The sequence below is a fragment of the Xenia sp. Carnegie-2017 genome, unplaced genomic scaffold (assembly GCF_021976095.1).
Source record: "Xenia sp. Carnegie-2017 unplaced genomic scaffold, XeniaSp_v1 HiC_scaffold_20, whole genome shotgun sequence".
Lineage (NCBI taxonomy): Eukaryota > Metazoa > Cnidaria > Anthozoa > Malacalcyonacea > Xeniidae > Xenia > Xenia sp. Carnegie-2017.
In genome coordinates, this window is record NW_025813483.1 from 8560834 (window position 1) to 8632571 (window position 71738).

Consider the following 71738-nt stretch of genomic DNA (forward strand, 5'->3'; position numbering starts at 1 on the left):
GTTACCACCAGAGATCTTTCTTGGGTAGATGAAGGTTTTAGGAACTTCAGACAAGGGTTGTGTTGAGCTGAGAACTAAAAAAGAGCAAATATGGATAGATGATGAAGTGGAGAACAAGAATAAGGGTTATAGAAGACACATTACGTATGCTCATTGGTGTTTCACAAGAGTATATATTACAGGATAACTATGGATCCAACTAGTCTAAACAACTACGTACATTTAAGAAATCCATCTTTACCATGGTAAACACAAGTGTCAAAAAAACGTGATCAAATTACAAAATTCGTGCAATCAATTAGTCGGACATGGTATTGTATTTGTAGAAGAGAGCCAATAAAATAAAAAGATTCTCTTGGGGCATTTGTAAATATTAGTTTAGAAATACAGATCGACTAATTATAAAGGCAGAAGATGTAAGAGTGAATAAAAACCATTTCCCGTCAAATCAAAGGAAAGCTTGGATATGACATGCAATATGTTAAATTATTCGAGGTTCGGCAATAACGTTCGGATAATATGTGAAATATTATGATTTTATTGTGGAACAAAATAACAACTTACATACAAGCTAACAACGATATTAGAATTAACAAGTTCACAATGTCACTTGATCTTATATGTGTCATGCCTACTTAATTATGCAAAGCTATGTTGTTTATGTTTTTTGCGTGATGTTCATATCTTAACACTCCCTTTCAAAAATATAAACTAATCACTATTCCTTTAAATGTTTGTTACTCCCATATCAGATCTCATTCGTTGAAACACAGTTTTTCCTAATGGTTTCGTTAACATATCAGCAACCATTTGTTGTGACGTACAATACTCAAGTGCAATTTTTCTTCAGTACTTTGTCGCGAATGAAATGATATTTTATGTCAATATGTTTCGTTCTTGGATGGTATTTCGGATTTTTCGACAAACTTATTGCTCCTTGATTATCTTCCTTTATGATAGTTGGTTCATTTTGAGTGAAGTTTAAATCATGTAGTAATCCTCTTAACCATATTGCTTCCTGACATGCTTGTGATGCTGCAACATACTCAGCTTCAGTAGATGAGAGAGCTACAATACTTTGCTTTTTGCTTGCCCAACTTACCAATCCACCACAAATCATGAATAGGTATCCTGAATGTGATTTTCGATTATTTGGATCACATCCCCAATCAGCATCAACAAATCCACTTAATTTAACTTCGGATTCCTTTTGTCCATCAAAGCAAATGCCGTGGTTAATCGTACCTTTAATGTAACGTAAAATACGTTTGGCAGCATTCCAATGGTTTTGGCTAGGGTTAGCACAGAATTGATTAACTGTTGAAAGTGCTTGTGCCAGGTCTGGTCTTGTCGCTGTAACTGCATACGCTAATGCACCAATTAATGCTTGATATTGGGTTATGTTCATTGGCTCTCCTTCATTATTCAACAATTTGGTTCCTAGCTCAACGGGGGTTGCAACAGGTTTGCAGTCTTGCATTCCAAACCTCTTCAATAAATTCGTCAAATACTTTGATTGATGAAGTCGCATTTGTTTCTTTTTCCTGTCTCGTTGAATTTGAATGCCAAGACAGAAATGAATTTCACCTAGATCTTTCATTTCAAAGCGTTTCTTTAAAATACCTTTCTCCTCTTCTAGCATTTTCTTGTTGTTACTTGCCAGAATCAAATCATCGACGTATAACGCTAAAAGCATGATATTATCTCCCTTTCGTTTAATGTACAGGCACGGATCAGAATTGGATTGAACGTAAGCGGATTTCTTTAAGAACTGATCAATGGTATCAAACCAGCATCTCGAAGATTGCTTCAAGCCATATATGCTTTTGTTTAATTTGCAGACCTTCTGTTCTTGTCCCTTTTCCTCATATCCTTCAGGTTGCTTCATGTATATTTCCTCTTTAAGTTCGCCGTTCAGAAATGCCGTCGAAACATCCATTTGGTGTACGTCCAAATCTAACTGATTAGCAATTGCCAAGAGAGAGCGAATTGATGTATATTTTACTACTGGAGAAAATGTTTCTTCATAATCCAAACCATATTCTTGTAAGTATCCTTTAGCAACTAACCGAGCTTTATGCCGTTCAATTGAACCGTCTGCTTTGTACTTTACTTTGAATATCCATCGAGAGTCTATGGCTTTACGATCTTTAGGTAAGTCAACCAGTGTCCAAGTATTGTTTTTTATGTGGGAGGAATATTCATTGTCCATTGCTTGTTTCCATTTCGCCTTATCTGGACTATGAAAAGCTTCATTAATGTTGAGTGGTTCATCATGACGGATAGATTCATCATCAATGCTAGCGACATTGTTCTGCCACCAATTACCTGTGATCACCACACCATATCTATCAGGAGATTTGTGTAATCGTGCTGATCGTCGTGGTTGTTGTTGTTCATCTGTCATACTGTTGTTGGAACTATCTTCCATTTCTTCTTTGACTTCATGTTCTTCATTGTCTTCTAATAGTTCATCATTCTGTTTTTCGGTCACAGTATCTTTATCATATCCATGTATTACTATAGTAGATTTCTTTCGTCGATCAAATGAGCTTTCGTCAAATAACACGTCTCTTGATATGTGAATTTTACCTGTTGAAGCGTCGTAGAGTCGATAAACTTTACTTGTGAGGCTGCACCCAACAAATGTGCATTTCTTGGTTTTGGAGTCCCATTTCTTCCTTGTTTCCTTAGGAACGTGCGTGTAAGCTGTGCAACCAAAAATTCTCAGATGTGAAACATCAGGTTTCTTAGAATGGAAACATTCGTAAGGTGTAACTCCGTTCACGGATACAGTAGGACTTCGATTTCTTAAGATGACTGCAGTATGAACTGCTTCAGCCCAGAATTTCTTTGGTAGTTTTGCGTTGTTCAGCATAGATCGTGCAGCTTCTTGAATGGTTCTGTTCATTCTTTCGGAAACTCCGTTCTGCTGTGGCGTTCTTGGAACACTAAACTGATGCTGAATTCCCTTATCCTTTAGATATTTTTCAAACATGTGACAAGTGTACTCACCACCGTTATCTGATCGAAGTACCTTAATTTTCTTGTTAGTGAGATTGGTCACTATTGCTTCAAACTCTTTAAATTTCTCAAAAGCTTCATCCTTACTCTTCATAAAGTAGACTGTTGTGTACCTTGATTTATCATCAATAAATGTTATGAAATATTTATTTCCACCAAGACTTGTTTCTTCCATCGGTCCACAAACATCGCTATGGACAAGGTCGAGTACATCTTTAGCACGCGTTGCAGGTTCTCGAGGAAAGGTTGCTCGTATCTGCTTTCTTTGTGCACATCCTTCACAAACTTCAAAGTGATCATCTGATTGAAAATTAAGACCTTTAACCAACTTTTGATCTCGAAGTAGACGTAAATTCTTCAGGCTTAGATGGCCATACCGTTGATGCCATATTTCTTCGCTAGTATCACTTGTAGAAACATTCGCATGCTTCGAATCATCCTGTTCTTCTTTAACATCAAGAACATACAGCTTATTCATCATTCTTCCTGATCCAGATATAGTTCCATTTTGATCAAGTATCAAGCAAGTATGTTGATTAAATTCAACTGTGTATCCTCGTTTTGCTGTAGCACTAACTGAGAAGAGATTTTTTCCTAAATCTGGAACATATAGAACGTCAACCAATCTTCTTGGTTCATACTTCTTCTTAGACTTAATCTCAATGCGTACATTTCCTTTTCCCAGTGCTTGAACTATTCTGTCATCTCCTAGCTTTACCTTTTCAGGGAATTTGAATGGGATGAAATCAACCATGATGTCCTTATTATATGACATATGTGATGATGCACCTGAATCAATGTACCATGCAGATTCTTTGCTATCTGTAAACAATGATGAATTCTGAACTGTGGCTCCGTAGGATGCTTCTTCCCTTTTATTTCTATAGTCACTTTGCTGATTTTGTTTGGGTTTGCGACATTCTCGAGCCCAATGTCCAGGTAACCCGCAGTTATGGCATTTACCTTTTCTTTTGAATTTGGTATTCTTTACTTTGTCGTTTTTGGACTTTTGACATAGTAGTGCTTTCCCACCAATATCCTTACTTTCGTTGGATTCTTTACGTTTCTGTTCTTCATGAAGAAGTCTAGCAGTAACGAATTCTAATGATAAGTCATCCGCTCTAGATTCCATCGCTGTTATTAAGCCACTGTACGAATCAGGTAAACTACAAAGGAGTGTCGCCACTTGATCTTCCTCAGAAACAGACGCACCCAATGCTTCTAATTGACTTGCAATATCCTTCATCTTGTTGAGATGTTCGGTCATGGAATCATCAGGACCCATACTTGTAGTGAAATATTTCTTTCGCAAGAATAACTTATTGCCCAAAGATTTGACTTCATAATGACTTCTAATTTCGCCCAAGCATCTTTTGCAGTACGCGCTGATCGAACGAGAGATAGCTGTTCATCGCCGAGAGACAAACATATTGTTGCAAATGCCTTCCTTTCACGCCTTTGATATTGTCGACGTTGAGTATCAGTAGTTCCTTCACCATTAGGTTCTACCTCATCGCCGATAACTATTTGCCAGAGATCCTTCTCTTCAAGTATCATCTGCATCTTAAACTTCCAAAGGTGAAAGTTTTGGCCATTGAACTTTTCGATCCGTGTAAATGCTTCGTCATTTCCCGAAGTCGCCATATTCAATATTTCGCACTTATGTAAGTTATATTCTCATGAAATCGCGATATCTCATAAACTTTCCGCATTTGCCGTCATAAACAGAAACTCAAACGCTCCTGGGCCCATAACCTGTTAAATTATTCGAGGTTCGGCAATAACGTTCGGATAATATGTGAAATATTATGATTTTATTGTGGAACAAAATAACAACTTACGTACAAGCTAACAACGATATTAGAATTAACAAGTTCACAATGTCACTTGATTTTATATGTGTCATACCTACTTAATTATGCATGCAAAGCTATGTTGTTTATGTTTTTTGCGTGATGTTCATATCTTAACACAATATGCAGGTATAAAGTTGTAGAGAAAAATAAAAAACATTTTTAACGTTGTCACGGATATTACGAGTGCCGTAACAAAGTGTTGACGAGTTTCACATGCATTTGTAAAAACAAGCTTAAGTAGACAAAGAGCATGCCAAAAATATATGATGGAAAACTTTCTCAGCGCATCTACAAGCACCAATTTCAGAGCTCGCTCTGTCACAAATTAATTGAGAATCTGAGCATGTGTTGTCACCTCCACAAACTCTCCAAGCTGATAGTAACGACCAACTGGATGTACTAGTACCGATTTTGGAGTAATTAGCTCGCTCAGTCACACGTTTTAAGACAAATCATCTGCGCATGCGCAGTCTCATTGAGCATGCGCAGTCAACTTTGTTAGGTTTTGTGATGTAGCCATGTTCTTCTTTATTATAATTTGACTTACACCAACAAATGTTACAGATAACTATACGATCACATCTAATGTTCAACGTCTTCTATTTTACAATGATTTAACTACTTCTATTTATACAAAATTTACGTAAGATTATTTTGGGTTCTGATAACAAATAAGGTTTATTGACGTCAACGGAAAACTACTAGGAACTATAAAAAATATTGTCTTGATAACATAAGTATCTCTTAACATTTGTCATCTAATTACTTACACTTGAATTAATGTTTACTAATCACGGGAAGAATATGAGAGCATATCTTAACAAACTTGACCAGCTACCCAAGTTCATGGTCATGGCAACGACCAACTGCATCTACTAGCACCAATTTTGAAGTAAATAGCATGCTTAGTAACAATTTAATAGAGAAATCGTCTGCCCATAAGCTCGAGCATGCGCAGTCCACTCGAGTAATTGTTCATAGTCATGAGAACGACCAACTATATGTACTTGCACTACATTTGTGTCAATTAACTCACTTAGTCGCAAATTATCAAAGAAATCATCTAGGCATGCGCAGTAACGATAACAATCTTCCCACAACTTTCGTACGCCTTTAAATTTTGGTATATATATATATAAAGCTAAAACTTCATATAGTAGATGTCAGCTAGCAGTGGAAGCTGGGTGCGATATAGTATGCAGTGGCTTAGGGGCCCACACTTCGGTGGCGACCGCACTCTCCCTGCGTACCCTGAGCAAAGCCTATCGCAGGTGATCTCAGGGTCTGATGGGCGGAAGCTTGCTATTGGCATCTCCCAAGTAGGATAGCGTGGAGGGGCCGAAATCTCCTACCGAAACGTTAACATGCGGCGTTCTAGTGCCTTGCGCTTAAGAAAGTATCGGGAAGCATGGACCGAAAACGGGGTTTTTTGCTTTCGAATTTTATCTTTTTGTTTTCTTCTCATAAAACAAACCAAGCAATGTTTCAATTAACTTCTTATGACCCTGTCTTCTTCTGACACTTATAAATAAAGACAACCTTAGGCTTAGTTCAAACGGCGAACTTCTCATGCGCCGTGCCAAATTACTATTAAGTTCGGCAGAGCACGGCAAAATAGGAATTTGATTTAAATGTCGATTTTAATTCAGTCGAACTTAATTCCTTCATATGACCTTTCGTTCCTTTACGTCAGCGTTTATACAAAGCGCATGCTCAAATAAACAGTGGGATTTTCAATATGGCGAAAACAAAAATAGCACAAAGACAGATCATTTTTATGCGACATATGCTAGAGCGTGCCAAAAATCGCAGGAGAATGCTTGATTCTTTTATTCAGTTATTGATTAATAGAAGAATCATAGCAATCAGAGCTGCGATCACCCTGATTCTGTGTTTATTCTCGCAAAACCAGCGTTCAACATCAACGCCTCGATCATGTCGGAGACTTGCTAGAAATAAAGGATGGTGGAATCTTGTTTGGGTTAACTATTCTGCTGTGAGATTCAAGAAAACATTTAGAATATCTCGGAAAACGTTTCTGTTTATTCTTGCTCGCCTAAGACACGTACTCGAAAAGAAAAACAAAGTTGAAGAGCCCATTCCTCCAGAGGTTCGACTAGCTGTTTGCTTGTATCGCCTTGGAAGAGGAACATATTATTATACAATTGCAGAATTGACTGGGCTTGGTGTTTCCACCGTATGTTCTATTACTGACGAAGTTTGCAAAGCCATCATTGAACATCTCTGGGACGAATTTGTCAAACAGTTAATGCCACAGTCTGAGCACGATTTCAAAGATTCAATGATTGATATGGAACACTTTTGGCAGTTCCCTTGTTGTTGGGCAGCCCTTGATGGTTGCCACATATCTATAAAATGCCCACCAGGTGGTCAGGAAGCAAACAGAGAGAGTATCACAACTTTAAAAACTTTTACTCTGTTGTTCTTATGGCATTGGTTGACTCCCACTATAGATTTATTTGGGGAAGCTGTGGCTACCCAGGTAACTCACACAGCTCTATTATTTTTCAATCCACACAGCTGTGGGCTAGTATTCAGGAAGGAAACTATTTGCCAGCAATTGGGAAAGTAATTGGTCAGCAAACAGTCCAGCCACTTATAGTTGCTGACTCTGCTTTTCCATTTACCAAATGGCTTATGAAGCCTTATACAGAGGCTGTCCTTTCTGAAAGGAAAAGGTATTTTAATTACAGAGTAAGCCGTGCACGAATGGTGACAGAGGGTGCTTTTGGACAGCTTAAAGGTAGGTGGCGTGTGCTATACAGAAAATGTGAAAGTAATAGAAAAAGTGTCAGAATGACTGTCCTGGCTTGCCTGGTCCTCCATAACATTTGCTTAATGAAGAAAGATACTATCTCAAAACAATTGGATCTTTCACAAGACCCTGGCAAAAGTGAAATGCGAGATAGAGATTCAGTAAGAGAATTGCTACAAATGAGAGCATGTCCTAAAGTCAGGGATACTTCCAAAGAAGCAGCTGATATAAGAAATGCTTTGGTGGAAAAACTTTGGTTGGAGAAGGAGACTGGAGAAGTGGTTCAATTTTTTTGACTTTTGAAAAAAAAGTTCATTTTCATATATTGAACAACACATTCATAAAAAATTAATTTTTTGGTACTTTCTAATTCTCAATCTTAACTAATGTGATTATATAATGCTTTATTGTGCACAAATAACATTTCATTTGAACATTTTAATAATATAACAACATAAAGTTTGTGTAGCAATTAGTAAAAAATATCTTTATTACTTGAAATGTCTTTATCAACAACACAACTGAATTATAAGAACTAATTAAACATTGCAAGTACTTCAGGGCATAATAAAGGCCATAATATGTTATTTTTATTCACATACAAAATTTCTATAAAGACTGGTATTGTTTGAGATCATAGTCTGAATGACTATTGCTAAAGTTTGGAGTGCCTGCTGAATGACTTTGGGTTGGTAATTGATACTGCTGAAGATTAGCTGATGAGTGGATATTCGGTTCTTGTTGAAAATTTGGTATTGGTTGAATATTGGGTTGTGGTGGAAATGGTGAGTTATATTGATGTGGTGACCAGGAATGATGTGCACCATTTGATGAAGTTAGACAATTAAGAAAAAGCTTGGTCATTTCAATTTCATGCTTTCTTGCTATTTCTGCTTCATCTTGCATGAAACGTAGCAGCTCCTTGGATGGATCATTGTCCACCATAGTCTTTAAAAGAGCTATAGCTTCACCAACATTGTCTTTTGTTGACAATTTTCTTCTCTTCATGGGAACAAATGATTTTTTCACACTATCTTCACCTTCTTCCAACTGTCTAATTTCTTCCTCTTCTTCAAGGTCAATCAGAGAAGGATTACCACTGGAGCTAGAGCTACTGATATCACTTGAAAATGAAGGTTCTATTGCCATCTCAGGTCTGCAAGAGTCTCTGGATTGAACAAGCTGAAACAACTGCTTGAACCATATACCATAGCCTTTGCCTTCTTGGAAACGTTTTATGCCACTAGCAGTTTTGATGGTCATTGCAGCATGTTTGCATTCTCCAATGCATTTCTTAAATTTATTACGCATTTGAGACACAGTAAAGTCGACGTTTTCTTTTCTTTCATGGCACCTTGCTTTCAGCTCTGTCAAAGTATTTTCGTATATATTACCATTCTTTTGGTTTTTTGTATTCGTGAAAATTAATTTTTTCTTGTAGCAATCACTGTTAGCAACAATATCGATAAAATCATTTAGAACGTTCTCGGTCCACAAGGCTTTCCTGCCAGCTTTCTTTTTTGAACCTTTGTCATTATCACTAACTTCAGATTCATCATCAGTTGAGCCACTACAAGTAAAATGTTGGTCAAAATATTAGTACGAATACGGTATATTGAATAAAAGAAAATCATAATATTTCTTGGGGCTTTAACAATAATTATTTAGGTCTTACCTTTTTTTCCAATCAACGGAGAGGGTGTTGAAGTTTCTCGGCTTTCAGCGTAAAAAGTATTTGAATTATACGGAGTGCAATGATTTTCCATCTCCGGTGATTCGACTGGATGCTTATCGGTATTAAATTCCTTACACAATTTTGGCAATATCCAACAGATACTCCAGCCTCCCGACCAATAGTTTCCTCATCGTTTTGGAACAAGCTACAAAGGTTACAAACTGGACTATTGCAAGTTATACACTTGTATTTCGTTTCTTTTTGGCAAAAATTACAATCAACAATCGATTGGCTTTGTGTAGATGAAGAAGCCATGTTGTTTAAAATTCGCGCCATAAAATTCGCGCCAGTTTACTCGGGTTTAGATCATGGATTGAATAGGATATGTACGCACGAATAGGGTGACAACGCTACTCGTTTCACGTCGCTTTTTTAAGTTCGGCACATGAGAAGGTCGCCGTTTGAATTGACAACGTGCCGTGTCGAACTTAATGCATTAGGCACGGCAAGCCCAGCCGAGCTATATCTTTGAGTCGATCAAAATTAAAACCGCCGAACTTAATTGATTCACGCGTCGTGTTTGTCATGTGCTTAATGCGTTGTATTAAGTTCAGAACATGAGAAGTTCGCCGTTTGAACTAAGCCTTAAACATGTTTTATACCAATTTTATCGGTTTATATCTTTCTGATTTAACTCTCACATTTACTGTTTCTCATGTATTACGAGCAAACCATACATATGTTTCATGGAAAACAAACAAGGATTATGTGGTTCCCTTAGTTAACATGCGACGCTCTAGTGCTCAACTATCTCGGGGTATCGGGAGGCATGGACCGAAAACGGGATTCTTTGGTTTTCAAAATTTATCTTTTTCTTTACAAGAATTCTTCTCATAAAAAAAACTAGAGCGTCCAAGGATACTTCAAAGGTTCAAACTACTTCTGCCTTTTTGAACTATAACTTAAAAAAACTCTAAGCATGTTTATACGTTTTTTATTTATTACCTTTTACAACGTAACTTTCTCATAACTCTCTCGTGATGAACGAGAGCCTCCTTATACAATATGACTCTTTCATCATGAACGAACGCATCCATGGGCTTCACGGAAAAAAGGGATTATGTACTTTGTTATAATAGTTTCTACAAAGATAACATTTATTAAGCTAAGAAATTTGAAAATAAAAATATATTTGAGTTATTAGCAAATAACAAGTCGAGAATTCATTGATCATACTCATTCCAATTGGTCTGGAACAACCATGACATTTATAATTTTGACCATCCAACCCTTTATCAAGGGCTATATTGTTAATTAACGACAGTAACTTCATACGTCGTTCTTGCTGAACACCTTCAGGTGAAGTAGGATCATCAATAATCTGTTATATACAAAAACATAATTTATCCATAGAATCATAGCAAAGTTACGATGGACAGATGAGAGTTATTAACGCTATAAAACTTAAATTCAATATATCGTATAAAGTACCTCAAATCCCGACGATTTCTCGTATCGAAAGGATTCTAAAGTAAAGATGAAAATTAAGATGAGAAATTTCGAAGAATTGAAACTAGAGAATTTTTCAACAAAAAAATGTTGAAAATATCTGTACTACCACAAGATTCTTCAATGTCTATGCTCTAAAATAATAATCATAAAAACGACAATTTCAAAAAGCATAAAAAAACTAAGTATTTGTAACATTGGTGAAAGATACAGGATGAACATGAAACCTTCTCAGAAGACGATGGAACGAGACCATAACCATTTGATGTGAACTTCTTTCTAACAACGTTTGCGTAATCCGTTAGCATACCATGAAAACTAACTTCTGGTTTAGGCGACGCTTTACTAGCAACCTCCTCAACGTCTTCAGGACAATTAACGTATACTGAACTGGTGTCACAAGGCTCAATGACGATGACCAACCACTAGCCATACCTAACATGTTACCACCAGAGATCTTTCTTGGGTAGATGAAGGTTTTAGGAACTTCAGACAAGGGTTGTGTTGAGCTGAGAACTAAAAAAGAACAAATATGGATAGATGATGAAGTGGAGAACAAGAATAGAGGTTATAGAAGACACACTACGTATGCTCATTGGTGTTTCACAAGAGTATACATTACAGGATAACTATGGATCCAAGTAGTCTAAACAACTAGGTACATTTAAGCAATCCATCTTTCCCATCGTAAACACAAGTGTCAAAAAAACGTGATCAAATTACAAAATTCGTGCAATCAAATAGTCGGACATGGTATTGTATTTGTAGAAGAGAGCCAATAAAATAAAAAGATTCTCTTGGGGCATTTGTAAATATTAGTTTAGAAATACAGATCGACTAATTATAAAGGCAGAAGATGTAAGAGTGAATAAAAACCATTTCCCGTCAAATCAAAGGAAAGCTTGGATATGACATGCAATATGCAAGTATAAAGTTGTAGAGAAAAATAAAAAACATTTTTAACGTTGTCACGGATATTACGAGTGCCGTAACAAAGTGTTGACGAGTTTCACATGCATTTGTCAAAACAAGCTTAAGTAGACAAAGAGCATGCCAAAAATATATGATGGAAAACTTGCTCAGCGCATCTACAAGCACCAATTTCAGAGCTTGCTCTGTCAAAAATTAATTGAGAATCTGAGCATGCGTTGTCAACTCCACAAACTCTCCAAGCTCATAGTAACGACCAACTGGATGTACTAGTACCGATTTTGGAGTAATTAGCTCGCTCAGTCACACGTTTTAAAACAAATCATCTGCGCATGCGCAGTCTCATTGAGCATGCTTAGTAACAATTTAATAGAGAAATCGTCTGCGCATGCGCAGTAACGATAACAATCATCCCACAACTTTCGTACGCCTTTAAATTTTGGTATATATATATATATATAAAGCTAAAACTTCATATAGTAGATATCAACTAGCAGTGGAAGCTGGGTGCGATATAGTATGCAGTGGCTTAGGGGCCCCCACTTCGGTGGCGACCGCACTCTCCCTGCGTATCCTGAGCAAAGCCTATCGCAGGTGATCTCAGGGTCTGATGGGCGGAAGCTTGCTATTGGCATCTCCCAAGTAGGATAGCGTGGAGGGGCCGAAATCTACCGAAACGTTAACATGCGGCGTTCTAATGCCTTGCGCTTAAGAAGGTATCGGGAAGCATGGACCGAAAACGGGGTTTTTTGCTTTCGAATTTTATCTTTTTGTTTTCTTCTAATAAAACAAACCAAGCAATGTTTCAATTAACTTCTTATGACCCTGTCTTCTTCTGACACTTATAAATAAAGACAACCTTAAACATGTTTTATACCAATTTTATCGGTTTATATCTTTCTGATTTAACTCTCACATTTACTGTTTCTCATGTATTACGAGCAAACCATACATATGTTTCATGGAAAACAAACAAGGATTATGTGGTTCCCTTAGTTAACATGCGACGCTCTAGTGATCAACTATCTCGGGGTATCGGGAGGCATGGACCAAAAACGGGATTCTTTGGTTTTCAAAATTTATCTTTTTCTTTACAAGAATTCTTCTCATAAAAAAAACTAGAACGTCCAAGGATACTTCAAAGGTTCAAACAACTTCTGCCTTTTTGAACTATAACTTAAAAAAACTCTAAGCATGTTTATACGTTTTTTACTTATTACCTTTTACAACGTATTTTTCTCATAACTCTCTCGTGATGAACGAGAGCCTCCTTATACAATATGACTCTTTCATCATGAACGAACGCATCCATGGGCTTCACGGAAAAAAGGGATTATGTACTTTGTTATGAGAACAAACCTGTTAAGAAATCAGGTTGTTATTTTTATAACTATAAGCTGTGTACAAAAACAAAGTGAGAGAAGTCACCATCATGCATAAAATGCTTTCTGATACGTAGATGAACACTCGTATTTACTAATTAGCAGACCTGTATATATTATATATTACAGATAAACTTCAAAAATACTTACCTTCCATCTAGCAATCCAGTATCAGACTCTCTTAAATTATTTGGTAAGAAAGTTTTCTGTATTCCAAGAGTTGTTCCATCCATCACCACCTTCTGGGGAATTCTTCCACATAATTCACAAAAAAACCCATTGTCAAAATCAATATCAAGCAACCTTAATAAGAGAAAATTCAATAACTTAATAAAACAAGCGATCACTATCTCAATGGAATATTCATATTTTGCAGCTGAAAATGAAATGATGCTTACCGTATCATGGCAATGATAGCGAGACGAAACTTGGCGTAAGTTATTTCCTTTGGGAAATTCAAACTACCCGAAGACACTTGCCTTTGTACATATGCAACATAATATTTGTACATAGGTAAACTGAACAAGAATAAAAAAGAAAAAACATTCAAAAGATATAGTGCGAGAAAATTAAATAATGGACAAACGTAGCTACTAATGCTTCGGCAAATTTTCATTAAAAAGTACCTCGACGTTATGAAAAGCCGAATGTAATCTTTTAGATCGGCATGAGATAGTGCATATGATCCAAACCATACAATAATGTTTTCAATGCCATCATAATGCTTTTTCGTAGCACAAGAGGAGCAAGGTCTACAATACACTAAATAATTTATTTAAGTCAAATAATTATGAAGTGAAGCGTAACCTATAACAAATCAGAACTTACCCTTCACATCATGGATTGAACAAAAGTACGCAACTGAACACAAGTCTACGTACAACCATTCATCTTGAATAGAACGTTTATCCCACTCTGCACCACAAGAACAAATACCACTTTCAGATGGCGCCAAAATTTTATGACCATTTTTTTCAGGAAGATCAGTAAAATCGCTTGCATCATTCTCATTGCCTAAAATAATTAAATAGTAATATTTACAAAATGCTAGAAAGTGCTAAATACCATACCGATAAAGGAAATAGTATATGTAAAGCTAAAAGGATGTTCACCATTGCAGATTATCTTGCATACCTGTTTCAAATAAAGAAACCTTTTCTTTGCTAAGTGTCAAAAAATAGTCTCGCATCTGGTGTAATTCCAAAGGAAAACTTAAAAGTGCCAATGGAGAATCCATTTCATCCTCGTCAACGATTTGCATGGCTTTTGCAAGGGTTGTCACATGAATGCAATGATATGACGAATAGCTGCAACATTTTAACTCGGGCTGGGGGCATTACTTTTGAATACACTAAAGTACAAACCCCCATGGACTATTCACTGGTTTTACAGCAATCCACTGAACCTCCTGCACACTGCACTAAACAAGTCCTAAAATATGTAAAATCATTTATCTTTAGGTTGTATTATGTGTGTATGTATGTATGTGTGTGTATGTATGTGTGTGTATGTATGTGTGTGTATGTATGTGTGTGTATGTATGTGTGTGTATGTGTATGCAGATTAATAATTATGATTAATTATGACTTCACAAAATCTTTAGAAAGTGCTTAATATATATATATCAGGCACGTAAAGCAAATGGTGAATATGACTTTACTATTTTTGTCATACATTTAGTTTATACTACTTAATGTATGTACTGTAAGTATGTGGCTATGTATGTATGTGAGTATGAATGTGTATACCTCAATAGTCATAAATAAATTCAATTTGCCCTGTTGGTTATCACCCTAATAGCTTTATAGAAGCTCCTGAACTTAGGCACAGGATGTATGGTAACAAATTGTGGGGTATTAGAAGGTTGAGAAACAATACGTGTATTTGTACAAAAAAGTTATTTTCACATAACAAAATATACTTCTTCAGGTTGCATCTCATGGTAGGAATGATCACTGAAAACAGACTGCATCATGGATGTGGATTCTGCATTCATAAAAGAAATTCCATGAGATAAATATATTGTGTAAATAATCATTCACAAGTTTTAACAATATTTTTGCTTGTAAAGCTGTGCTGGTTAACATCCACATGTAATAAGAACAATGTCGAACAAGGGTCTTGTAAAACACAGAAGGATGACTTCACAAGGGTTTGAAATGTACAATAAACTGATATTTAAGGATGAAGACATTTTCTCCCATACCACATGAAGAACTTTACATTGAAAAAATAAGCCAAATACAAATTTGAGACATTCACTACATGCAATGTCAGATTAATATGTAACAAGTTCTCACATCTTTGACAAGAGTCTTGAAACAAATAGTATGTAAGTGTAAGTCAAAATTTGGTGAAGCTGTTCAGACACCTTATATCCTGAAAGAGTAACACACAACACTTACTTTTTTCAATAAAATCTTTGGCTTCAATACCAAACTTTCTATCATACACAACCAGATATTTTTTCCATTGCTAATATGTGTATGCAACTAGGATATGGTATATCTGACAAGTACAAAAATGTTGTTTGGCTTGTTTTAATCATTTCATTTCAGTAACATCTATTTTACATACCTTTTTGAGGATCTAATTGTATATTATTAGGTAGGGCATCAACAAATTGCTTTCTATTTGCATCACATGAGCAGCACAATATCCAACCATAGCCATCAAGCAATAGGTGGGGATATCGATGTACAAATACAAGTGAATTATGCTGAAGAAAAAAATACATGCAGATTATAGCACCAAAAAAAGCATATTGAGTAATATCATTTAGTTGGGTATATACCCAACATTGAAATTATGGAAATAAAATTTGACATCACCATAATTGTTCTTTTGTTTGCATTATAATCATGAACAACAAAGGATTGCTGACGTGATACATTTGATGCAAAGTCAAACTGTAACAATAGCCCAGTATAGTGGCCAGTGGGTGACAAATGACTCTGAAAGAGCAAGTACGCAGTAATTATTAATGTTCACTATTTCAAAAATATCTATTGTAATATATTTTTATGTTTGTTGAGCACATTTCTACCAGATGTTAATAAAGTTTTGCTAGACAGTGTTTCACGCATAAGCAATCAACAAGCATATTGTCAATTTATAACACATTAAAAACATGACTAGTGGTAAACAGTATAAAGTATAACTGTATATGTGAGAACTACTTGACTATGTTGACATGGTTGTTTGGGTTCCTCTGTAATAATAGAGATAGATTGCTTGGTAAAGATATCTTCAGAGTCCTACAAATAAAGACCATTATTTAATTTAAAATGTTTACAGACTTTTAATAAGTGTTTAAATAATGCATGCCTTCTTTAAATTACTTCAAAATTTTTTAGTTATTTCTAGTGAAAGCAGTCCTACATATAACCACTTCCAATGACTTTTCATGAGAAACAATATCAATATGTACATTAAGAACCTGTGTTTTGGTGGTTAACTCTTGGTGCTTGTCATAATTTTCAGCAATATCTTCACTTTGTTCATTCTACATATAAATTAAAAAAAACCCATAAACATAGCGTATTTTTATATCTACATAGTTTTACAATATATGTAAACTTACCAAATCCCCAAATTCGTTTTCTTGTTCAAAAAATTGAGATTCATATGACACACTGCTATTCTATTAACATATATGACATTGTGATTAAAGGATGTAGAGAATCCAGACTTGAAATTGGAAAATGTGCTCCGAATAAGGGGGTGTTTACATGAATCCGGAATGACTTTCAATCCCGATCGAAACGTGATGTCAATCCGTGTTTACATGAAACTAATTGTTGTTTTTCTTCGCACTCATTTTAACCCATTTAGCCTCTTTATTTGCTTACGAGCTTCAATTTGCCGGAAGACAATACCCATGCCACATGCGTGCTTCGTCATTAATCACAATATCATTCCAGAATGAAACTCAATTCGCGTTTACATGAGATAACAAGTAAATTTCGATCCGGAATGAAACTAGGAATGAACTCGATCCGGATCGAGTTGTGACTCATTCCGGATTCATGTAAACATGCAATAGGATTTCTTTTAAAGTGGAATGAGTTCATTCCGGATTCATGTAAACACCCCCTAAGTGTTTTTCCTTACACCACATTGTGGGCATAAATAAATTTGTACACATACTTTTGTTAATATAACTGTGGTAATAAAAATAAATTAATATGAAATTGTGCAACCAGAAACAATAAAAAGAACACTTTAAAAATTCCTACCGCATCATCTTTTTGTGTGTTTCCTTTCCTCTCCACGTTATTGTAAAAGAAGTCATTTGAGCGTCTGAATTTCTTCCTGAATTGATACATTTTGCAAGTGTACCCAAAAAATAATACCCCGATTTATAAAAACCAGTACTGCAGGTGTTCTTGGATTGACAAAGTTAGCACATAAAATCTATTGTATCTATTCTGTGAAGTTAGCCTAGAATTAGTCTAAGTACCATTCTCCCAGCCAGACTTCCCGATAGATATTTAAAAAAGTACTAAGCATAGTACTGAGTGACTGAGCCCTGTTGATCGATTGCCTTGCTTCGAACTTTTGATGTTGCAAACTCGTAAAAAATATGAATACGCGAAGAAATATTGTCCTCATGCATGAACTTTGAAAAATGTAGTAAATGGAAGCCCTGAAATTTCTTCACCAGTCGGATAATATACACAATATAGTTAACATACCACTTGTTCAGAATACGCCTTTTTGAAAGCATGTCCATAATTATTCACTATCATCCATTGTAACCAATGACTTATACCCAATCCTCTAGATATCTAACTGCCGTTGTCGCGGTGAGGCAAATTTTATTCGCGGGCGCCATCTTGAAAGGTGGCAAAAAACATAACACGCAATATACGGTAGTATAGTTTACATGTCAAACTGACTCAAATATATGCTTGAAAAACGTTGAAAGCAATCAATCTTCAAAACAAACACAGGTATAACATCCTCAACTCTAAAACAACGTTCAAGAAGCACATTTTAGCTGCAAAGCGCGTAATTTTCGATTTTTCATGGTCAAATCGTGCGCCGCATATGGATGTACAAATCGCTTTTTGAAAGAGAGTAACATAGCTTTTCACAAATTTCCCATTGAAAATAAGGACTTCTGTAAAAGATGGGTCATTGCTATGAAACGAAAAAACTTTACCCCAAACGCAAACAGCTTTCTTTGCAGCGATCATTTTTTGCACGATGATTATAACACTGAAAATGCCTATAAACGCAAGTTAAAGTTAGACGCGATACCTTCAGTGTTCGCTTTTCCGGAGAGACTACTATCTAAAAAGTCAAAAAGAAAGCCTCCTGCTAGAAGAGAGACAGAAACATCATCACCAAGCGCTATAAAAGCTAAAATAGATTTGCTCGAGGAAAGTCATGTTCCTGACAAGGGAACATGTCCTTTCAAATACATTCTGACATACAAAATGTCCCAAGACCACCTTGAGCTGCTGTTTACATGCATACGTGGTAAGAATGGCTTCAACAATAATCTAGATATTGTACAATTTAAGTCCAGTCTACGAAAAATTCTATTAAGAAATTCCATCATTGGTTCCAAGCATGCAAACTGTTTGACTTTCGAAAATGAATCTGCTGGTTCTATTTTTTCATTAAAATGGAATAAAAGAAATGCTCCAGCCTTTGAAGTAGAAGAGATGACACCAAAGGACACACAATATGTCAGTAGTTTAGTTTCTGGATTAGAATCATGTTCACTGTTATCATACAAAGAAGCAATACTTGGATATATTGCTGGGTTTGTTGTAAAAAAGATAATCAATAGAATCACCTGTACTGAATGTGCAAGAGCTCTTTTGCTTAAGTCAAAAAAATCATCATCAGTTCATGATCATAATTATTCACACTTCCAAACTACTACATCTTTATCTTTAATCAGTTTGAAGAATCGCGGTGGTCTTGTTCTCCCTTCTAATGGTGTGACCAAAATAATATTTGCATCTGAAAGAGCTTTTCAAGTCCTCATTCATGAAACTCGTTCAAAAAAAAAAAAATTTCCAGCAGGAGAAACTTGAACACTATAATGGTTCATCTTATTAACCAAGAGCTTGCAGAAAAGAGCTTGTTTCCTGAACTCAACGAGCATGATGTTGATCACGAAGCAATAACTGAAGATCTACATTCATCACAGCTTATCAAACAGATCATTGAAAAATACATCAATTTACGACTTTCGACCTATGGTAAGCGATATAATAAAGATATCCTCCACAAAAACAAAATTGGTGTTCGCCAGCAATCTACGAAGCTTGTTTTATTTCAAGGAATCTAGTCGACTTCGATGAACATCCACACCACAACCAAGGAAATGTAAATCCTAAAAATAATTAATAGTGGTTTATTGTAAATAGTGAAAATAAGCGCATTTTACAACGATGCAGTCATATTGTTAATAGATCTAAAATTATGTTGTTCAGGTAAAATAATTCATATAAACCGTAAACGTTGTGTTCAAATCAAAGTTCTGGATAGCTGTTATGCGATTTTGTCGCTCTTTTTCCGTAAATATGTTTTTGGTTTACGATAAAAAGCATAGAGAACAGCAAAGAAGATGTAAATTAATAAATACTCACGATTAGTAGTTCATTCTTATGTAACTCTCAGCCTTTAGTTTATGGTCGCAAAATACACGTTAAGACCGCTCTATCTCAAGTATTTAAAAATTTAACACATTTTAACAATATTAAAGAAATTACTCACCATTTTTAATGCAACTTCAGTAGAACAGCATCATAAAAACGCTCTCAAAGTCGATTTCTCTCAGCACAGACTTAATGTTTTTATATGCCGCCATTGTGCTTTTGCCACCTTTGCAAATGGCGGCCGCGTAGAAATTTGCCTTACTCATTACTATACAAATTTGGCTGAGTCAGGTATCTAGTAGAATGGGTACTAGATCATTGATTGTAACCACTATCAACATCCTAATGTCATTGGTCAAAAATAGTCACATGTTTGATTTACTTTTGCCTTTCATTCATGTCATTTCTAGATATCAATTTTCTTATTCGTCCCAAGTTCAATCAATAATAAAAAAATATTTATTGTAAATTTTACTATAGCAAATGAACGTGACGCCAAGAGTTTGTAAATCACATGCAATTTTTCGTCGTGGTATAGTGAACTATCTATCTCGACCTTATTTAAACCTGAACATTTTTACGAAGATGGTTCGAAGTTCTCTGCAATCTCTCACCAGTTTAAAGAAGCAAAAGACAAATTAGGATCTTTAACACAAGATCCAGGGAATGAATTGAAGTTAAAGATGTACGCCCTTTTCAAGCAGGTATTTTACGATTCATAAAGATATTGTATCCGGTTTTTACATAAAGCTTGAACATTAGTTGTTGTATCTCCTACCTACAAGCTCTTCAATTAAATTAAATGGTGACTTTACATTTTTAATGCACAATGTGCATCATTGCGTTTGAATCACATTTTTGCAAAGGCACAGTGAATTTTTTTCAATTATAGCTGTTCACAGTCCCACCATACAATACAATCAAAGTTAAAAATAAGACGAACCCAAATAACAATATACATTTCCAGGGTTCTTTAGGCAAATGTAATACACCAAAGCCTGGGACTTTGGACTTTGTTGGAAAGGCAAAATGGAATGCATGGATGCAATGGAATGCTTTGGGTGATTTATCACAGGTGAATATTTAGTTTAAGAAAGGCTGCACTTATCTTATAATGAACATTCAATATGTATCTAGTTTCAAACATCACCAAAGGACTGTATCTTTCAACAATTTTATTGAACACTCTCACAAGTCTTACTAAAATCTATCGTCATCAAATTATTTACAGTAAAAAAGTTGTTTTGTGCAAAGTTGACAGCACACCGTTAATTAAGAACTGTGGGTCTTCAGGAAATTATGAGTACCTATCGGAACATACAGCTAAAATATCTGCATGTAAATCTGTGCTTTTCAATGGTTTTAATATACATAGTTTCTCTCCAAGCCATGCAATCTTAATTATATCCCCTATTTGTATTTACGAAGAATTCCTTAACATTTAGGAGAGTAAAATCTTGTACTTAACATTCTTAGTATTGGTGATGCAGGAAAAAAATGCAAATGTACCATTGATTCTCTATCAAATACCTATGTACTTTTGAAAAAAACTTCTATTGCATGTAATGAATACTTTTAAATTGAACTTTTCTTTTAGGTAGATGCACAAAAACAGTATATAGCACTTGTGGAATCTTTACTAGGTGATTTTGAATTTTGCTGTGTATTATAAACACAAAGCTTTTCTGCAAAATATTCTGTATAAACATCATTTCCCTGTTGTGTACATGTCCTTCTCAACATTGAACTATAGAACAGATTTTTTGACTAACAATGTTTTTAACATTACAGGAGTAAGTTTGTTATATGTCTACAGTTTTTTTTTTGTTTTTTTTAAACCTGTCTTAGTTAACTTTAATCGCGATTTTGATTAAAAAAGAAAAATTAAAATTTAATTAAAATTATAAACTACAACATACAAATATAAATGTCAAAACTAAATCAAAGATAACTAACATCAATGTTTAAAATATCCATGATAAAGGGACAGTCAAGTGTAAAGACAACTTTCCCAATAACCTAGGTCAATATTTAAAGTATGTTCGCGAGTTGAGGCAGATCGACTTCCTCGTATCGCAGTAATTGCTGACCTAATCAGTGCGAAAGACAGTTTACAACGCATCCACGCTAGCCTGATGCCATATTTCAGCTTTCTCTTTTGTGCCAGCAGATCAGCTAGCCGCTTATAAGCAATTGCCGTCTCTTTCCCCATACCACCTGATGTTGAAAAAACCAGTGGTGTAAAAGCAGCATATTCAATATCTCTTACTCGATCACCATATTCCCTTTATATGTCTAGAGTTATTAAAGTTAAATATTGTTAAAAAGGTTTGACATGCAAGTGAAACACCTTAGTCATTCATCAAGGAGATGAAACATCTTTGAACTCAATCTCTTACACTTTTGGGCTGTTTAGTCCAAAACAGTTATTGCAAATTTATTCAATATTTCTTAAATGTAACTTCAGGACAAGAACCCAAGACCAACAGCCAACGCAACAAAGACATTAATACATCAAATGAGTTTGAAAATATTCTTGTCTCTACTGATGGCGGTTTGAGGACAATCACAATGAACAGGCCTGATAAATACAATGCTTTGACCCCAAAGGTTTGTTGTTAACTACTAGAAAATCATGCTCCAACAATAGACCACCTCTTCTAACCATAACCAGCCATTTATTTAATGGTTTATCTCTAACAATTACCAGTCATACCCATTCAATAGACTACCTCTTCTAACCATGACCAGCCATTTATTCAAAGGTTTATCAAGATTTTCTTCGACATTTCCACCAGCTGCTGGTTCAGTTCATTAAAAGTTCCGTTTATTCAAAACCTTTTGAAATATGCAACAAAGGACAAATACTCTGCAGCAAGGGGCCGCATCTCGCAAGAAGCCGCAAGTCTCTCATCAATTTTCATTCAATTGCTTCAAGATAGTACAATCATTGCGATTATTTAAGCCTCAATAAATAGATTTATGGAGTAACAATATGTACTTTAAAAGAAGAAATTCTCGTTGTAGTTTTGTCAACGCCACAAACGAAGAATAATGTTTACAAAGCTGAAAGCCACATGTTGTATGTACTTTGCTCATTATCACTTATTTATTAGCGGAAAGCTAAGCTGTTATGAATAGCACAACTTACAAGATGCTTTATAATAACGAGAAAAATATAAATTTTGGAACTGAAACTGAATGTGATCTTGAGAAACGTGTGAAGATGTTAATAGATAGTCACAAAGATTTCATGCGGTTTTCATGGCTTAAGAACATAATCTAAAACCGCTTGCTGTTCGCACACCTTTTACCTTTTTTTTAATAGAATGTTGAGCAGTAAAAGAAAATTTATGGTTTACTGATTGAGAAAGAAGATCTGTAAGGCTACTAATAACTTGCGATTTCTCTTGCATAAAAAGGAATGAACAACTACAATTTTAAAAGTATAGTTTTTCACAGACGGTTTTTTTATTGTGAAATATTCTGTCTAATGCGAAAAGTTGTCCATCTACAACAAAATTCGCGGTAAAAGAGATTAACCACATATCAATGCTTTATAAAAAGTCAACTTGGGAGATTAGAGAAAGCTGTTAAGGCGTGGCACGGATCGGAAATTTTAAATTTTTTTTATGAATTTAAACTAGTGTAATGAGTATGAATGAATTTGATTGGTTTTGCAATAAAATTTAAATTGACGTTGCAGTTTTGCAGCAACCCCATGGTGGCTGTTTCTTTTGTCTATATAACACGTGTTTTATAATAAAGTGATAAGTGTCGTTGTCTCTACAGTTCGCATCATATCGATGTAAATTAAAGTAAATTTGGACTGTGAGATAATGACTTCCCACATGTCTCATTTTGCTTCCTTTGAACATAACACTTTTTATATTTAGTTTGAGGAAGCAGCCATTGGCAATGAACTTTTAACATGCAATTGGCATAGAAGAAAGCGATCCGTTTTCAAACTGTGAATTTGTTAGTTTATGGAAAGTATTTGTGGTTTTCATATGCATCATGCTGATGGACTCCTTACAAAATAATATCATTGGATTCCCTTTGCTGTTAGGCGACATGGTGGATGCCCTTTCTTTGTTTGTTATTCCCTTGAGACACACATGAAAACCAAGAATTGCTGTTTTCAAAATTATAATTAATGTTTGCTTGATGAGATGAAGACAAGAAAGAGCGACTCGCAGCTTTGGCAGAAAAACGTGTAAAGTAAATTTGGAATGTGAGATATATTGACGTCGGGCATTTCTCGTTTTGCTTCCTTTGCAACATAACGCTATATATATATCGGCAAGGTCACAATTCGTTTGTTGAAGTTTGGTGTAGAAGCCATTTTCAATGAAGTTGAAAGCAATGTGGTTAGTTTATGTTATGTTTCTATATCTTTAGATTATTCTTGGCTCGATGTTTTTTTTCAATCATATTTAGCAGATATAATCACCAACAACTTTATTTTCATGCTTGCTAGCGTCAGGAATACGCCTAAAAAGATATTGTGGTAAAAGTCATCTCTTAAAAATCTATCGTAGTTAATTATTGGTACTTAGGTGTGTGAAATGTAATCTTTGGAGTTATGTGCATAAACTATAGTTTTTTAATTGTGAGGTGCATGAAATATAGTGTTTGCAAGCTAATTGTGTGAATTATAGTGTTTATAAGTTAGGTGCAAGAAGTATAGTGAGTTAGGTGGATTCATAATATTTGTGATTTAGGGGCATAGACTATAACAGTCAGGAGTTATGTTCATGAACTCTAATCTTATGGTGTTAAGTGCAAGAACTGTAGTCTTTGGGAGTCAATGTAATATAATATGAAAGAGATGCATGAGATTTCATGATAAATTAATTTTGCTGATGCATTGTTACTTTGCATATCTTTATTTCAGATTTTCTCATATTGTAGATCCCACATGGATGGAGTTGTGAAAGTCCCTTTACCACCTCTCTCATTCACTTCAATTACTCTTACTAGTTTTTCATTGCTCATGTGTCATGGTGATTCATGGCCAAGAATGTTTATTTGTAGTTTGGATTCTTTGTGGATGTCAGTTGTTTGTTCATATAATGATGATGGGCCCCATTATTATATGAGCCCACCTGAAGGTGGTCAACTGATACTCACAGAAGATCTACTCTGCACTAAACATTCTTTATGTGATGATATAACTGGGGTATTGAAGTGGTCCATTTCCGTTTGCTCGAAGATGCGTATATAAAGGAATGAAGTAGCTACAAAAGAAGATAGAAAAGTTTGGTTATAGCCGACATCATCAATAGAAGAGGTTTTGTGATAAATGATTATAGGCCTCTTGATTTATCTCTATTGTTCTTGTGAAAATCTCAATGCTTTTTGTTGATGGTTTTAATTTTTGGTTTGTTTATTGAATGGCACATTTATGCCGTTAATTGCATAGAGGTGCAGATTATTCAGATTGTGGTGTAGACCTGCAATAATACGACCTACGACTTCGTGTCACGTGTCCTAAACCTTTGATCGCTTCGGTAAACGGTCCAACAGCTGGATTTGGTCTTTCCCTTCTCGCATTGTGTGATATAGTCTTTGCTTCAGAAAAGGTACTAGTATTGAGTTTATAAAATTACTCATCCTAGCTGGTCTGATTTCATCTGTGTTTTCAACTGTTTAATATCAGAGTTATATTTAATATGGAAATTAGTGATTGTCTCAAAAGAGTTTTTTGCGCGTACCGTCACTTCACTAACATTTAAGTCATTTTTGAGAGTTTTGTGGAAAAAAGAAAGGAATTGATATAATTTTTAAAACAGCCGAACTTTTTTGAATATCATATGTCAAACATTTATTGAGTCGTTTTTGATTGGTCAATTTACTTCGCCAATGAATGCAATAAACACGTCAATAATACATTCAGACGAAAATCCCCAAAGTGAAAAAATTTATGTGGTAACGTGGCGATATTAAGCCTCGACGGGTTCAGTTTCCTTTACCTCCATACTTCCCTCTTTACCCACAACCCTTAATATAATAGAGTACTTTGTTCACCCCTCTAGTGACTCCTCAGTACTACATTACGTAATTTTTATTTCAGTTGACATATTCGTCGTGTTTTTTTAAAGGCAACTTTTCAAACAAAGTTTGTGGAGTGGGGTCATCCTCCAGTTGGATGTTGCTCTCTAACTTTACCTCATTTATATGGTCGTTCACAGGTACAAGTGATTTGTTTATATTAAACGGAGGCCTGGGCACTAGGTCATATTTGCCATGTTATGTATCTGAGTTGTATCCACGCCTATTGATCACTTTATATAAAAATTAAAATGTTTTCTTTTCTTGAACCTGAGAGGATGTGTTATGTTCTGAGGTGTTAAAAATTAACTGTGAGATTGAAAAGTAATTAAAACTACGAATAGCTTTATCTAAGTTCCCCAAAATGCTTCACTCCCTATCCCTATCCCCTCCCCCCCCTCAAAAAAAGTTTATCGTGAAACATTATTTTTTTTATGAAGGAACCGAGATGCTTTAAAAAATTTCATTTTGTCTTATGGTGAATTTCCTTTAAATCAGGCCTTGTCTGTTATTCTAAGCAGCACGAAACTCGACTGCTACATGGCAAAGGAGCGCGGAATTGTCGCAGAAATTTTATCTTTCAAACATTTGGAGGAGGAACTCAATTAACGTTTGGCGAGATTTTCACTAGTTTCTAGACAGGCTTGTGTGTCTATTTTTACGAGGGAGAGGGATTGGGCACTATTGGAAAGAGGAAGGAGTGGGGGTGGGCGGAGCTTAGCAACTGGAGGGAGAGGGACTGGACACGGGACCTTTGAAAATGAAATAAATTTCTATTGTTGTTCATGGACGTTCGCGTCGCAGATTATGAAAATATTGACAGTTTCGAACTTTTAGCAAATCCATGTCAACAAATAGTAAAGCAGCATATTTAATATTGTAGTGCCTGCGAGACACAAAGACGTTGATGGTCAGCAGTAATATGAAGAACTTGAGTTTAAAAATCACGAGGAATGCGATTTGTTTCAAAAGTACATCAGCAACGATGATATTGTGGATTGCATCGTAAGTTGATGGTGGACGAGGTTACAGGAATGACTTACCATCCAGGTATACTTGCGATCAGACTTATGGCGCGTGCTAATATTTATTGTACAAATAGGATAATGTGTCCCAATGATCCGTTTGTAACCGTTACGCAGCGGAAATTGTATTCCTAATGATCCGTTTGTAACCTTTACGCAGCGGAATTTGTAGCGTTGTTTGTGTAAATCATTCGTAACTTGAGTTGAATAACAAAACATATTCGTTCATTTAACCACGATTTTTAAAATCTTTACTTTGGAGGAAAAAAATTGCGTTTTGAATCAAGTTCCAAAACATAGAAAAAAAAATTTAGCTGGAAAATTTCGAACACTCGTTCTGTATCGTCGAAGTCATTGAGACTTCAGTGTTTACTGCTGGCGTAACGGACTTCTTAGTCGCAATAACCTTATTTTCTTGTGCATTTGTTGAAAAATGATGCAGTTGTTTAAAAATAAGTGTGATTAATTAACATATTGTCACGTGACATCAAGTAGATATTTGCGCAGGTGCTTTTGTACGCTTAACACTTTGGTGTAAATGGTTTTTATCAAACTGAATAAAATACACAGAAAGAAAATACATCGAAGATTTCATAAACAGGAATCAACTTAATATTTCAACTATATTTTTGATATGCGTTGTAAAAGTCATCACTGCTTGCGCGCATTCCTCCGAAAGCCATCTTTGAGCAAGCAGTTCGCATTCTTTATTATTCACATCGTGAAGTTTTTTCAGGTCTGCTGAGCGACATAATTTCTTGGACAATGAGAGCGACTGCAATGCAGAGAAGCATTGTATGGTTAAATGAAACCATGCAATAACTGTAAAGTCCAGATTTGTGCTACCTTCGGCGGCAACGCAGCCATGTATTTCATTCTGTTGTTAATTTCTTTTTCAAACTCGGCTTGAGTAATAACTTCTGTTACCAAACCGTAGTTACAAGCTTCGACCGCAGTCAGTTTTTTTCCAGCGAGTAACATCTCATTCGCCTGAGTGCAAATTAATAAGAAATGTGTGACAATCATACCTTAACTCTTAAAGTGGTACTATGACGAAAATTTTGCCTCTCGTTTTTTTTTCATAGATTAATAGTGTATGTAAAAAAATCTCTTCTGGCGAAATCTTAGCGCAATGTATTCCATGCTGCTATTCCATGTTACGTAGCGATAAAACTTGAACTTTAAGAGCCGCCATTAAAATGCGCCATATTTGAATTTTCAAGAAGGAAGGTGCCTGTGACGTCATAGTCTTAACTCGCGGCTGTTTACAATATAACACTATATACAAATAGAGATTTAAAAGGTTGTATAACTCAATTTTTTTAACATGCCTTCAACACGCTGTGTCGTGCAAGATTGCAGTAATAAGTCTGATAGAAGTACAGGCATTTCATTACATAAAAGCCCAAACGACGAGTCTTTGAGAAGAATTTGGATTAAATTTGTTCAGACGAAGCGCGCAAACTTTAATCCGAGTTCGCGCGAAATTCGATTTATGATTTGTTCGAATCACTTCTCGGATGATTGTTTTGAGCGTTTATTCCATTTGGGTGGTATTACTAGACGGCTCAAACCTGGTACCGTACCTACTATTTGGAAGAAATCACAAACAACAACAACGTCAAGAGAGCGGCGTCAGGTTAGCACAAGTTGCTATTATTATATACTTACATATATTGCAGATGATAAATTTACACAATTTGAGAGAACCAATAATACATCCAGGCAAACTTTCAATATATATTATACATTAATTCTAAGGTTTTAAAGGAAATACAAAATGAAGTGTCTGGAATCATGCGATGACCTTTGGTCTTTAAACCTAACGAAGCTGCTTGAAGAACAAATTCGTTCAGGCAAACTTCGTTAAAGCCAGGGTGATCCAAAATGCATTTCCTTTCATCGATTTCGAACTGATACATTTTACCACGGCATTGCTCTATTTCCATGCAGCATCGGCACTCTTGAGGGTTGACAACAAGATCCAACGAACAATGGCCACATTCACACCTTTAATATTGGCCAAATTGTATGTTTCCATAAAGTCATCATAGCTAACGGCAGACGATTCAGATCAAAGTAACACACTAAGAATGACATCTTACCATGAAGTAACATCAACACGGGCATCAAAACGATATTGCAGCATGTCTTCAACCCGCCGTTCTTCTGCGACTGTAGCTTCGTACTCAGCAATTTCATCGGGCGAAGCAAGCGGTTCAGTATTATCGACAAATGGCAAAATTTCCGAATTAGATTCGTTCGAATTTGCCGTCACAAATTCCGATGAAGAAATCGATGCGTTTGTCTCGATCGAAGACTCAGAGAGCGAGCTAGACCTCGATGAATTTGACATTTTTTTTGCTCTATTTATGTATTACTTTGTATACTTTCCAATGTGCGCTTCTTGCCGTGTTAAGACTATGACGTCACAGACTTTGCTGATTGCAAATATTCAAAATGGCCGATTTTAATGGCGGACATGAAAATTAGACATTTCAAATGTTCATAACTCCCTCGTTATATTATTATTTTTGCTTACATTTTACGAATGCAATAATTGATATGTGTTTAAACTATTGAATGCTAAAATCGATGATTTTTTAACGCTAAGTTTTCGTCATAGAACCACTTTAAGTATAGAGCATGTTAACTATCCAGTTGGAGAATATGCACTGTTCAACCAAATCGTAGACAAAAGAATCGTGGAACGAATTCGCAAACTAGCAAACAAAAATATAACAGCGATTCCAGAAGTCAAACGTTTTCTTGAAGAATTCGTACAAAATGATTGGTTTGCTGGTACACCTGAGCACACGAAGCCCAAAATGACAAATCGTCGATATTATCCAACAACCAAAGATATACGTAATCACGTGGCTATAGCTGTTGCCTCGACAAAAGAAGTCAACGACTAGCAGGAATCCCTGCTACGAAAGATAGACGCGTGGAAATTGTCATTAGAAACGTCAAACTTCTTTCTGCGTACCCATGAAGGCAAACCAAACTTTTTCGGGAATCCTGTGAATTGTAGAGAAGGTAATAATTTTCTGTTCGTCCATCAAGAGCAATGGCAACGAAATCTCTTACTGAGGTATGGAAGTGACCTGACCTTACTTGACGCAAAATACAAAAATACAAAATATGCACTACCATTATTCTTCCTATGTGTTCATACCAACGTTGGTTACAAAGTTGTTGCAGAATTCATGTGTCAGCAAGAGAATGAAATTTCTATCTTGGAAGCATTGAATATCTTGAAGGAAGGGAATAGGCACAGGAGAACTTTCATCGAATAAATCTTTGTCCACATAATTATTTTCGGTTTTTTCTATGATTTCATTTTTGCTTGATTTTAGTTTTTTAAAAGAAATAGAACTTTGTTTTGTTCGCTTGCAATTGCTTGCGAAATTACTGTTGGCCATATTTGCTTTTTATCAAGCGTACTTAGCAGCCAAGCCTAGTAACATATAACATATTGATGAGTGAAATGTTGTAGTTTTCATTAAAGCTCGCTTGCAGGCAGTTCCTGGTTAATGTAAATTAATAATAAGGGCATCATGGCAGTGCAAAGGATCCGTTCAATATTTTGAGTATTTGGTGCAAATATAAAACCCATGCATTCAACATGCTACATACGCTACAGCAAGGAATAAATTTGTGGTGTCCTTCATATAAATGTCACCCACGCTCCAAAAGTAGTGGGTGCCCGGACACCCAGACACCCACGGCTTCGCAAACCCTTGAATTAGTATCCCATAGAATGCGTAACAAGAAATTAAACTTCTGCAACTACGTATTTCTTTAACTCAATAGTGAATTGTTTATGCTGTCTGGTTCGACGATTCCGACTATAACCATTCTCTTTCACTGTTGGTAGCGACAAATAAAACTGATGCAACAATTGGTTCGAGTTTGTGTCAGTCATTTCTGTTTTGTATAGGTTAGAAACGAGCATTTAGCCTTCAACGGAGAGGAGAACTGCGAGAAATTTATAAAAACTTTAGTTCTTGTGAAAAAAACCTAAATCGCGAAGATCTTCAGTTTGTTCGTTTGTTCCTTTCTCACTATCAACCTTAGTCTTCCCACTTCCCCACTGACAACCATCGGTGTGAGTGTAATAATAGTTGCCCCTTATGGGACACCCCGAAGCTTGTAGGAGTTAGTTGTTAGTTCAATAAACAAGTTTACGCGACAGCCCTCGTGCTTTTATATTACTTTACTACAATGAGACTTAATTTTTTTTGCCATGGTTTTCTTATTTTTGGGCAGGGTTCTTATATATTTTGATAAATAAGTCGTATCTAGTTCTGGATGAAAAGAATCAGATCTGGTCTCAAATCATCTGGGGCTGGAAAGATAGATAGTAGTCAATGCGTTCGGATCATAGAATGCTTTACATACAGTGTACATCAGCAAAATGTATTTGGTAACTCTCTGGTGAAAAACTGAATGTGTAAAATCGTCTGATGTACAAATAAATCTATTGAAATCTTCAAATAAATGTGTGAACCTTGCAGAAGAAGTTGTCTAGTTTTGGAAGCCATTTTGCTTATGGAAAGCGAAATGAAGACCAGAAGGCAAAACGTTTTGCTTACATGACGAGCCTCTGACAAAAATTTCATCAAGTTTGTTGTTATTGTCGATTTCAGTTAACTTTTCAAATGGCGATTGCCAAGTTACTTTCTAATGTTGCCAACTACATTTCCAAATATGGAATATTCGTTATGAACTTGTCAACTTGAGTTGACAAGTTGTGTACTTGAGTACTGAAGTTGTGAACTTGAGTACTGAAGTTGGGAACTTTAGTAGTGAAGTTGTGAACTAAAGTTGCGAAGTACTGGCAAAGGCAAAAGGTCTTTGTACCCTGTAGACATTTGGCAATGAATCCGTTCAGTAAGCAAGGAAAAGCTTTACCAATAGAAGTAAGAAATGAAATACTTGAAAGGTGGTTAAATAACCAGCGTTTGACAAACATTTTGAAACAACTAAATCTACCGTATAAGACTATATCAAATATAATAGATCTATGGGTAGACACTGGTTCTATTGCACCTCGCCAGAGCGAACGTGATGTTCGAACCACGCGTACAGATGACGTTATTGCATACGCTGAATAACTAAAAATTAATAAATCATCTATTTACGCGAAAGAGATTCAGCAACACCTAGAAAATATCAAAGTTTGCCTTCCAGCAAACATACCTAGCAGGTCATCCATTAGTAGAATTTTGAATAAAGATCTTGGTTACTCTTGCAAGATAATAAGTCAAATTCCTCGAGAGACACAACGGCCGGACGTTATGGAGAAGTTATAAGCTTACGTAGCAAATATTTCATTGATTGATTGCAACCGTATGCATTTCTTTGATGAGTCGCCTGTAGTTGTTACGAGTGGCAACAGACGTCGAGGGCACAGTATGCAGGGTACTCCTGCATTTAAAATCCAACGATACTCTTCTAATGCCACATTTACTGTAAATTTTTTACATAATGTGAACGGCGTATCGCATTATAACACTCTAAGAGGGCCGTCAAACGGATTAGAATTGCTAAAGCTTTTCCTTGCTTACTGAACGGATTCATTGCCAAATGTCTACAGGGTACAAAGACCGTTTGCCTTTGCCAGTACTTCGCAACTTTAGTTCACAACTTCACTACTAAAGTTCCCAACTTCAGTACTCAAGTTCTCAACTTCAGTACTCAAGTACACAACTTGTCAACTCAAGTTGACAAGTTCATAACGAATATTCCATATTTGGAAATGTAGTTGGCAACATTAGAAAGTAACTTGGCAACCGCCATTTGAAAAGTTAACTGAAATCGACAATAAAAATTTCATCAAGTTGGCTCTTAAAAATATCGTCAAGTTTAATAGTAATAATTTCATCAAGTTGGCTGCAAAAAATTTCATCAAGTTTTAAATAATCTCCTTAATTATGGTGACTTGAGCTCTTATCACAAATTTTGCAGTGGCTTGATGATATTTCGTGCAATTTGAAATATTGACGCATTTGGCACCTCATATTTGTGCCAGAGAATACGGCCTATAATTTAACATAACTGTTCTGACATGACTTGATGCGGTGTAAATATTTAGTATTTTATATCTCTCAGGATGTGTTAGAAATGTATGCAAGGAGAGCCAGCTACGCTCAATACATAAGGAGCGAGCATGGGAGCGAGTACCACCTGGCCAATCACTTGGCGATCTACTGTCTGACGTCATCTGCTTCAGATGTCCCGCGAATCGAAACGACAGAAGACGATATCCGGTAGTAATTGTCAATAGAGCAATAACGATTTTGTGGTCTGACTCTGACCAGATCAACAGGTCTTGCTCTTCTAATGAAATCGATCTGTTTGAACTTTTGGCGACGTTGCTTTCAAAATGAACACAAGCGAATACCTGAATCAACTTCTAAAAGACAAAACCACCATTTCAAAAATGCCCAAAATATTTCTTCATTTAGAGCGTCTTCTTGATGAAGGTGAGTCGCCGTCGTATTTACATTTCATTAGATAGCATTTCCAAATTCGAAAACCGTTTATTTTGTACGCTTTTTGCCAACTTCGCGTCTTTTTGTTGTTTCGCTCAAAAGAGTCTCAGAGCTAGCACAATGGCAATCGATTGACTAATGTATTTGTTGAGTGTTCCACTTTGGGACATCCAGTTATTTTAAATTCCGATTTAAAGTATATTCTGCGCCAATGCAGTATGTTTACAATATGGTTACTGCTCAGAGTTATTAATCTTTTAGTGTCAAAATTGTTTCTTCTTGTTTCATAATACATCGGCGAAGCCTACTGAAAGCACTATTTCGGTTTTAATAGGGTAGGAAAAATTATGATCTATCCAAATATTTCGAGTTTGCCTTATGTTAGATAAACCTTTATGGTACTCGATATTATGCGTCCTTATTCAATAGCATTAAATTCACGATAAATTAGTCGCAGTTCGACGAGTATTTCCCATAACACTTTACCCATATCCTATTTGTTATTGTATCGTGTAAATGGGCATTATTATATTTTATCTTCGCTTCGATGAAGATTTGAATATCAATATTGCTTTACCAAGTAGTATAGAAATTACTATCATTCTTGTGTCTTTCAGACTTTTATTTCGGTATAAAACAGTTGAAACGTCACTTGGTCGTGAAGGCATGATGATTGAGAGTAAATGTTGTGCACCAAAAGTGTAATACATGAATATAACTGCCTGCATTAAAGTTGACATGTATTTGATATGTTGATTTCTGGGCCGCTGTAACAAACACCTGCTTACTCTAGACAGGTTAAAGTGCGAAGCGTATTCTAATGATATGTATATAAATGAATTGTAAAATTTTCTCATTTATCACTAACAGTGACAATTTTGCTTAGCCTTTTGCGCCTGTTCAAAATCTTTGAATCAGCATGGTCAACATATGAAATTTGTTTTTGAAACTGTTATTATTGACGTATCGTATTTCATCACAGAAATATTTGTTTCAAATTGTCATGATCTTCGATTTTCGGCGCATGTGAGAGACTTAGCAAAGTCATGTCATTTTTTGCGTCACATAAACGAAGAATGTTCGCTTACTTACCGTAACATTAAACATATGACTCGATATTTTATAATTGGACTAATCTTTCTTTACAAATTCTTTATGAAATCACTAGGATTTATGGATTACTAACAAAGGCTTTATATCTTTTATGGCTGGCTTAACATGTTTAATTTCAGTAGAAGTCATTAATACGCGTCTGTTTCCCCGTTTCTTATCAATTGTTCAAAGAGATAATTGAACTTTAAAAATGCCATCAGAAACCATCAATGTTTTAAGGTTAGCGATCATTTGTTCTAAATTGGATTTTTTACGCCATTTTCGATATCTTAGCAACACTACGTTACAACATTTGCTGCTGCCTCTTTATTTGTTGTGTATTGGTAGGAGAAAGTTTTAAATATGCAAAGTCATGCAAATTCTATTATTGACGAGCAAAATCTTACAACAAGCTTGTGATAATCTTTGTACGCCTCTTCGTTTGAATGTTTCTGTAGTTCTAGTAATGATCGTAATAAGTATACGTTCGACCTAGTTCTGCGTTGGAAAACTATCAAAACTGTGGCAATCTGTTTACCCGTAAGAAGGCTAGGAAATGATCGTCAAAATACTCGATCGGAGGACTAGAAAGTAAAGCAAAGTCGTAATATTCCATCAAAGAATCTGCGCCCAACTCGCATCGTTTCAAAATTATTAATAACTTTACAATAATCACGTGACAACTACGAAATCTGTTAACTCGATCACAAGTGTAAGAATGATTTAATCTACAGTGATTACTATCTGGAACTTCTAACGACGTTTTAACGATTATTAATGACTGATTGTTGATCTAACACATTAGATAAAATTAATTGTATAAACTCTTATATTTAGAGATTAACCGCATTCGAACCGAACTTTTCCACGGTCCATGCAATGGCCTACCAGTACCTGCACCGGCCCCACTTAATCTTCCTCCTTCTAACGGTAACATTGTTAAACTAACAGAAAAGGTCTTTGCTCCTGTTAAAGAGTTCCCTAAGGTCAGTTCACAATGTCTTAGAGCACTGAACTTACATAATATTGATCGTCCATGATTCTTCGCCCTGCACGATCAATGCCCCTGTCAACATTTTAAAAAATTTTTAATGCTTCGGTTTTGACATAGCTAGTTCTGCCATCTTAACTCCAATGTGCAGAGTGAAATCAATGAATGAAGTATTTACTAAAGAGTTGACGTCGTCGATAAAAAAGTCGTCTTTTATGTTAAATGATTAATTTCAATGGTGAGGCCACTGATCTGAAAATACACTTGATAACGCATTTCGCTATTTGGTGAAGCCAGAGCCGCCACATTGCAAGGTCCCACTTGATACGAAAAAGTAATCATAATATTAATCATGATCATATTTCCACAAAATCTGCTGTGTTTATATATGGCTTTAACTTTTAAGTTCAAAAATAGCAGAAATACGTCGTTATGAAATCTCTGTCGTATATTAAAGTTGGGTTTCAAGTAGATAAGATGCAGCTTTGTCACACTTTTGTCACGGAGCTCTTACCCGTGCCAGTTAGTTTCCAGTCCCCTGAAGTTGATCGGTGCGCGCGCATGTCAACCGGAAATAGGGGTTAATAAACATGGCATGGCATTGGATGGCGTGAAAATCGGAAATACGACAAAGCTGGAAGTTGCATGCTATTGACAAAGTAACATTAGATCCGCCTTATGTTTTATTGGTTAATAAACCGGATCTATGTTATTGTGTATTCATTCTTCAAACTATATAGTCGAACTATCGTCTTAAAAAATGTTATTTGCGTTGTTTATTATTGCATTGCTTTTGGACGTTTTGAAAAAAAACAAAAAATATGGCACACATGTTTAATCAGATAAATGCAGACACTGTTGAGTTTGAAGAAGTTAGTCACAGCGATCTTATCAATTTGATTTTCGTCGATTTTATAAGTAAAAAGATTCAAGAGCTACGAAGAGCTGAAAAGGATGAAAGTAAAGCAGACCCTTGGGCAGAGTATCAAAACGTTTTAGAAATGATGACTGAGGAAGGTCGTTGGTTCAATTTTGCAGCTCGAGCAGTCGAAACAATTAATCGCGAACATGTCTGGAATGGAATATGTGAAGCCTTTAAGTTTCTAAAGAACTGCGGACCTACGAACTCTCACAAGACATATTTTGACAAACTGTTTAGTGTTACTTGGGTAGAACTAATGTTAATGTACACGGAGACAAAACGTCCTCCTTTTTATCAACATCTCTTTGACTATGCTGATTGTAGTTGTAAACTGAAATACAGATCAACTATGTAATTGCTTTGACAAAAAAAATAAAATATAAATTTCAATGTTATTGCATTTTGACTTCAGTTGTTGTATGACCATGTCATTGTGAAAATGGGAATCGGTAGCAGCAAACGTGAAAATAGAAATGCAAAAAGGGATAAAAATCATAATCGTCAGAAAATGTTTCGCTTTGGTATAAGTTTCGGACGCAACGATCTCAATCTTGAGGGTCATTTGCAAGCAGGATACACAAGTAAAACTGTTAAAAATTATGGACCCGCTGCAATTAAACTTCCAACAGATAATGCGATAGAAGAAACACTGCCTGTAACTGAAAACATTGAACCCATCGATAATGAGTAGTTAAAAGAAATTGACATCTAATTGCAAAATTATTATCACGAGAACATTGTCATGAGTAACGTTGACCATTACTTAGCCGGTGTATACTTCAATCCAAAACGTCCTGGAAGCTACGGAGGTGTTGAACCTTTGTACCGCGATGTAAAGGCAGAAGGAATATATGACATTAGTCGTGAAAGAATTAAAGAATGGCTCATGCAACAAGACGCATACTCTTTGCATAAACCTATTCAAAGAAAGTTTGAAAGAAATCGTGTCGTAGTGAGTGGTATTGACGACCAGTGGCAATTGCATCTTGCAGACATGCAATCTTTGCAAAAGTATAATGATGGTTATCGCTATCTTCTTATCTGTATTGATGTTTTTTCCAAATATGCATGGGCTGTTCCATTAAAAAGAAAACAGGATCGTCGTTGGTAGAAGCTTTTAAAAGATTTTGTCATCAGGACGTAAACCGACACACATTCAAACGGATCAAGGCTCGGAGTTTTTAATCGAGACTTTAAGAAACTTTGGCAGAAGAAAACGTTACCTTGTTTAATACATTTAACGAGACGAAGGCATCCATCGTTGAACGTTTGATACGTACACTGAAAACTAAAATGTGGCGCTACTTCACAGCAAACAAAACCATGAGATACATTGACATGCTTCCTGATCTACTGTATTCTTATAATCATAGCATGCATCGCAGCATTAAGGAAAAACCGATCAACGTTACAAGTGAAAATGAAGATAGAATTCGGCAAAATTTATATGGTGATAGCAAATTAAATAAACCTACGCATGTAAAATATAAGTTTGATATAGGTGACCAAGTACGAATAAGTAAAATAAAACGAAGGTTTGAGAAGGGGTATTTACCGAATTTTTCAAAAGAAATTTTCACTGTAAGTCAAAAAATACCGCGCAATCCTCCTGTATACAGACTGAAAGATCATGAAGGGGACGAACTTCAAGGAACATTTTATGAAAAAGAACTTCAAAAGTCATCAAGAAAGACGATGTTTATGAGATTGAAAAATACTTAAGAAACGTGGTAGAGGGGCAATGTACAATATTTTGTAAAGTGGTCTGGCTACCCTAACAAATTTAATTCATGGGTACCAGCATCGGAAATACATATATAAAACGTAACCGTTTTCATGATTTTTTCATTTCACATTATACCTTAAAGATGAGCGGGACACACTTCTATCTGACATTACCTAGTAATGCATCTCTCTCTGTATTTCCTGAGAATAAGATTTCAGGTTATCGCGTAAAACTACCTCACGTTGTGAATTTAAATGGTAATTGGGAAGTAGGATTGTATTCAATTACATATCCTCATACATGGTACACGTTGAAAAAAGGTTTGGATACACATATATATGTAACTTACAAAACAGGTCTACCTACTCCGGTATTTGTCGACTATGGCTTGTATGAAAAAGCCTTCGACCTAGTAAAATCAGTTAATGAGACTCTTGAAAAAGAAGTAAAAGACAATATCAAATTGAGCTTTGACCCCGAACAGAAAAATTAAAGTGCATGTAAGACAGGGTTACAAAATATCATTTAATCAACGAATGTCGGTCTTACTCGGTTTTGGCGGAAAAGACGTAGAGATTTTAAAAACAACCGAAAGCCCTTATGCTTCTGATTTGCACGGATCCGTCATGATGTATGTATATTGCAACATTGTACAACCGCAAGTTGTTGGAGACGTCAATGTAAAATTACTAAAGGCAGTTGCTATTCAAGGAAAATATGGAGACATTGTTTCAAGAACATTCACTAATATCCAATACTTACCCGTGCAAACAAAATCTTTTGAGGACATCGAAATTCTCTTAAGGGACGAGTTAGGAAACCCCATCGCATTTGAACGAGGGAAGTCGATAGTGACACTTCATTTCAGAAAGCAAGCTTCGTCTTATTTTACATAAGAAATATGATTCTACCAAATCGTTACGTTCAATATTATCTCAACCAACAACGAGGATACGGTTCATCACCAGTGTTTAAAGGAGCACCTTGGCAAAGAGGATATGGGCAAGTGGGTTATGGTCTTGGTGGGTTATTTCGCAGTTTAGCTAGAGCTGTAATACCTCTGGCAAAAAGCGGTGCAAAAGCTCTGGGTAAAATTGCTCTTAACACAGGAGCAAACGTTTTAGGTGATGTTATCTCCGGGAAAAGTGTGAAAGAGTCTGCAAAATCGCGAGTAAATCAGGCTGCTAAAGATGTGGGGAAAATGGCTGTAAACAGAATGCAGCAGTTTGCTCAAACAGGAAGAGGAAAGTCTTCAAAGAAACGGTCAAGAAAACCTGCTAAAAAGAGAAAGGCGACGACTTCCATTGCCATTCACAGTTCAGCCAAGAGACGTAAAGCAGCTAAAGAAGCAGAGGACATTTTCGGCTAAATATGGATTTCGTTCATCCAAAATCTGCAGAATGTACAAAAACCGAACTTGATTTATTTTCTGTCCCACCAACACAAGTCAGTTTGGAAAAGGGGCATTGGATTGATCATCAACCTGTGTCCAGCGTATCTGAAAATGGACCAATTACATTTTTAACGCCCGGCACAGAAGATTATGTTGACATGTCTAAGACAATATTGGTAGCTAGAGCGAAAGTAACAAAAGCCGATGGTGGGGATATCGATGATGACACTAAAGTTGGACCTGTAAACAATTTCTTGCACAGTTTGTTCAAGCAAGTTGACGTGTTTCTAAAAGGAAAGTTAGTTACACAAGCAACAGGAACATACCCATATCGTGCATATCTCGGCACACTTTTAAATTATGGTCCGTCAGCCAAACAATCCCAGCTCACCGCTGCGTTATTTTACAAAGATACTGCAGGTCAGATGGATAATGCAGATCCTGCCCACGCAAGTCCAAACAGGGGTTTGAAGACAAGAAATAAGTTTATCATGGGAAGTAAAATTGTTGATATGGCAGGTCCTATCTTTTGCGATGTTTTCTTTGGTGAACGTTACTTACTTAGCTATGTTGATTTGAAAGTGGTCATGAACCGTGCCAGTGACGAATTTGTCTTAATGTCATCGGTGGACGGTGCAGCCTTTAGAGTGAAACTGATAGATGCATACCTTAAAGTTCGTAAAGTCAAAGTGAATCCTAGTATATCTCTGGCTCACAAAGTTGCCCTGAAAAAAGGTCCAGCCATTTACCCAGTAAGACGTGTGGACTGTAAAAGTTTTATTATTCCTTCTGGAAACCCTTCGCTGCAAAAAGATAACCTTTTCAATGGTTTAGTGCCTAAATCGTTTGTTTTCGGTCTTGTTGAAAGTGCGTCATTCAACGGAGCTTATAAAAAGAACCCATTCAATTTCCAACATTTCAACATTTCATCGTTAGGCATTTCAATAAATGGTGAATCTGTACCATTTAAACCAATCAATTTGTCCTTTGGTGCGAATCCAAGATTTATAGAAGCATTTCTATCGCAGTTTTCTGGCACTGGGAAAATGTATTACGACACAGGCAATGGCATTACGCGTGAAGATTTCCCAAACGGTTTTGCCCTGTTCGGCGCGGACTTTACCCCAGATATGTGCAGTTCATCCGAACATTTTAACACGGTGCAAAAAGGAAACCTAGCCATTGACTTACAATTCTCGACACCGCCAACTCATGCAGTTAGCCTTGTCTGCTATGGAGAGTTTGAAAATATAATACAAATCGATGGAGAGAGAAATGTCGTTTATGACTACATTGGATAAATGAACACCTCACAAATATGGACCGCTTTGAAATCTGATCTGGTAACAGGAAAAAAATTTCTCGGCGTTTTTCCAGCCGACCGTCTGCCTAAAGAAATCGAAAGCTACCCAAAAGGATTTATTGCAAACACGGATGTAAGCGGAAAACCGGGGACCCATTGGGTTGCCTTTTACTTTCCTTCAGAAGAAAAAGCCGAATTCTTCGATAGCTATGGACAACCACCAGGGCGATACCATAAGTTCTTTAGAGATTATTTGAAACATTATGATTGGGGATTTAATAAACGTCAATTGCAAAGTATCTGGACGGCTGTATGTGGACAATATTGTATATTTTACCTCAGCCATAGAGTGCGAGGATATAGCATGAATAAGATTGTAAACATGTTTGATGGTAATACTGTTGAGAACGATAACAAGGTATCAAGTTTCGTTAGCAGACATTTTCATATAGAAACTAGTGTAACCCTAAACGATAGCATTCAGTCATGTATAAAATTTGTTGTAAAAGCTTGAGCCGTTTATTATCAATAAAATTTTCTTTGTGTAAACTAATTGCCTGTGTTTTCTATTTGCATATTCTAATGATAACAGTCAGGAAATTGATATCAACTGCTCTATTTATTTAAACAAAACAAATCTTTACATGTCAAATTTTAATAGTCTATCCAACGTAAACGAGTTTTCTTTAGTGTAGGGTGGCTTTAGGTGTTGTCATTTTCGTTCTTGAGCCTCTGTGGTAGGCTATTCCGTCTTCTTCATCGGGCGAAGTTTCCATTTGAGCTTCTTCCCATCTTACATCGTTCCGAACCAAATCACGAGGAATGTTTATTTTGATAAAACGCGAAAGAATTCTCTAGAACCTGTAGGATTGAAATTCTTTCTCCCTCTTACGGCGTCGCTAATGAGGTCTGATATATTTGATTGAGGGATAATAACACCGTCAAGTTTGACTTGTCCTGAATCATCCCAAGTTATTATATCTGGTTTTGTTTTGAGACGCTGCAGTATTGCTGTTGCGCGTTCACGCATCGTCTTCGGCACACTTTGTACAATGACGGAGTCAGCTAATGTACGCACTTCGTTGTTTATTACCGAGTTTCTTTCTTCCCGTCGGTTGTATCCATCACGCGTACTGTGGGTATCTGAATATCTTTTTGTTTCTTCAAATTAAGGAATTGCTCAAAGTTTGTGTTGAAAAGTTTTTGCCTTTGATCGTCACTTAAACCGTCTTGGTGAAGGATGTGCGAGAGTTGAGTATCTTTTTGCATCATGTTCATCGTAATTGGCGAAACTTCAAATTTTTGCTTTTGTTCATATTTATTATAAACGTCTTCAGGTACTAAAATCATTCGCTTGGCATGCTTCATTATTTCAGCAAACTCCTAGTACGTTCAAAACCGGCGGTAGGAAGGCGCTCAGTAGATTGCCTCCTTTTTGATTTAAAAGTTTTTTCTTTTTAGCTCTTGAAATTCTCTTGTTCGCTAAGGCTCTGAGATGTTTCTTATACCTCAACAAGCGTCGTTTTTGACTCGCAGATATCGGTACAGTTCCTTTTAACACATTAACTGCGCATTCACAAATGCACAACATGACATCAGATGGTCCATGTTCGATGATAACCTTTCGAATTTTCGGCTTAGATTTTGCAAGTACTTGCAGGTACGGAAGATTGCTCCTAATTCGTTTAGACATGATGTTTAAATGATTGTTGATGTCGATGCTTATCACTTATGTACATAGACAATCTGCTTTTCACCGGGCAAGATATTTGTTCTGACACGCATATTGTCAGATGTGAGTTGATGCAAATCGAGCAAAAGATAACCGTAAGGGCGGCATGTGGCGTCTTGAAATGACTCCAAAAGGTAATTCGTTTTCTTTGGGTACATTTGGCGTGCCAATGTTGCGATACCTAGCGAATCTCTGGGGTTTTTAAAAATGATCATGTAGTGGGAATTTAAGCTGATTGTTCGGGATTGTTTACCAGGCGGAAATAAATTTTGTGTTAGATACATGACAGAGACGCCACGGTGATGTGACCCACGGGTAAATAAATCGGATATTCGTTGATCGCTAGAACATTCTGACATCAAATCGTCAACGACCACTAAAGAGTTTTGACAACCTTCCAGAATATCAAATAAGTTGTCTGGGAATCCTTCGACGAAGCAAATGTTTGGAATTTTTGATTCCATTTCACCAAATTCACTTTGCCGTTCGCCGTAACAGTAAATAATTTTATTCGGAACAGGATAATGCCCGACTGACTTTGACCACACACATAAAAGTTGGTAGGTGTTCTAAAACGTACGTCCATTGTCTCGCAAATAAAAGCAAACATGTTCTGCTTTCACTTTTATAACCACTCGCTAGTAAACATTTTGACATATTCAAAGAAAGACGGAATGATTCGACTAGCTTGAATGGGGAGGTATTTGTAAAATAGTGAACAAAGTGCACACAATAAGAATACATTGGACAATGAACAATTTTTATTAAATATTTTTCTAATTATCTACATCAATCAAACAACAAAAATCTCTTTTGATTACATATGAACACATCATACTTTAGCAGATATTTATGACAAAAAATTTTAAAAAGCACTTGAGGGTTTACTTTAAAATCCTCACAAGCATAGGCATGTCTTTTAATCGTTCATTCATTTTGTAACTACATTCATAGTTCGCAACATTCATAGTTCACAAGAGTTGTTTGTAACTTTTCCAATTTTCCATAATGAATTCCTTGCTGTCTGTATGTTTTTTCCTTATGGCTTGCTCATAAGACGAATAAAGGTTTAAACTATTGTATATAAATTATACCAAGTTGCTATCATAAAGCAGGGGGGGAGGGAGTTTAAATGAGCAATACCCATAAATGAATACATGATAACAACTTGGTATAATTTATATACAATAGTTTAAACCTTTATTCCTCTGAGCAGATGAGCAATGCTCATTGATGCTCATAATTACTTATGAGCACTTGCTCAAATGCTCATAACTGCTTCAACACACTTGCTCATTTGCCCACAAATGCACATTGCTACATAAAATGTCTCATTTCTAAAAAAGCAGTGCCGGCGAAATGAGCTGCAGATATTGTGGAAAAGTATTTAATCGAGCTTTCAACTTACGCAGACACGAAAAAGAATACTGTCCACTAAGGGATGAGGAAAAAATGTCTCAATCAGATTCAGACAGTCAGGGAATGCATTTCGAAGATAATGTTTCTACAAGTTCAACAGATGAATCTGAAAGTTCAATGTCAATAGAAAATGAGGCTGAAACTGGAGAAGGAACTGATCCTTGGATACCTTTGATAGAAGAAGCAAGAGAAAGAAGTAATGTAGATTTCGATGAGATGAAGGAAAGCCTTGTGAACAGTGGTCTGGATGAGCAGACAGCTGAAAATCAAGCATATTCTAACATTCTACCAAAACTTCAAAAAGAATTGGAAAGTATTTATATGCAACGTCTTATGTGGATAAACCAACTGAAAAAAGATCCCATCCACAGAAAAATAATGCATACAAAGAAAGGGTTTATAGAAAATGATGACTTTGATCCACAGGAAGCTATGGAAGCAGCTATTGATAAGAGAAAGTTTCTCATCAACAGACTTTTAAAAGAGTACAGCTTTGGTGAGATTGCCAATGATGAAGAAGATTAACTTTGTTAGATGAATTCGTTTCATAATAACTTGTATCTTATTTTGAAGTGACGTTGTTCAATAAAATCTTTTCATTTTCAGTTTAGTGTGAAAATTACTTTAATATTGCATAGCTGCAAAAATCCTCTGCTATTGTTTCTATCTCTATCTGTTTAATGGAAACATGCCAAAAAGCCTCTTAGAGCTATACATACTGCGCGAAGCTCGATGTTTTGAAATATTTTGCGCCTTCATAAGATGAAAAGGAAATTCCCTAAAGTGATGATGCATGAAATAGCTCGAATAATATTACGCTTACGGCACACTTCTACCTATATACGCGACTTTCGGCAGTAAACCGGTTATTGTAAGCCTGAAACAACTAAAGTTGTTGTGCCACATCGCATCTTGAATGCATAAGTTAATAAATTTAAACCACTATAGGCAGATAGGTTTGTGGTATCAATTACTGCAATATCAATATCAAACGCGCGTTGCACTTTTATCAGTTGATTGCCCTAACTTCTTGGTTTAAATTCTCCTAATACGATCTCTAGCAACCAGTAAAACAAACTTATACTAAAATAAAAATAATGTTTGTAAATCAAAGAAGGACAGAATTAAAAGCTAGGATACTGCACAGATCTTACCCACGCCACATTATTCAAGGTCATACTATTCAATGGTAATTTATAATTTACATTTGCGAGATGGCAACGAAGGTCACATCTCAAGCGCATGTGTAGTGTATCTCAACCACTTACGAAACAGATAGCCTTTGTGAAGATGCAATATCCAAACATGCAATCGAAGAAGGATGGCCTCGCCATAAGCGTCGTTTTATACCTTCAGTAAGTACCGTTTGTCTTTTTTCTGTTCCTTAGAGTGTTTGTATTAACTTTAACAGAGGCGTCGATTTTATTTTTTAGAAAAATGTGATCACTGTGATGATTATCTTTTAAAACCCTCGTGTGGGCATGTATCGTCTCATAAAAGACCTTATCGAGTAAGTTTTAATTCGTTTGTAGTTGTCGTAAAATGTTTTTTTCTATGTAATATTACATCGCTTACGTATATGTATACAGAAGTGCTAACATGTAAGCAGTAAATTCATACATGTTTCTTATATTTCTTTTAGAACAATGTGTAATGGTTTGACCTTACGAATCGAACGGGAATAAATAAAAATATATATTTACAAAAGCTTAACGACTCGTGTTTCAAGTTTGTTGTTTGACCTTACGAATCGAACAGGAATAAATAAAAATATATATTTACAAAAGCTTAACGACTCGCGTTTCAAGTTTGTTCTTTTTATCCGAAACAAATATTTTACGCCAGTCGTTACAAGTGTATTTTAGTATCTCAAGTCCATTAACGGGTGGCTTGACATCTTCAATGCTTTTCATAAAATCTTTGATCACAATCTCTTCGGACACATTTTCCAAGGCATCATCAAAATGCAACAACATACGCTCGTCATGCTCCATCATGAGACAGTCGTGCTCGCGTTGAGAGGTGTGATCAATCATGCATCCATTGCAGTTCTTATTTACTTCAGCGTTTATCATTGCAGCAATTTCTTCAGCATAGCAGTCTAAAAGTTTATTTTCTAACAAACTTTGACGTACAGTTATTTCATTCTTTTCTGACTCCAAAGGCAATTTGTTCATTCTTAATGCCTGATCAATGTCTACATTCAATTCCATTTGTTTCAAGAGATAAAATGTAAACCTTTCGATAAAGTATAAGTTATAAAATGCAATTACCTCGTTTTCTACCGTTTTTACCTTCGATTGTGAAAAGGAAACGGATCTAATGTTACTTTGTCAATAGCATGCAACTTCCAGCTTTGTCGTATTTCCGATTTTCACGCCATCCAATGCCATGCCATGTTTATTAACCCCTATTTCCGGTTGACATGCGCGCGCACCGATCAACTTCAGGGGACTGGAAACTAACTGGCACGGGTAAGAGCTCCGTGACAAAAGTGTGACAAAGCTGCATCTTATCTACTGTTTCACTCCTCGAGTGGGACCTACTAATCCGATGATAGCAATGCAAGCACCCGATTACTTTGGCCCTATGACGTCATTAATTTAGTATTTTAAAATATAGTGAAATATTTAATGTACACTCAAGGGAGGTAACAATTAATAACAATATTGCTTTTAAATTAAAAAAAATTACTATGAAAATAAAAAAGCAAACAGCAAAACGTAAAAAAATAAATAAAAAAAACTTACGAACGATACAATTTGAAAGATTTATTTTTTACTGGCGAAAAAAGGTAAGTGAAAGCCAACCCGTACAAAACAATAAGGACGACTTCGTTTCAGGTCAAATAATGCCATATAATAAACCTTTTACTAATCTCGCTTTCTCGGTCTTTACTGAGAAATATCGGACCTCTATTTTTATGTACAAATTTCACTGTACGCGCTCGGTTTGTACAAAAATATTTCTGTCCGATATTTCTCAGTTAAGATCCGAAGTTCACTACGAACTCATAAAATAATAATAACAATAACATATGCTGCTAAAATTTCTATTTTCAAGACTAAAAAATCTTTCAATTTTTAAACTTGACGATATGTTACAAAACTTTTCGAGCATGTAGCTATAGATGCCATTAGCCAATCAGAATGGGAAACCAGCATTATTTTTCTGCTTTGTAACTACAAACCACTACTATTAAAATATTATTTATTGACATCTTTCGCAAAAATCTTACTTAAAGATATAAATTATCCCGTAAAATTCAGCAGAAAATCTTAAATGTTGGTTTTAAAAGTTTTGAAATCTGAACAATGCAATGTTTGATTTTTGATTAAATTAATTATATATTTATTTGAAAAGTTTTTGGTTGTGCTGAGCCAGACCAGCGTGACCTATAGATATGCTACTGCTCCTGTTTGTGGTCAAAATCCTAAATCGTAGTTTCAATGAGAGAGCAAAGCCAAGTTTTCAGTACATCAACTTTTTTTAAATCTTTTGCGAATATTTGTATGATTGCGATTTTAAAATGAAACTCTTTCAGTGAAAATTTGTCGGTATGATTAAAGATCGTGTTCTTTTTTTAAGATCGTTAATCTGAGTTTTCTAACTAAAAAGGGACATTGTATACAGTGCTACACGATATTTCTAGAGTGAATTACTAACTTTAGAGAGACACCTACTTATCTATCTTTAAAAGGATTTCTAATATTTTTATAACAATTATGATAGATTTAAACGATATCTGTTCAGTTATAGATATACGGTATAACGTCATTTATGATAAGAACAAAAATGCCACCAGCTGCAGAATCGAGTTGTCATTTTTTGTTCTTATGACAAGTACGTCATGCCGTGTATCTACAACTAACCCGACAACGGTCAAATGTAATCTATTTGTTTTGCATTGCAAACTCGAAAAAATTCCCAAAGAAAAGAGGCAAAATCTTTGTTCTTTGTTGTCCTCAACACTAGGAAAATCAAAGCATTCAAGATTTTTAAATACCACTCGTACATGATCTATAAGAATGAAGAAATTCTTATAGATAGCTTAAATTCACAGATTAATTCATGTAACAATTCAAATAATTCCGCTCTTGGTTTGTCATTTAAAAACAAGAAGTTTTCTGTGACGTGATTCCTTGCTTCTCTTATAAATCATAGCTCTCGACCAATGAAATTGCGTGAATTCTTAAAGTTATAATTATATAAAATTATACAAATAACTAGCAATCACGTTTTTCATTGTATTTTCACCAAAAACATATTTGATTTCTTTTATAAAATAACAATAATGCGAAACAGACAAACATTTTAATTTTTCTTCTAAAATGTATTCATGATCGATTTGTAAATTCTCTTTGACTGATTGATTGTTATTATTGATTTGATAGGTTGAGCTTAGATGTGTTTTGCACGGGCTGATGTAAACACAGCTCTAGACCAATCAGCGCACGCATTTCATTGTGTTTATTTCATAATTCTTTTTAGTGAAGTTGTTTAAGGTTGGGTTTTGATAATAAAGTAAAAAGGTTGTAAAGCTCTTGAGAGTTTTACAAAGAGGGTGGTTCTTCTGAGGAGGTTGCTCTACGATACATTTATTTGTATCTATGTTTAGACTATTTTGAAACTTACGTCGGTTATAAAAAAGTTTTATTTTTAGTTCAATTTTGTTGGACGTATCATTGGCCCCCGAGGATTGACCCTACGAAAGATCGAAGCTGAAACCGGATGTAAACTGTTGGTTCGTGGAAAAGGCTCAATGAAAGATAAGAAAATGGTAGGACTGTCAGCTTTTTTACGATGATCATGCAACGTTATAATTCGACATCCTTGTCAATTATAAGTTTTCTCTTGCCATTCATTTCATTTCCCTTTTTCGGCTGTCCTCTAAAATTCGGAGTTTTCTCTACTGTCACTAGATTACTTAAATCACACACGACTGACACGAAATGCTTAAACCAATAACAATTTTTCTTGAATCGTTTCACGCGTGAGTGAATGTTTTCGGAAACAGGGAAATGTTTCTTCGAAGTTTCCTAATTTACTCAAACTCTCAGTTTGATATTTTTGCTTTATTTTTATAACAAAGGAAATACGCTTATAAGCAACCTACGAACATCGTTATAATTTTCATCCCAAAATAAAACAAAACTCACGTGATTAGTCTTTTCACAAAAAAAACATAAAATAACATAAAGTTTCCAACACACTCCCTCACATGACTTTTATGTTACAAGTCATATGCCATAGTACTTAATGTTATGGTTAATGCACATCGTTCTCATCCTGTAAAATTTCTCGAATAACGTTTTTGATTGAAAAATATGCTTTAGCGTTTTATCGAATACACAATCAAGAATATATAAAAATCTACGGTAAAGAAACTTCTGTTATATTCAAATAACAATTTAAATTCAAAATAACTCCAAACGCGGCATTTTTTGTGGGACCGGGAATGTCTTCAAGTTTACGTAAAAATAAACACTCGCACACTATGTATTTGTTCGTGAACAACCTGGTACAATTATCTTAATCGAATCTTAGGGAAAATGTGCGAAAAAATCTTGACCTGTCAACTGCTAGTTAAATCTTGGAGAGCTGCGACGAAACTATTCAGCATAACCCTTAAGTAACTGCTGAGAAAAACATTTTTTTTATGAAATTACAACTTATGAATTTAAAGTGCATTAGTTTTTCTAACATAATACTGTCATTTTGCTGAATGGGAATAAAAAAATCAAATAGTAGAGTGCTAATGGAAATATTTAGCAAAATGTGCAAGGATTGTGTAATTCCTGTAGTATTTTGGCATTATGTTATTTGTTAAGAATCAAGTTTGAACAAAATAGCTAAAACTTGTGCAAAGAGACAAAAAATCTTTACAGAACCACCTGTTTCCCCAGCTTCAACTTGACTATTTTCAACTGACTGTTTTTGATTTCACTTTCCAACTATTTGTTTTTGATTTTAATTTTTAATTTATTTTATCATTCATTTTATTTCCACTTCATCTTATCAGACACACAGAATTTCTTTTCAGAGGTGAATTACAAAATTTTAACAAAGGGCTACCTGATATATATAAACAATAATGGGTTCTCTTTCATACATGTTACCACTGCCAAAAATTTACATAAAATTTCAACAAGCTCCCTCCCCCTTCAATGTCCTTCTTGTTCTTCTACATCCTTATGTGCTTCTTCCTACTTCTTCAGTTCAAATAAGACTTGAATCCTGGATCACCTTCAATCCTAAAAATTATGGATTTTTTTAAATGAGAATAGTAAATCAAACTTTACATGCTCATAGTCATAAGCTTATGCAAGAATGTTATATGCAGTGCGGTGTTTGAAATTAAATGTAGATATGATCTTCGCACTTTGCTGGACAATTTAAGCAATTGTCTCAAGAACCTGAAAAATTCAGGTCACTCAACGGCATTCGAACCCATCATATCTACATTTAAAGTTTATCTTGTACAATACTTTCACTGTAAAAGCAAAGCTTATCTCATTGTACTAAGCAGTTCTTTTATCTTGGCTTTGACATATTAATCTGTTAACTATTACACTGCATACTTCATTTACAGAAACACAAAGAGGAATTTAAAAAAAATAGTAGCACCAAGATAACCTTTTTCCCCCACTATCTTAATTGTTTGCTACCTGCCAATGTGCAACACAAGCAAAGAGATTGAGCTATTTTTGTGGTACTGTACATTGTTGGCACTGCACTCTATTCTTAGCTTTTTTTGTTTTGCTGAAAAATATTGAGAAATGTTACACTACTTTTCAATGAACTCATTTCATTTTAAGACTTAGGTGAATTTTGGCTGTTTTACTTGATGGAAGGTATCCACATTTTGAAGAGATTTTATACTTAGTTTATTTTTTGTTTTTAAGCAAAGAATAAAACAGACTAGACAAACATTGCATAAAACTCAGTAGTAAGAAAACAATTGCGAAATACATGCCAAACACCCTAAAAGCATTCTAAGGCCAAGAAACTAAGACGAAATACTAATAATAAAGAAGAATGTAGAAAATAGACTATATCTTATTGCATACCAGTGTCATGTAACTTTTTTTTTTAACAACTTTGTCATTTGTGTAACACATGAGTTTGCAGCATGTTTTACCGTTGATTTTTTTTAAAAAAAGACATTTTTTGGTATATAGCCTTAAAATATAAAATTTTCTATTATATTATGTATTCATTGTACAAGTGTTAGGTGAAAATCCGGCTGGGCTTAGAATTTTTTATTTTTCATTCTGATGACGTTTTCCCCCAACATTTTCCATATTTAGTATGACGGCATCCATGTTTTTGATACCCAACCACGCGTTAATAAAATATAATAATTTGGATGTGGATTTCCAGTCCAGGTAATTAGTCTACAGGTCAGTTGGTACAACGGTCAGGGTCACTGGTCAGGTAGCGTTCCAGTTATATTCATTTCAATGGGCCTGAAAGTGATATACGTAAATTGGGTTTGCAGAGTAAAATTTCTTGGAAAAATTTCTCAATTGCTTCTGAACTTTAGCATTAGTTTAAAGAGGCTGCTTGTATCATAAGATATGAATGTCGAAAGAGTTGCTTTTTAAATTGCGTGAAAATTTTCGAATCGTTTATTTTGTTCAGGAAGAGGAGAAACGTGGTCAGCCAAATTATGAGCATCTAGAAGAGGACCTGCATGTTCTTATTGCTGTTGAAGATAGCGAAGATAGAGCAACTATGAGACTTGACCGAGCTGTAAATGAAATTAAAATGTTGATGAAGCCTGTGGTATAACTTCCCAAACATTTTCTGCATCCCCGTGCATTATACATAATTTCATATGCTGTATATTAAAGTAAATGATTTGAACCCGGGTGTATCGTTACATGTTTGTAAATGTAGATCGTCCAGGTTGGTATAGTCCTGAGAAGGACAGTTTTTGTTGTTGTTGACTGACGTTTCGACAACCTTATCGGTAGTCATCTTCAGAGTCAAAAGAGAAGTAAACGTCAGGTTAGCCGTATTTGTTATCTAGTGTATCTATTTGTATCACCAGATAACAAATACGGCTAACCTGACGTTTACTCCTCATTTGACTCTGAAGATGACTACCGCTAAGGTTGCCGAAACGTCAGTCAACCACAACAAAAACAGTCCTTCTCAGGACTATACCAACCTGGACGATCTACATTTACAAACATGTAATATGCTGTATATTGTTAGGACTAACAGTGGCGTGTGGTATTATTAGTGTGTATATTACATGTTGAGGTTTCATAGGGTGAAGGTTACACTAAAATCGTAAAATTGGCAGTGCTATGAAATTGTTCACAAAATAGAAACGTTTCCCACGTTTGTTTTCTTCATTTCTTGACATACCTAAGCATGTAAGGAGTGTTGACCTGTGGCAAATAAATACCCCCATGTTGACGAAGTTAATGTTTCAACGTACGTTTTACAGGAAGATGGTGACGATGAAATAAAAAGAGAACAACTAGGTACACTGGCTCTAATCAATGGCACGTATAGACCACCAGGTACGCAGTTATAGTTAATTCAAAATATTTGTTCAGTTATTTGAACTTTAATACAAGTCATATTTCAAGTTATTACAAGTTAGCAACCATGGTTTAAAATCCTGTTTAGAAAAGCAGGGTTTCATTGGCCCTTGACATTAATCTACACCCACTCCGCACTTTAAAGTGTCAGAACCATTGAACTAAAATACATGGAACGCTACCTGTAATACAATACCCTAATAATTTTTTGAAGCCAAATTTTACACCCAGACACGCCTGTGTAATCTATCAGTTTTCACTGCGCGAGAGAATCTCGAAAAACTACACACGCGCGTTTAGGTGTAATCTCGCGTGTCTGCATGGGTGTAAGATTTGGCTTCAAATATTTGCTTCTGGTAGCGTACAATTCATTTTTGTTCAATTGTCGGAACCTTTGAAGTTTTTGTGCTCGCGCATGTCACTGTGTCATCATAGCCGCCATGTTCAAAGAAAGCCTTCTTCGCTAAATTATTGTACGCTATTATGGTGAATGTGAGCAGGGACGGATTTAGGATTATTCAAACATCAGTCATGGAACGCCAAAAGCCCTCCGCCCCTGGGGTTGTCCGAGGCATTCTCCCCTGGGAAATTTTGAATTTCAGAGCCTTGGAAATGCCATTTTCAGCGTTTTAGAGCAATACAAAACGTATTTTGTGGGCATCGTTTTTGCGTAAAAACAACACATTTTGCTTAGGTTTTTTTCAAACTTACATTTTTGAACAATACTTGAATGTTTTGCCAATTATTTAGGCTCACTATCATGCCAAATATATGGCTCATTAGCATGTCTAGGAACATAAAATTTATTTTACAATAATGCTATTCCAAAAAAGATATTGTCTTTAAAAATTTCTACCAAGTTGTCAGGTATAGACCCCCCTAGAGACTCCCATTCAAACCTCTATGTAATGAGTTAAGTTAGAAATTTGGCACGACAAGAGACAGTTTATTAGATGTAGAAAAGTTCAGACTTCAAACCATGCAAGTTTATTGTAACCCTTTCTCCATCTCCACATACAGTGCCAGCCGATTCACCTTTTGAGAAAAAACTCAAAATTTTTTTCTGCCAAAGATTAAGCAAAAATTATCAGAGTGAAAATTTACAATTAAGGACAGCTTAATGCCATTAATGTTTATTAGGCATTTCACTAGACTATTATCTTCTGTACATATATGCAAGGTGTGCTATATAGCAATCACCAGTAGCATTGTATTTGCCTATACAAACAGAATGTAACCAACATGTCTTTAATTATATAATTACATGAATGTTAAAATTGGTTCATGAGTCATGCTTACTGGTTTTTATGATAAATATCTTTTCATATGATCAAAGCTCGTTTAGATGTAAATCTGAAATAATTTAGTTTAGAAATTATAATGATCATCAGAAAAATTACCTAGTGATCATGAAAAACACTTTTCTGTTTTGCCAAATTTCAAGGTTTATCTGCATACATAGGAATACATTTTTACTTTATAGAAAATGCTTTTCATACATCAATAGCCATTTGGAATTTATGGCAAACAATCTGCTATGAGCCGTAGATTAACACACCTTGACATCTCTACATGAGGTGTTTAGTTAGAAAAGGGGACAATATGTGACATGGGACAGCATTTCATGTTTGTGAAATACTCAGGTTTAATACCATTCCAGTCAAATTGTCAAAATAAAAAACTTCATGGATCAGAAAAGACTCAAAATCACAGGTTATAGTAAACAGCTTCTCATGTAAGCAATGTTAGTTTTCTCAAATCTTAAACAATATGTAGTATAACTGTCCAATGATTGAATGATCAATGATCATAAACTGAAAAGCCCCAAACATTTGTTTATGATAAAGTAAATGGTATGGCGCCTTATGGCTACAGATTTTTTGTCCATTGAAATATATTTGCAGGAATGTAGGATTTCGCTGCCATATAACGGCCACGATACCCCAAGCACTAAAGAAATCATAGCTAAAATTCCTTCGTCAACAACAATTTTAGAAGCATCAATCTGCTTACCATACGCCATATTGACATAAATCGCATCACACACTCGCATAAATTGACTTTGATATATTACATTCATGCATACACTTCACTTGTCCTTTACTACGATTTTAGATGTAAATTTCTGCTGCGAAAACTCTAAACAATGATGGCATGCTTTTGAACATCAATGACTGAAATGTCGCTCGCGACATTTTTCACCCTCTTGTCAAATTCACAGTTTGGACAGCAGCAATCATTTCACTATAAGAATTTGTAAAAGATTTCCATAAATTCCATCTGATTGTAGTTTAGTTTCTATCATGCTTTAGAAAATTACTATGATGAAATGATCAAACATTCAATTCAGACAGTGATCTTGACTATGTCAGTTCAGTTGGCTATCAGTCGAAATCGGTCAAACCTATCACAGTAAGACAAAAATCAAACAAACCAATTACACAATAGCATTTGGACTCCCTTATAGGTCCGGCCACCCCGCTTATTGATCGAGATTATTCCAGATCGTCTACTGATCTGGCTATTGACCAACGGAATGGCTTAAATAAGCGTTCTTGATCTCCGTTATCGGTCGACCAGTCGAGCCATCCCGCTTATCAGTCAGCCAGTTAATATGATGACTTGATGTTTTTATCTACTGATCTGTTTACTAAGGTGGTATTTGTATAAGTTTTCTTGCATAAAACGGAATTTTGACGATGAAATCCAAACGATTACAGAACGAAAATTGAATGATAAAAAAATTGTAATCATTAAATTTCATAAATAATTTTTCAACTATAAACATCAGTCGCGTGACTGATTTGACATACCCTAAATCCGCCCCTGATAATGTGAGAATAGAAACCTTATACATCTTTAGTCATATACAAAAAGTTGAATTTTTTTCATTTTTAAAGATAGTTATGAGAAACTATCAGTATTTGAAAGACTTTAATTAAGGAAATTAACTAATGGGAAAAAAATTAGAAAATCACCAATTACACTAATTATCCAACATGGCGACCACTAAGTAGCCAATAACTTAACTTCGCTGCGAACATGATATCTCGGGAACCAATGATCCAAATTCAGTGAGTAATACTTTTTTTAAAAGCTTAGAACATAATCTAGTGCTTGACGCTTTTCAATTTTTATTAATTCTTCATAAACAAAAATATACTCCAAAATTTGATTTTCTTCAGCAATTTTGTATTTTTGGTACACGTTTTATGACATAACGAGTAAATATTTCATCAATGCAAAATATCAAAATTTGAAAAATGACAAGCATTAGATAATATTACTAGTCTTCAACATTCAAAATTTCAGGCATCTCTGACAAATAACAAAGATAATATGATGTCACAAAGTTCTTACTAAGTGCTAAAATCACCAAAATGAGAAAACAACGTTTAAAGATTATGTAACCTGTATGATACCTCTGGATGGCCTAAAAATTGCCAGCTTTATAAGTAACTCCTTCCTTATGTTTAGCATTGTCAATATAACTCTTTCTAATGTGTTTCTTTGCTTTTTCACCTTCTCCCAGCTCTTCTTTGCCGACAACTTTATCCGGAGATGATCACATTCTTGAGCCCCTTTACTTGGAAACATTCCAGGAGTTATGCCCAGTTCACTTAATATCTTTAACAGATTTATATCCCCATCATTAAATTTAAGAAAAGCCAAATATGTAGTATGAGCAACAGTCTCTTGTTTTAAATATGTGGTCTTCGGACATCGTTTCCATATCATTTTATTTAGAAATTCATTAACATTTTGAGTTAAGCCATGAGTACATTTATTCAACAAAGTAGCATTACTCAGTTCATCAAATATAGGCTCAGTGAGCTTAATTGACATTCAAGAATGCCAATCTTGTGCTTGTAGTTGTCCTTTTCCCTCTTATAGCCACACCAACTGTCTTTACCATCAGAACTGAGATAATGCAGAGGATTAGTACTACTTGATGCATCATGATAGAGAGATGCTTTATTTATTTTGCCCTTCCCCTAACATCTTGAAAATTTCCTCTGACAGACAAACCATAATAATTTTGTAGAATATCAATCTTCCCATCTGTAAGCCTTCCTTTTCTTCTCAATCCTTTGCCGACTGCAAGCTTTGCCCCCTTTTTTGTATTCTTCAACTTACGAAGACGACTACCAACCCTCTTTTGAATGTAATCAATACACTCCAACTTTTTTCGAATGCATTCTTCCCCATATGGCTTTCTTTCAACAATAGTGTTATATGTTGAAGAATCCCCATCCCCAAGCATATCCTTGTGTGCCCTTTAGCCCTCTAGAAACCAAAGATCTCTCAAAATTCACACAGCCCTGGATGTCTGCATACTACTGGCACTTCCTTTATGATTGATCTTGCACTGATGACCAGCTTTTTGTTCACCATATTTAGGATCACTTGGCCTGTTCTTCCATTTGGCACATTGTTGGCACCTGTTTGTGAGCACTTCAACATCTAAACCCTTTTTGGTTTGCAAAGATATTACCGTAACAATACCATTGTTCGATGCATGGCCTCTCTTTTACCAGGTACCATCCAAAGATATTCCACATTCTGGGGCTCCATTCTCCTCTCTAACGGGCTCTCTGGGGCTCAATTCTCTCCTGTTCGGCAAGTTGGTGGGGGAGCCATATTTATGACCTTGCTGAATTTGACCATTGCAGCTTGGCATAAAGCTATGGAATCCATGTTTTTAACCAGAATTTTCGATAATATTGTCCGAATATAAACTGATAACACGCACAGCACTCGTAAGTTGATATTTGGATTAAGTAATTTTAAATTCCGCCTTGTTACTATGAAATTTGTTACTAATAAACATTGCGCAACCGTGGCCAACTGTGGCCTGCCACAATCAGGTGATCAAAATTGTAAGCTTTAATTGGTTGGTGGTCACCCTTTAGAATTACGTCACTGTGGCCAAAAATGTCGAAATTGCGCAAGAAAACGCTCACTGACCGTGTCCAAGGGTAGCATTTCGGTCGCCTTTTTAATCGCAACTACAAAACTGGACTCCGAACTGCAGTCGAGTTTTCGTTTTGCAAGATAGTCGGATTACATTAGACAAATCTAAACGGCGGAATAATACGATGATTTATAAAGTCAGTCGCTTAAATGCAAATTTTGAGTACGTCGACATCAACAAGTGCAGTTCATGTGCTTTTCTTACTGTTTTTTGGTTAAAAAATAGACTCAATAAACTGCATAAACTAAGAAAATATATGTTTTATGTCTGAACTTCAACTTCTTTTGTCGAATTCTGACCGTGTCCAGTGCCACACTGCATATCCCTTGGATCCGCTCCTGATATAAACTCCAGCATAATTAACTCTGAAGGTCTTCTTTCAACATGGCGGCCATACCGAAAGTTGGCTGATAATTTGGCACACGATGTACCCCTGAGTGAGACTTCTGCTTATTATCTATTCTGTGCTTTGAACGTTGATCATACTATGTTAAGATTAGGCACTAGCGTTAATTATATGTTATCTTTTGTCATTCATTTTATTTCCCTTTTTCGATTATCTTGTTTTTTCACTGAGTCTAACTACCCTTAAATTGCTCTTTAATTCAAAAATAAAAGGAAATCTTATGTATCTAAAAAAATCTTAATTATCAAAAAGTGCAATACTTCTTTCTTACTAATTTATATCAGAGGGTTTATTAACTTCTAATCGATGATTTCTAGTACATCGATCCAATTTCCTTTAATGCGATGTTCCTACTATCTTCATTTATTTCTTCTACTGTGTTCACAGGCAGGATATTTTATTTAAAAAAGACGCCCCTGATTTTGCACCTACCACAATATAAGGAACAGTGAGTAAAAAACGAAAACTATAGTGTGTAGCAACTTTCAAATATAACCACCCATTTTAGAGTTTAAAACGTGGACTTTGAAATTCGCAGTAAAAACGTAAAACGGAAACAAAACAATGATAATGCACTTGGTTTTAGGCTGGAGCGGTTCTTTGAAAAAACTGAAACCGACCAAAAACCGGAAAATGCTATCTTCCTTTTCTTTTCAGGTTCTAATGGGAATATGAACATGATAAGCCCACCAGTTACGCCTGTTTCGGGTACCTTTCCTGTTCTACGAACAGCTACTAGTACGTTATTATGACTGATTACATCCTTGTTTCGTGTTCATATAATTCTTTATTATTGTTCATCGCGATCTAATGACCATACTTATTACCAATCTTTGTCGTGAAGTGTTTTTGATGTCAGTTCACGTTGTCTTTAAAGGTGGAAATCACTTGCCTTCACAAGAATTCTCCTTTCCTCAACGTACTGGCGTCGTGGACATATCAATGGATGGCACCTTCATTGGTATAATATCAGTATGATTTACAGCAGTATTGATTGACGTTTTTGGATTAAATTGCGATTTCATTGAGCAAATCATCATATTCATCTACCCTTCAACGTTTGGTCTTTTCATTCGTGATTACGAACAATGAAAAGACAGAAGTGTAGTTCGTATAAACACATATGATTTTCTACAGCATAGCGGCAAGGGAAAACATTTGACAAACTCCGGACTTAGATGTGATAAAAATGCAATTATGGCCTATTTTTCCTTAAAAAACCATTCCCCTCTTGCCTGTCGTTTCTTTTGAAGATGTATAACAGTTGTGAACCTGTTTTTTTTAGAAAACGGTGGTCTTTTTGGTTTGGGAAGTAATTCTAAGTTACGACGTGGTATAATAAGAGAACACCCATATTCAAGGTGATGTAATGGTATGTAGTATTACCCTCGCCCAGATCTGCTCGATGCTCTGGTTTTTAAGGAAGTTAAGCAAAATCTTTTAAAAGGATTGCCTTTTAAAAAAAGTAAGACTTTCAATCACAAAAATGTTAAAAGAAAGTTTAAATAGCGATCTTTATCAAACATTTTAAAATTGCAAACCTAGAATATCAAGTTGGCAATTGTATATCCACAGAGAAAAGACAGATTCTTATCTTACATAACGTCGGTTGCCATCTGTCAAGACGGTGGCTTGCCTCATTCGTAATGTAACCACAAAATTACCGTGTAATACGATATGAAGTATATTGGGTTCTAGGTTGGTTCTAGGTCATTGGTCTCACAAGATATTGAACTGTTTTGATTGGCCATTCAGAAAAAGAGATGTCAAAGAACCATTATTGCCTTTTACAATCTTGAAATGCAGCCTAGCGATTGAAAGACTTTACCCATCTTCACATATTCTTGTATCCGTTTGACCTTTCATACTCAGCTAATACAATGATCGATTTTATAGATTCCTATTGGAAAACGATCATGTCCAGAGGTAGCCAGGTGTCACTTGAATCATTGTTGCCATACAGTAAAGACTCTCAAGACGATCAACGGCTTAAACATTTGCCTCATTTATAAACAAGTCATGGTTGTGACACTTTTTGAATTCAAGATATATTAATAGTACAACGACTTTGTAACATCGATCACGACGCTACGATCTCATTGACAGTATATTATATGATTCTTAATTTGTAGGTTTGTTTCGAAGATTGCTTCTCTTTATAAAAACTGTAAAAAAGTGCCAAGCTTTTCAAAAAGTAATGATGCTACACTAAAAACTACGGTGGCTCACAAGGGACACCTCATAAAATAATAATTATACAAAATAAAGATATTAATACATACACAAAAATACATTACACACGTACAAAATAAAAATACACACAAAAATACATTATACACGCACAAAAAATAAAAATACACACACCAAATAAAAATGCACACACAAAATAACAATACACACATAAAATAAAAATACACAAAATATGATCGCGGGCGCTTGCAGTATCGGCTTGCTCGTAATTGTCGTGTATGTTTTCAAAGTTGCAATGGTTCCAACATCCAGAGTACAAAACGAAATTCACTCATTTCACTGTGATCAATTATTTCAAAGTTGCTTACGATATTGTTCTCCGTATTCTGGTTAAAATTAAGGCTAATGAGTTGTCCTGGTTGCGGCAACGATTCCTGCTCAGCCTCGGAATCAAACACGTACTGCGATGATTATTTATCAGAGCAAAAGAATAACTGTTATCAGCGTGTTTATCATTACACGCTTGATAACAGGTTATTTCAATCGTAGTTATCCGTATGGGGCAATCGTCAGATTTTTGAAGTGAAAACCTCCGGTATTCTGATGTCTATACGAACACCGCATTTGTGACAAAAAGAAGCTTCGTCAAGTAATTGTGCAACACGGTTGGCACAAAAAATAATCATACCAGGAGCGTGCGGCGCAATTAACGCTAGTTATTACTCTTATTTATTTTTCGCTTTAGTATCCCAAGAGCTTGTTTTCGATTCCTTTCCAAATGTCATTTAAAACATTTCGCAGTTAAAAATACGATGTTAAATACGACGACAAGTCGACCACATGTTAAGATCACAATTACACATATCTCATTACAACCTCATAATAAACTGATAGTAGTCAGATGACGAGCCAGTCAGCTCCATATTCGTAGTAGTCAGGCAGATAAGTGAAGAAAATTTAGCAAAAAATTACCATACCTAGGGGCAATTTCATTTTATGCTAGAATTGTAGTTAAACACCTTTAAAAACCATCTGAATAAGTCGGCGAGCAAAAATGTTCTTGAGAAGGCCGACTAATAACTTTTACTGACAGCGTTTGGTTTGTTTTGAGAAGCGCCAGGATTTTTGAATAGTTTTGATGGAGAAGTGAGACTTGGCTATTTTGAACAGCGGCACTTCGACATACTTCAGATAAACTACCTAAAAATTATTTGCTCGCCTGGCATGTACTCTGACAAATCATGTCTAGAAAACAAAAAAATATACCGTTTGAAGTTGATGTGAGCATTTCACCATCGAAAGCAAAAAAAAAACTCTACATCAAATAAAACATTTATCGGCTGCATTCTTCAGTGCTGTGAAAAGAGTCCACGTGAATCGATTATTAGGTTCAGTGACACGTCCAAAAAATCCAGCTACAAAGCTGCAAAGCAACGTGAGGATAAGAAAGTTATTGCAATAATCGATTCTTTTGGGGAAGATCTTCCCTCGCCAGATACGGGTATCATCGAAAATGTTATAAAAATATATACTCACGGCAAGTTAAAAGTCAAAAAGCCTATACGTGAGCGACAGCAAAAGTCAACAGGAAAAACAGATCGAAGAGGTATAATTCGCGAATGTCTCTTTATCAGTAAGACGCTAATTATAATTAAAACTTACAGTTGATTAAGTAACTTATGTAAATATATGTAGGCAGGGGCGGATCTAGAGTATGTCAAATCCGTCGCGCGACTGATGTTTGAAATTCAAAAATTACCTATTCATATTAATTAAAAATTCATTAATTACACTGGTCAACAAAAAGAAACTTTTTAAAAGGTGTCTGATATTTTTTGACAGATTTACTATATTTTTGCTATGCTAAATCTAGAAATAACATTCATTTTGCTCTCGGAGGTCAAATTTTTTTGCAAATTTGAATTTAAAATTATGCGACTTTAGTTATATTTTTTTAAAACAATGTTTTCAAGATGTACATGTTTTCAAGATGTTTCAAAACAAAATGTCAGTTTTTATGATAAAATTGCAGTATTCCAAGAAAGAATCATGTACACTTCATGTACAGTACATGTAACTAAAAATGAAAACTTAATGTTTGCATTATTATGGTCTAAATTTTCGTTTTTTTTGATTGTCGCGAATGTTTTGGTGCTTGCACATCTCTTTTTAAATTCCAACAGTAGTCTGCCATCATCACCATGTCCCACCTTTCTCTTAAGTCATGGTGAAAGCGTTCTCCTTGCTCATCGCTTAAAGAGCCAAGATTTTCGGGATCAATACCAGCTTTTAATTTTTCAGTTGACAAATTGGGAAGGTTTTACAACGAAACTGAAAACACCGTCCATCTTTATCCAAAGTTTTAGTGAATTGCCTTATCAAACCGAACTTTATGTGCAGTGGAGGAAATAAAATACGTCCCTGTCAACTAGAGGCTTGTTTATCACATTTTTGCTCTACAACTTGCAAGCTCTTCACGTACTGGCCATTCTTTTTCACGTAATGATGAGTACGATCCCTACTATCCCAGAGGCATAAAAGTATGGGTATTTGGCAAATCCAGACTGTTGACCAAGCAAGAAGTTGACCATTTTAAAGTCAACGCAAATCAGCCATTTATGTTGGTCATAAGAAATTTTTCTAGGACGTACTTAATTGCTTCATGCTGTTCTTTTAATGTTGTCGAATGTGCCAATGGCACAGATGCAAATTGATTTCCATTGTGTAACAACACACATTTCAAGGACCTTTTGCTGTCGATAAAAGTCGCCAGTCCTCTGATTTGTATTCAGGTACGCCGAGATGTTTCAGTAGCTCTACTATGTCATTGCGATAGACTAATTCTTTTCTTGAGCAAAATATCTTAAAATTCCTGGTGCCTGGTACGGAAGAAACTTACCTTAACTTTACCATTTAGCATGTTCTTGTCCTTTAAACGAGATGCAAGAAGTTCGGCAGAGTCTTTTGGCAAATTTAAATCGCGAACAAGATCGTTTAGTTCGTTTTGGGAAACAATTTTGCCATCGGGAAAACAATTTAGTCATGTGGAAAGGATGCATCAACGGTAGTGGCAATGCTTTGAGTTTCATCCTGGCTACTACTGCTTTCTTCAATACTTGTATCTTCAAATACAAGTACGGGAATTTCTTCACTATAAGGAGTAGGGCGCATAGCTGACGGTAGATTGGGATACTCCAGTGTTGTGCGATTTTTTCTGTTAATTCCCATGACATTGATAGCACAAAGTAGCAATCGGTTGCATGATTTAAGGCTCTCGCCAAATCATGGGGATGCCAAAGTTCATGGACTTTTGCGTGCCATCTTTGCAAACCATGTGAGGTGCCCAACTTTTGTCTTGATCGCCGAGCTTCATGCCAAAATATGCATAGTAAACGCGCTTGATAAAGGTGGTGACAGTATTGCGATTTGGTGCAAGTGTGTATTTACCACAAACATAGCAAAAAACATCTGGCTTATTTTTCTTATTTCTACTTTTTATTATTTTTTACGTACATTAATATGTTGGTGTGTTTTAACAAGTTTTACCATTGAATTTCAGTATGGGCTAAATAAAGCCTTATTTTATCTTTAAATATCCCATAATAATCGCAAAACCTAAACTCCCTAATTGAAATTCAATCAAAAATTGCTTATTCAAATGCTTTCTTCTTTGTATTGCTAGTGCTAAAAAATTTAAATTTGTTCAGATAATAGAACTTTAAAAGGTAAATGGTTAGTGCTTCTGTTGTACCTTTCTCGGGTATTTAAAAGTTAAAAAATAGAAAATTAACGATAGTTTAAAATCTCGACCTGACCCAGCAAAAATAGTGTTATTTTTGGACTCAGCACATCAAAATTATCCAAAATCAGTTTACAAAACTGAGACACCAAATTTGCTGTTGACCAGTGTTATTCTTACTTTATTATCGCATTTACTTCGTGATAAAAATCCAGCTTTATTGATTATTGAAAACTAATGATTAATGCAATGAATATCTCGTTGGTAACCAGATCAGTTGAATTTTAATTGACCTGGAATAACCGACTGATAAGCGGGGTGGCTTGACTGGTTCGACGGATAAAGGAGTCTATGAACGCCAAAAACGCTTATTTTATTGGTCAATGGCCAGATCAGTGGACAGTCTGGAATGGTCTCGACTGATAATAGGGGTGGCCGGACGTATAAGGGAGTCCAATTGCTATCTTACAATTGGTTCATTTGAATTTTTGTTTTATTGTGATTGGTTTGACGGATTTCGACTGATAGCCAACTGAACTAACATAGTCAAACATATTTTAGCAAAAGACAAACGCTGAAAATGGCATTTTCAAGGCTCTGAAATGTATTTCTCAGGGGAGAATGCCTCAGACCCCCCCAGGTGCGGAGCGCCTGCGAGGTTTTATGACTGATGTTTGAAAAATCCTAGATCCACCCCTGTTTAAAACATGCTGCAAACTTGTTTGGTATACGGATGCTGAAGTAATGCCAGAAAAGGAAACATTTCATGACACCGGTGAGCAACGTAAGATTGTTTACCATTTAAAGTGTTCAGTGTTTTGTCAAGTCAATACTTGAAGTGTGATGGTATATATATTGTGAATGTTTTTACTACTAAGTTATAATTTAAGTTTTGTATATCCAGTCAGTCTTATTTGTTCTTTACTTAATCGCTTGCTAGACGAGGCAAAGCAACCAATTCTTATCGAGATATGCATGTCATAAAACTCCTTGTTTCAACTGACTTTACCTCCAAGAAATGGAGGATTTATTCATGATATTTTTCTGAAAATATGAAGCAAATATTAAGAACAGAGCTGTATTGAAATCAAATGCAGTGCAGGATTAATTAATGAGCTCTTTGGTACATGTCTTACAATAAAAAATACCTGTCTTAAACAGCTAGCCTGAACAATTTGACAGATTATGGACAATCATGATGATGGTGTGTAAAAGTTTGCTTTATGCTAAAAGTTTTAAATGCCATCTGGTGTTTCTGTAAATGAATTGTTTGTTATAGTAAACAGGTTAGTACATCAAAACTAAGATAAAAACTACTTTGTTCAATAATGTGCCAAATTATGCTCCTACCTTGAAATTTTTGCTCAAGAAAAGCTTATAATGACATGCATGAAACATTAAATATAGTATTGCATCATCAGACAAAATCCATACGTTTTTCAATTCCAGGTGATTAAAAAATCACATAAGATGCATTGGTTACAATGAAGTTGAATGTGGAAAAAGCAAAAGTTGATGGCAAAGAACTTTTTATGTCTTATGAAGAATTACGATATTATTTAAAAGAATAAGAATAGCAATCTAGTAAAAGAAGCGACATCTGTCTTCAAAATGAGACTTTTCCAATTATGTATAGTTTCTTTGTACAAAATACTACTTTAGAAAACTTGATTTTCAAGTCATTCACTGATATTTTTAGCAAAAGACAAAAAGAAAAATTCAAAGGCATAATGTAAAATTCAAAAGTTTGTCAAGTTGTTTGAACATAGAAAAAATTAGTATAGTTACTAGTAATTTGTAAGGACACAAGAGAAAAGTAGTGCAAGAAGGTTAGCATTTTTGAGAATTAATATGTTCTTCTTGACATACATTACACAAGGCTATAAATAATGACTGTACAATAACAATTATACAACATGCTAAAAATCTTCACCTACATTATAATTATTTAAACAAGTTTGCCTTCATGCAGCAATAAGAAAAGTGCTATGTCAGAGAAACCAATGCACTTTAATTTAAGAAATTGTATTTTCAATGGGAAATTAATGTAGTTCTGTTCAGTAGTAGATCCATGGTTGTCAATGACAATCCACTTTCTAATATCTTCGCTCAAAAACAGAACCAGCAACATGATTATAGAATTTCTGAATTTCGTTCTTTTGCTCTCCTAGTTCAAGATATTTTCTTCATAAGTTCTCAGTAGATTTATCAGAATATCATAATACCTTATAAGACACCCAGAATCAATCCTACAAAAAAAAAACTCAAAAAAATTACATACCTACTTATAATATATTTCCAGTCGACTTAAGTCGTAGGGGTAAGCTAACTTTTTCCAACTCCTTTTTTGACATTTTAAGTAAGATTTACCCATCTATTTAAGAAAGACAGTTGCACCAAGCTGTTCACAAACAGTCAAAAACACAAGTATTGCGCATGGGATTATGCATTAAAGCTTAACAACACATTGACAGTGTAAAGAATGCCGTTTGATATTTATTTCTAATATAGCTAAAGCATTACTTGACAAAATATACGCTATTTTACCGTAGATTTTCCTCATTTAAATGTGTGTGTCTATTTCACAAAAACCTGAGCATTATTTTCAATATTTTATGCTTACGATATCGTGGTTGTTTTCGCTGGTTGTCATTAATATAAGCAGTAATAGAGATTCGGATTCGGGAGGGAGCGAATGTTAAAAATTTTTCTCAAAGTGGAAGTTTTGACAACCAAAATCCGCCATTACCGCCATGTTTATGACCACGGGGTCCAGGCATTGAGTTCTATAAGACCTGGAGGGGAAACGTCAACAAAATTACTATAAATTATCAGCGCGCGGCCGCGTGGTCAAAAACATGGCGGATTTTGGTGGTCAAAGTCAGCGGAGAGACGCGGGCTCATGAAATAAAATTTTTGTCGCCCACCCTGATTTGACCACCACGATTAAGAGTATAGAAAATATCAAAACTATTTTCCTAACATAAACATTTCTTTAAAATTTTATTTATTAAACAATCTGCAATTTTCCGTGGTTTGCGGATGCTGAAATAGCGACAGAAAAGGAAACATTTCATGACTCCGGTAAGTAACACAGTAGTAGTTTTACTATTTTGTACAACACGATACTTGAAGAGTGTTTCTACTACTAAGTTTTAATTTAAAGTTATTTTTGTCCAGTCTTGTTTGTTCTTCCCTTCATCGCTCGCCAGACGAGGCAAAGCAGCCAATTTTTATCGAGTTTTGCATCCATCTTGTATCATTATCAAGCTAAACTCTCCTGATTTGAATTGAGCTTACCTCCCAAAAATGGGGCAGAATTTGTTCATATTTTTTTTAAAAGATGAAGGGAAAGTTTACAACAGAGTTGTGTTGAAATTGAATGCAGTGCCATGCAAAGTTATTGAGAACTATGGTATATGCTGTATAATAAAAATAACTATTAAACAACTTGCCTGCTCAATTTGACCGACTGTATAGTGTTGACAACTATAATGGGTTTGGAAAGTTGGATTTATGCAAACAGTTTTAAGGTACTACTTAATGTTTCTGTAAATGAAGTATTTTTGTTATAGTAAACAGTTTAATACTTCAAATCCAAGATAAAAGAAGTGTGTTGAACAATGTGCTAAGATTTACTCCTACCTTGAAATTTTTGTTCAACAATAGCTTATGATTATATCATTAATATTCATGAAGAACTAAAGATAGTATTGTCTCATCTCACCAAATCTATACTTGGTATGATTCCAGGTGATCCACAAATTCACATCGGATGCATTGGTTACAATGAAGTTGAATGTAGAGGAAGCAAAAATGGATGGCAAAGAAATTCTTTGTGTCTTATGAAGAATTAGTACAAATCAAGTAGTACAAAAAGAATTCTTTAAACAAATTGTACACAAATTTAAATTGCTCATGGTCAAGCAACCTAGTCAAAGAAGCAAAGTCTGTCTTCAACATGTGACCTTTTCAATTACGTTTAGTTTCTTAGTACAAAATACTATATTTGAGAAACTTGATTTGTAAGTCTTTCATTAATATTTTTTTACCAAGAGATAAAAGAAACAAATTCAAAGGCTTGATGGAAAATACAAAGATTTATCAAGTTGTTTATCATTTAATTCCCAATTGTTAGTTTGTATATATAATTAGTATTGGTAGCTGTAAGTTATTCAAGCAAAACAGAAGAGTAGTAGTGCTCGAAGGGGTTAGCATTTTTGAAAAATTATATCTTGTTCTTGACATACATTACACAATTCCAAAAGACTGTAAGTAATACACAATATCTATGGAACTTGATAAATTTCTTCACCTACACTTTCAATTAACTATTTTGCCTTCATGCAGTAATAGACAAAGTGTTCTTGTCAGAGAAACCAAATGCACTTTAGTTTCCAAGTTTGTAATTTCAATGGAAAATTAATGTAGTTCTGTTCAGTAATAGATCTAAGGTTCTGCCAGGCAGTTTACAAAATACAAATTTCCAACAAACAGTATCATGGTGTTTTGAATTTTTTTTCTTTTTTGTAGCTCTTCTAGTTCAACATACTTTCTTTATGAGTTTTCAGTAGATTTATCAGGTAATGACAATACACTTGTGATACTTATCAATGGTAAATTTTCAGTTGACTTATGTCGTAGGACTGAAGCAAACATTTTCTCGCTTCCTTAGGAGCATTTTAACACAGATTTATCCATTTGAGCAAGAAAAATAGTTGCACCAAACTGTTTACAAACAGTAAACACGCAGAAGCATGAAATAATGTATAAGTTTGACAAGATCGACAGGTCTACAAAAGAATGCCGTTTGATTTTCACTTTTAGGGTTAAAGGTTAAAATGCCATAAAAAAACTTAAAGGTTGCAGCCAAATTATGCGTTTCTCTACCGTCGATTTTCTTTATCTTGATGTGTGTGTACTGTGTTTTTCACGCAATGCCGAAGCATTATTTTCACATGATATGCTGTCGGTAGCGTAATTGTTTTTTTCTCACTTGTTATCGTTTGTATAAGAAATCAGGAGGGAGTGAATATTGAAAAAAATTTTCAAAGTGGAAGTTTTGACCACCAAAATCCGCCATTACCGCCATGTTTTTGACCACGGGGTCCAGGCCCCTTTTCCCCTCCAGGTCTTATAGAGCTCAATGGGTCCAGGCCATTGAGCTCTATAAAACCTGGAGGGGCAAAGGGGCCTGGACCCCGCAGTGAACTCCATATATATATATATATCTGGAATGATAACGACAATACATTTTATAGATATAAAATTGAAGCTAAAGTCCTAGTCTCTTGCGCGGTTTGTACGTCAGTTCCAGTCCTTCAAAGTCGAATATTCACGCGGTTTGTACGTCAGTTTCATTGCCCTGAGTGCCAAACATACACGGCCAATATAAATTTGAATACAAATTGCAAAAGCATAAACATATAAACAACATCACGACAAATAACACACGAGGCCAACTCTTCGCAAAAGGTTATTTTTTACAGCTGAAACTTTACTACAGTGATTTCGTTGTAACTTACAACTTGTTACGAGGAAAAGCCAACTGAAAATTACACTGTATGCTAAAAAGAAAACACAATAAGAAAATATGACGAGAAAATATTCAAGCAAAAACTTTTCTTACATCGGAAGGTAAATTTTCAAACGGTGTCAGACAGTGTTTGTCTTTTTTGTCTTTTAAGTGGATTTAAAGATCTGTTTTTCCGAAAAAAAAGAAACTTGAATATCCAGTTTCATAAAAAATATTGAGTCTATAACTCGCATTTTTACTTTTTACAAGCGATTGCCATTTTCATTGATTTTGATAGTGTTTCAAGTACTAAATGGTTGTCATCTCGATATCAATAATTGAATATCCTTAAAGACTTTGATATATTTTAAAGGAAAACCGCAGCGTAATAGCAGATCGGCTAAGTTCACCTGACCTTGCTTTTCGATTTATCACTTTGATTCACTTTCCGTGAACCTTTTCATTCCAAAAAATTTCGTTATTTTTACGCTCTGATCAAGATCCGAACTCTACCATTACCAAGGGACAAATGATTAAAAAAATTAAAATGAACATGCGAGAGACTAGAGCCTGACGTGTAATGACGAATGATGACGACAAATGTTTTTTTGGCTTCGGTTATCATTCCAGTTATTGAAATATCGAGTTCACTGGGACCCCGTGGTCAAAAACATGGCGGTAATGGCGGATTTTGGTGGTCAAAACTTCCACTTTAAAAATTTTTTTCAATATTCACTCCCTCCTGATTTCTAATACTGTTTGTATGAACGAAAACAAGTGAGAAAAAAACATTTACGATACCGACAGCATATCATGTGAAAATAATGCTTCGGCATTGCGTGAAAAACACAGTACAGACACACATCAAAATAAAGAAGATCGACGGTAGAGAAACGCATATTGTGGATGTAACATTTAAGTTATTTTATGACATTTTAGCCTTTTAAAAGTGAAAATCAAACGGCATTCTTTACTAGACCTGTCAATCTCGTCAATCTTATACATTATTTCATGCTTCTGTGTGTTTGACTGTTTGTAAACAGTTTGGTACGACTATTTTTCTTGCTTCAAATGGATAAATCTGTGTAAAAATGCTCCTAAGGAAGCGAGAAAATGTTTGCTTCAGTCCTACGACATAAGTCAACTGAAAGTTTACCATGGATAAGTATCATAAGTGTATTGTCATTACCTGATAAATCTACTGAAAACTCATAAAGAAAGTATGTTGAACTAGAAGAGCTACAAAAAAGAAAAAAATTCAAAACACCATGACACTGTTGCTTGGTAATTTGTATTTTGTAAACAGCTTGGCAGAATCTTAAATCTATTACTGAACAGAATTACATTAATTTTCCATTGAAATTACAAACTTGGAAACTAAAGTGCATTGGTTTCTCTGACAAAAACACTGTCTATTGCTGCATGAAGGCAAAATAGTTATTTGACAGTGTAGGTGAAGAAATTTATCAAGTTCTATAGATATTATTGTGCATTACTTACAGTTTTTTGGAATTGTGTAATATATGTCATGAACAAGATATAATTTTTCAAAATGCTAAAGTACTACTACTCTTCTGTTTTGCTTAAACAACTTACAGCTACCAATACTAATTATTTATACGTACAAACTAACATTTGGGGATTAAATGATAAACAACTTGTTAAATCTTTGTATTTTACATCAAGCCTTTGAATTAGTTCCTTTTATCTCTTGGTAAAAAAATATTAATGAAAGACTTACAAATCAAGTTTCTCGAAAATAGTATTTTGTACAAAGAAACTAAATAATTGGAAACATGTTGAAGACAGACTTTGCTTCTTTGACTAGGTTGCTTGACCATGAGCAAATTTAAATTTGTTTACAATTTGTTTAAAGAATTCTCTTTATTGATTTCTACTAATTCTTCATAAGACACAAAGAATTTCTTTGCCATCTATTTTTGCTTCTTCTACATTCAACTTCATTGTAACCAATGCATCCGATGTGAATTTGTGGATCACCTGGAATCATACCAAGTATGGATTTAATGAGATGAGACAATAATATGTTTAATTATTCATGCATATTAATGAATAATCATAAGCTATTGTTGAACAAAAATTTCAAGTTAGAAACAAGTAGTAACCTGTTTACTATAACAATAAATACTTCATTTACAGAAACGCTAAGTAGTACTTTAAAATTGTTTGCATAAATCCAACTTTCCAAACCCATTATAATTGTCTACACTATACAGTCAGTCAAATTGAGCAGGCAAACAGTTTAATAGTTATTTTTATTATACAACATATACCATAGTTCTCATTAATTTTGCATGGCACTGAATTCAATTTCAACACAACTCTGTTGTAAACTTTTCCTTCATCTTTTCAAAAAAAAACATGAACAAATTATGCCCCATTTTTGGGAGGTAAACTCAATTCAA

At 35.2% G+C, this 71738-nt stretch overlaps 6 protein-coding genes and 3 long non-coding RNA genes across 11 annotated transcripts; 5 read left to right on the forward strand and 4 right to left on the reverse strand.

The window, feature by feature from the left end:
• Positions 1-6618: 6618 nt before the first annotated feature.
• Positions 6619-8208, forward strand: LOC124441640 (protein ALP1-like). Its single transcript, XM_046992102.1, is given in 2 exon segments — positions 6619-7281; positions 7284-8208. Coding segments are annotated over 2 exon segments (1332 nt in total). The 3' UTR covers positions 7953-8208.
• Positions 8209-14517: 6309 nt separating this feature from the next.
• LOC124443252 lies at positions 14518-17743 on the reverse strand. 2 transcript variants are annotated; one of them, XM_046993781.1, is made up of 9 exons: positions 17615-17743; positions 17391-17466; positions 16736-16795; positions 16592-16657; positions 16332-16409; positions 15984-16106; positions 15730-15871; positions 15074-15138; positions 14518-14583 (listed from the first exon to the last, which is right to left on the reverse strand). In XM_046993781.1, exons 1-9 carry the CDS (start codon positions 17662-17664, stop codon positions 14539-14541), a joined length of 705 nt encoding a protein of 234 aa, XP_046849737.1. In that variant the 5' UTR covers positions 17665-17743; the 3' UTR covers positions 14518-14538. The 2 variants fall into 2 exon arrangements, with proteins under 2 accessions (XP_046849737.1, XP_046849738.1); XM_046993782.1 differs by lacking the exon at positions 14518-14583 and adding an exon at positions 15558-15660 and having other exon boundaries at positions 15017-15138.
• A 1214-nt stretch (positions 17744-18957) lies between these two features.
• LOC124443297 lies at positions 18958-20022 on the reverse strand. Its single transcript, XR_006947607.1, has 2 exons — positions 19891-20022; positions 18958-19507 (listed from the first exon to the last, which is right to left on the reverse strand). It is a non-coding gene; the product is annotated as an uncharacterized LOC124443297 (long non-coding RNA).
• Positions 20023-20455: 433 nt separating this feature from the next.
• On the forward strand, positions 20456-22965 carry LOC124441641 (enoyl-CoA delta isomerase 2-like). Its single transcript, XM_046992103.1, has 5 exons — positions 20456-20476; positions 20740-20847; positions 21370-21415; positions 22240-22382; positions 22800-22965. The coding sequence occupies exons 1-5, from the start codon at positions 20456-20458 to the stop codon at positions 22911-22913; spliced, it is 432 nt and encodes a 143-aa protein (XP_046848059.1). The 3' UTR covers positions 22914-22965.
• A 2279-nt stretch (positions 22966-25244) lies between these two features.
• Positions 25245-27084, forward strand: LOC124443309. The gene is made up of 2 exons (XR_006947619.1): positions 25245-25357; positions 26710-27084. It is a non-coding gene; the product is annotated as an uncharacterized LOC124443309 (long non-coding RNA).
• A 212-nt stretch (positions 27085-27296) lies between these two features.
• LOC124443267 (enoyl-CoA delta isomerase 2-like) lies at positions 27297-27837 on the reverse strand. Its single transcript, XM_046993809.1, has 2 exons — positions 27698-27837; positions 27297-27626 (listed from the first exon to the last, which is right to left on the reverse strand). Exons 1-2 carry the CDS (start codon positions 27830-27832, stop codon positions 27456-27458), a joined length of 306 nt encoding a protein of 101 aa, XP_046849765.1. The 5' UTR covers positions 27833-27837; the 3' UTR covers positions 27297-27455.
• A 747-nt stretch (positions 27838-28584) lies between these two features.
• On the reverse strand, positions 28585-29237 carry LOC124441642. Its single transcript, XM_046992105.1, has 2 exons — positions 28957-29237; positions 28585-28861 (listed from the first exon to the last, which is right to left on the reverse strand). The coding sequence occupies exons 1-2, from the start codon at positions 29205-29207 to the stop codon at positions 28585-28587; spliced, it is 528 nt and encodes a 175-aa protein (XP_046848061.1). The 5' UTR covers positions 29208-29237.
• Positions 29238-33117: 3880 nt separating this feature from the next.
• Positions 33118-59999, forward strand: LOC124443249 (protein quaking-like). Of its 2 annotated transcripts, none has more exons than XM_046993776.1 (9): positions 33118-33342; positions 35281-35429; positions 48593-48709; positions 51574-51717; positions 52391-52466; positions 58526-58606; positions 58746-58829; positions 59154-59240; positions 59765-59999. In XM_046993776.1, exons 1-8 carry the CDS (start codon positions 33243-33245, stop codon positions 59231-59233), a joined length of 831 nt encoding a protein of 276 aa, XP_046849732.1. In that variant the 5' UTR covers positions 33118-33242; the 3' UTR covers positions 59234-59240; positions 59765-59999. The 2 variants fall into 2 exon arrangements, with proteins under 2 accessions (XP_046849732.1, XP_046849731.1); XM_046993775.1 differs by having other exon boundaries at positions 33119-33342; positions 59154-59229.
• LOC124443279 lies at positions 45061-45721 on the forward strand. Its single transcript, XR_006947578.1, has 2 exons — positions 45061-45439; positions 45572-45721. It is a non-coding gene; the product is annotated as an uncharacterized LOC124443279 (long non-coding RNA).
• Positions 60000-71738: the final 11739 nt, after the last annotated feature.

Bases quoted from the DNA above. Each gene is read 5' to 3' on its own strand.
- LOC124441641 (XM_046992103.1), top strand. From the start codon at position 20,456: ATGTACGCCCTTTTCAAGCAG. The intron at 20,477-20,739 runs GTATTTTACGAT...ATACATTTCCAG, and splicing joins TGTACGCCCTTTTCAAGCAG to GGTTCTTTAGGCAAATGTAA. The intron at 22,383-22,799 runs GTTTGTTGTTAA...TTCTCGTTGTAG, and splicing joins ACAATGCTTTGACCCCAAAG to TTTTGTCAACGCCACAAACG.
- LOC124443249 (XM_046993775.1), top strand. From the start codon at position 33,243: ATGAACACAAGCGAATACCTGAATCAACTTCTAAAAGACAAAACCACC. The intron at 48,710-51,573 runs GTAGGACTGTCA...TATTTTGTTCAG, and splicing joins CAATGAAAGATAAGAAAATG to GAAGAGGAGAAACGTGGTCA. The intron at 59,230-59,764 runs GTGATGTAATGG...TCGATTTTATAG, and splicing joins AGAGAACACCCATATTCAAG to ATTCCTATTGGAAAACGATC.
- LOC124441642 (XM_046992105.1), bottom strand. From the start codon at position 29,207: ATGTCAAATTCATCGAGGTCTAGCTCGCTCTCTGAGTCTTCGATCGAG. The intron at 28,862-28,956 runs GTAAGATGTCAT...CCAATATTAAAG, and splicing joins CGTGTTGATGTTACTTCATG to GTGTGAATGTGGCCATTGTT.
- LOC124443252 (XM_046993781.1), bottom strand. From the start codon at position 17,664: ATGCTTAGTACTTTTTTAAATATCTATCGGGAAGTCTGGCTGGGAGAA. The intron at 15,872-15,983 runs GTGATGTCAAAT...TTTTTTCTTCAG, and splicing joins CAAACAAAAGAACAATTATG to CATAATTCACTTGTATTTGT. The intron at 14,584-15,073 runs GTATATTTTGTT...TACATATTTTAG, and splicing joins ATGAGATGCAACCTGAAGAA to GACTTGTTTAGTGCAGTGTG.
- LOC124443267 (XM_046993809.1), bottom strand. From the start codon at position 27,832: ATGTTACTCGCTGGAAAAAAACTGACTGCGGTCGAAGCTTGTAACTAC. The intron at 27,627-27,697 runs GTAGCACAAATC...TCTGCATTGCAG, and splicing joins TGGCTGCGTTGCCGCCGAAG to TCGCTCTCATTGTCCAAGAA.